Below are 62,749 nucleotides of genomic sequence, written 5' to 3'. Positions count from 1 at the left end.
TACCTACATCGCTGAGGGTTGTGAAAAATCCACATACCTTAGCCTCCCCATGTAGACAGTCGCGGAATAACTAAGCCAACAGGAAAGCTCTCTCCCGTAGGCTTAGAGCATCTTCATCAAAGTACCACAGCAGAGTTTGTAGTGTAGACCTGCCCACAGTTTTCACCAACTCAGCAAGAGGTTAAGGGGTTTACTACAGGAGCGAGTGGGTGAGGTTCTGTGGGGCTGTAACATGCAGGAGGTCAGACTGGAAAGATGATCATGATGGTCCCTTCTGACTTTAGTAAGAATAGACATTACAATTCTAAACCTAACCGGTGTCTCTTAAGTGACTTGCCACAAGATGTCAGAACATGTTAGTATTAGAGCTGAGTGGGTCCAATATTTATTTAAATTTATTTCTGGAGATAAGAATTAGATACAGTGCTCCTGTCAATAGTTTCCAAGGTATTATCTGAAAACAAAACCAAGCCACACAACCCTAGAGTTTTCAGTTGCCTAAGTAGTCCCTGGAATCATGGTTAAAATTGTCTCCCCCGAAAAAAAAAAAATCTGAAAAGGTGCCCCTGTGGGCATGCATGGAATCTGGCCCTCGTGAATGACCCATGGGCCTTACTGGAGCCACACACACCCCCACCCCCACCCCCCCCCCCCCAAATATAGATGTCAAACTACAAGCCACAGATCCTGCCTCTGCTCAGGCACCAAAAGCTCCCAGATAAACCAAATAATAGAACACAGCGCAAAGGAGTCACAATGGGCAGATCTGTGCATAGGCTGGGTAAAGTGGGATTGGGAGGGGAAAGACCAGGGCATAGAGACAAGGGGAGAGAAACAGAAAGAACGAGAGAGAGAGAGAGAGAGAGAGAGAGATCAGAACAAGAGAAAAAGAGACAGAAAAGGAAACAGGGAGAGAGAAATTTAGAAACTGCCACTTTACACTTCTAACTCTGGAACAAGTTCTAACCCACTGCTCTAAATGTATAAGCCACCTTTCCACCATCCGACACTGCCACTTTCATAGCGGAACTTGACCTTCTACATTTAAGAATCCACATCTTGGGATGGGTAAAAAGAGCCCAGGCTGTTTCTCACATCCCAAAGAATTCTCTTGGCCCAGTTCTTAATGCTACCCCCTCCAGAGTCCGATCCTGCTACCGCTCTGTAATCTCTCCTTGAACCTCCCTTTGCTGTATTTATTGTCTCAGATTCCCAGGCCAGAAGGAACCATTGGGATCATCTAGTCAGAACTCATGTATCACACAAGCCATACAACCTGCTTAAAATAATTCCTGTTTGACCCAGAGCAGATCTTTTAGAGAAACGTCCCGTTCTGATTTTAAAATGACCAGCAATGGAGAATCCACCGTGACCCTTGGCAAATTGTTTCAATGGTTAATCACCCTCACTGTTAAAAACGGACCCTTTATTTCCAGTCTGAATTTGTCTAGTTTCAAATTTCAGCCATCTTTTACCTTTGTCCGCCAGACTGAAGAGCTCATTTGTTTCCCCTCCCCCCATGTAGTAATTTACAGACTGATCAAGTCACCCTTTAACTCCCTCTTTGTTACGATCACTAGATTAGGCTCCGTGGTAGGGTGCTCTACTCACCACAGGTGAATGCCTCTTCCTGGTGGCTCTGGGGATTAGCTCTGCAAGGCCAACGCCCCTTCCTGCAGTTTCACACCATTGCTCTCTCTGTCTGCAGCCCCCCTCTCGCTGTAGAAGTTGCTGCTGCCTCTTCATGTGAGGACTACCTCCGCCCTGAGGGTGCTCAGCGTTCCCCCCTTCCAGGGTCGTGTCCGTCAAAGTTTCATCTGTTCAAGGGGCATCCAGTAGTCCTCACACGCTGTCATTCCCACAGTGGCCCAGGCAGTCTTCCAGTTCACTTCCTGCTGGTGCCACTCCCCCATGGCAGGGAGGGTAACCCAGGCCCATCCTCTACTCTGGGTTCCAGCCCAGGACCCTACAACACACAGCCAAGGCTCAGTCACTAACCATGCTGCTAACCCCCCCTCCCACAAAGCTGCTTCCCACAAGGTGCTCTTCTCCACCCTACTGTCTTCAGGATTCCCTTCCCACCAAGCTGAGCCAGGGACCTCCTCTTTCCCTGGGTTCCCTCTCTCTCTCTCCTCTCTCTCTGCTACCCAGAAGGCAACCACAGACTTCCTCCCAACAGCCTTTACTGTGGCCAGCTTCCTGAGTTTATTCTAGCCCTGCCTACCTCTGCTCAGGTGAACTTCCTCCGAATTAGGGCTTTCCTCTCACCCATAATTCCCTCATCTTGCTACCTAATTGGCTGATGGGGCCTGCCTGGCTCACCTCAGCCCTCTCAGAACCAGTGTGGGGGAGTGTCCCTGTCACAGGCTCCTTGAGTCTTCACCATAAAGCATGTTTTCTAAGTCTGTAATCATTCTCATGGTATAATGGGTGGGTTAGTTAGTGTGTTCCCATATATTCTTTCCCCAGGGCTTTGCTGGCAAAAGTGCTCTGGACACAGGTATCTCTGTGGAAAGTTAATCACTGCCAAGGGTCCTATACTTACTTCCTCTCTCTGAAAACACTTAAACTCGCAGTGTCAGTAAAAAAAGCTGCTAAATGATCTGGGAGATGGGAGAAGAATGTAATTGAATTATCCACCCTAGAGCAGTAGTTGGTTTAGGGCCTGATTCTGAAGGGTGTAACTGAAATCACTGACTTCAGTAGTGTCACTCCAGATTTGTCCTGGTATAACTGAGATCAGTTGACTTAAATGGAGTCACTCCAGAGTAATGGATAGCAGTTCAGATCAATATATACACAAAGGTTCTAGTGAGGGCTCCTCTCAGATGCTAATTATGTATATTTCCTTTCTTCTTTCTTCTAAATCTTCCTTATGCTTTTCTGCTCTGCAATGATCAAAGCCAGTGCAGTGAGCCTAGTACCTAGGGAGAATTGCAGAAGATAAGGATGTTTTGAAGGGTTGTAGATTTTACAAGTTAAACAGAGTTGAGAGTGGCCAGTACATGAATGGGACAGCAGCAGCGTTCAACAACAGCTGTGAGACACAGACCACAGCCAGCACAGGTCACTGTGACATTCCTCATTCACCTTCCCGAGCCCCAGGATCCCCAAAGAATTCTCTCTCTCTGATTCGAATACAAAACAATTCAACTTTTCAAATTGTTTCCCCTTGTTGTTATCTTTTTCTCGCAAATTTTAGCACCAGATTGGTGGACCCTGGAAACGGAGGCTATGTCTACACCAGCACTTTTGTCGGTTTAACTTTTGTCGGTCAGGGGTGTGAAAAAAACACACACACGACCGACAAAAGTTTCACCGACAAAAGTGCCGGTGCGGACAGCGCTATGTTGGCAGGAGATGCTTTCCTGCTGATGTAGCTATCGCTGCTCTGGGGGTGGTTTAATTATGCTGGCGGGAGAGCTCTCTCCTGCCAGCACAGAGCAGCTACACGGGAGACCTTACAGCGGACATAGTGCGAACATTGGTCTACTTAAAGATCTTGTGGGGGGCTGGCTGTTTCAGTTAGGAGGGTGATTTTTTACCAAAATAGTTATCCTGGTACAACCTCTAGCGTGGATGCAGTTATACATTCCCCTTATTCCCCTTCCCATACAGGAATAAACAATACCTCTACAATCGCCTTTATACTGATAAAACGTGTCCAACACTAGCGGGTTGTAATTATACCAGTATAGTTAAAAAGGTACAGCTTTTGTGTGTGAACAAGTCCCACAGTGTGTCCCCACTAGGGTGACCAGATGTCCCGATTTTATAGGGACAGTCCTGATATTTGGGGCTTTTTCTTATAAATGTGGCTATTACCCTCCACCTCTGTCCCGATTTTTCACACATGCTATCTGGTCACCCAGAGTAGGTGCAGTCCTGGCAACAGAGGGGAGGACTTCTCCACCTCCACTCCCACACCCTCCCCTGCCCATGCATTTCAACCTGCCCTGGATACCTGACACTCCTGTGTATCCTGCAGAATGGGCATGTGCATACACACACACACACACTCTCTCTCTCCGTCTCTCTCTCTCTTCCCTCTTCCCCCCCCTCCCAATGTGCCCATCAGATGGATATTCAATCTCTGTGGCCCACTCAGCCCGGGAAAGATGTTTGGCCAAGGGAGCTGCTTTTCAAACGTTCAGCTTGTGCCTGTATATTTTGCTCCCCTTGGTAAAAAAAACAAACAAAAAAATAGCCTCAAACCCTAAATTATCATATTTCCCTAGGAAATCAGTCTGGGTAGCGGAAAGCCTTAAAAGAGCTCGGATAGCTCACAGAGTCTGCCAAGGCTAACTAGTCAGAAGGGGAGAGGGCAAGGGAGAAAGGCAGTTTCAACCCCACCCCAGCTCCCTAAGGGGCTGATGAGGCTTTCTCTGATAAGGCACATAGTGCAATTTCCACAGGGATCTGAAGCGCGTTGCAGAAAGCCAACCTGCCCTGATTTCCAGGAAATCATTTGCTTTTCAGAGCATTGGTTCCCAGTGCTGCCCTGCCTTGCGACTAGGGGCTGGGGGAGGAGACAGGGGAGGAGACACAGGAGGAGGAAAAAGGAGAGTTTCGAAGCGGTGTTGGCTGCCACTGCAGTACGAATGAGCGCGCGGGACCGGCTGGAGAATGTCCTGGAGGAGCTGGAAGAGATGGACTTCAAGAAGTTCAAGGTGAAGCTGAACCAGGCGCAGCCACCCTCGGGCTGCAGCAACATCCCACGGGGTCGGCTGGAGCGGGCAGACTATCTCGATGTATGCAGACTAATGATCAGCTACTACCTGGAGACAGGGGCTATACAGATGGCCAAGCAGGTGCTGGAGGACATCAACCAGAGGGCCTTGGCTGCCAGGCTGGAGGGGGTATAAGAGGTGAGGGGATCTGACTCCGCATTGGGCCCACAACGAGCCGTAATTTCTGCCCATCTCTGGCTCATCGAGGGCTTTGTTGCTTTCACTTTCGATTTCTGAGCGGGAGGAAGAAGGCCTCAAGAGGGCGATGCTGTCAAGCAGATCCCTGCTCCAGGAAACAACTCTGCTAAAAGCGGGCAACTGGCTGGGTTCTGAGCATCTTTTCCAATAGGGGGTGCCGGCTCCTATCCAACCTCAGATCAGGGGTATTGGCTGGCTTAGCAGGCAATGGGATATGGGGTCTTTGCTCTTAGGGGTTGCCAGTTCCTATCCAGCCCCTGATCGGGGGACTGGCTGGCTACGGGGGTTGAGGAATGAGATACGGGACTTTTGCCCTTTAGGGGTGCGTGTCAATTCCGATCCTGCCCCAGGGCAGGGGGGATATGTGGCTATGGGTGTTGGGGAATAGGATACGGGGGCATTTCCCCTCAAGGCGGTACCAGTTCCAAGCCAGCCCATTGTTAGTTCTGGAAGTTATTTGCATGTGAAGTTTTGGAAATGGTGAGAAAATACTTAGGTTGTCCTAGTTCAAGCTTCTAGTGCCAGAGTAGTCAATAGGTGAACCACGGGCCAAATCTGGACCGCCAAACGCTTTTGAACGGACCCAAAAAAATGGTATTTACTTACCCACTCTTGAAGACCATCCTCCTTTAGTGTTAAAGGCTGGTTGCTTCTGCATGTGTTTTGCGTGTTGAGATTTAAAATCAAGGCCTTGATCATTTGTGGCCAGACAAAAATCCCGTGACACTTTTTTGAAAGCCCAGGCTCCCAGTCGGATCCCAGCTCAGGAATTTTCATTCTGATTTCTTAAACTCTTCCTGCAGTTCCCCCCAAATATAAGCTTCTCTTTCACGTCTTTCCTATAGCACTGCCATGTGGCTGTTAAACAATCTCACTCCAGAAATGGTTGTATTTCAGCACTGCATGAGCAATCCCTGTGTAATGTTGCCGTGTACTTGGTACACCACCCCAGAGGTGGCTGCGCTTCAGTACAGTTCCCTAATTTTTGGCTCCTAAAAAGCTCAAGCTTCAGGGTTTCAAACTGTCTCTTGCAGGGGTCATGAAGGGACAACCCCCCACCTCAATGTATTCTGGAGTTGTTGGTTTTTTTATCTCCTTCCTCTGAAGCATCAGGGATGACCAAGGCTGGAGATGGAAAATGGAATGGGGAGGGCCCAGGCTCTGAGGTAAAATCAAGCATTCTCTCTCTCTAGTGCTTGGCTGGCTGGTTCTTGCTCATGTGCTCAGCGTCTAACTGATCACCATAGAGAGAGTCGGGAAGGAATTTTCCCCCAGGACAGACTGGCCGGGACCTTGGGGGAAGTTTCACCTTCCTCTGAAGTGTGTGAGTGCAAGTGACTTGCCAGGATTATCATAGAATCGTAGGACTGGAATGGAACTCGAGAGGTCTTCTAGTCCAGACCCCTGCATTCAAGGCAGGACTAAGTATTGTCTAGACCATCCCTGACAGGTATTTGTCTAACCTGCTCTTAAAAACCTCCAACAATGGAGATTCCTCCCTACGCCGTTTATTCCAGTGCTTAACCACCCTGACAGTTAGGAAGCTTTTCCTATTGTCCAACCTAAACCTCCCTTGCTGCAATTTAAGTCCATTACCTCAGATGTTAATGAGAACAATTTTTCTCCCTCCTGCTTGTAACAACCTTTTATGTACTTGAAAACAGTTACTGTGTCTCCCCCTCAGTCTTCTCTCCTCCAGACTAAACAAATCCAATTTTTTCAATTTTTCCCCATAGGTCATGTTTTCTAGACCTTTAATCATTTTTGTCGCTCTTCTCTAGACTTTCTCCAATTTGTCCACATCTTTCCTGAAATGTGGCACCCAGAACTGGACACAATTCTCCAATTGAGGCCTAATCAGCGTGGAGTAGAGAGGAAGAATTACTTCTCGTGTCTTGCTTACAACTCGCCGGCTAATACATCCCAGAATGATGTTTTTTGTTGTTGTTTTCCCAACAGTGTTACACTGTTGACTTGTTTGCTTGTGATCCACTATGACCCCCAGATCGCTTTCCACAGTATTTCTTCCTAGGCAGTCATTTCCCATTTTCTATGTGTGCAACTGATTGTTCCGGATATATCTGATTATTTGGGTATATCTCACTTAAATCATTCCCCTGTCATTGCAGGGGCCTCGGGCACTGTAGCACCTCGGTCCCTTCTATTCTCTGCCTCTGGCACATAATAGTCTAGTCTCCTGAGGGCTGCAATACTTTGGTCTAATGACGGCTGTTGGGTGCTGGGTGGTGTTGGTGACCTGTGATATGAAGGAGGTCAGACTAGATGATCCATCGGCCCTTCTGGCCTTAAACTCTATGACTTTATGACTCTAAAGTGCTTTGTGGTTTGCACAATGAAAAATGCTTTGCTAATCACTTCCTACCAAATTCTCCCTACAGGGGAATCTAATGAAAAAGAAAACGTCCCAGACAACAAAATGCACTTTCCCCTCTAAAGAGCTCCAAATCCTGCCACACAGAGACAGCAAGAAAACTCACGATCCTGCCACCCACCTGGGTCTCTCGGCACATGCCCGTGGTCAACGATGAAGGTCACAGAAGCATTGCAGACACCTTTCTCTGCCATTCCTGCCTCGCTCCAATTCCTGCCTTGGTGTCTTACGGCTTTTGCCTTTCCCTGCTCAGGATGACCACAGATTTCCACCATTCCTATTTTTGAACAAATAAAGAAATATTTTTACAGTTGTTACTTACCGCTGTTATTTTTCTGGTCCATTTAGCGCTGGGGAAAGGCAGACCCTGGAGAATGAATCCTGTGTGTATGCCCAGAGAGAGTGAGTTCGGCGCTCGTGGCCTGTTCAGTGCCTCAGCCTTTTTGCTGATTGCAAGTAGGGGGGAAATAGAGACGTGGACTCCTGTTTTGCTAGGAAGTAGGTCCTGCTGTACTCATTTCCCAGCAAATGACTTCCCAATGGGAACAGCTTTCAGTCCCAACTGCTGTATGGGAGATTTGAAACATTGGAATAAGTGTCCTTGAGGTAAAGGGCCCTTTATCTCATTCCCTACTCTAGCCAGCTAACCAGTCTCCCAGCTTGGAGTTACATTAGAGGCTGGTGATGTACAGGGGAATGAGTCATATCCCATTTGCTGCTCCTCCAACCAGCCCTTCCAACCTGTAGGTAGATTGGAACGCAGTAGGGGAAAAGCCCCATATCCCATTCCCCCTTCCCCCGAAGCATACCAGTCCCCCCAACCTGGGGCTGGGTTAAAACTAGTGCCCTAGAGTTGAAGAGCTCCATCTCCCAATCCCCATATCTCCTAGATGTTGCAGGGACTGGCGGGGTCAGGCTGGCTTTCAGAGGCAGGAATGGAACCCAGAGTTTTTATATTACACTCGCCTACACAATTGAGCTCTGAACACAATACAAGTGTGTATATTTTTTTCCCGTGCAGCTTACATATTTTAAGTTTCTTCCCCTCACCCCATATGGAGATTTTGTTGTGGCGGTTCATTTGGTTGCTAAATCAAGCCAACGAGTTGCATTTTGTTTTGCATACAGTGAGGTTCATGGTCAGGGTGTGAGTGTCACAGTCATGGGATGGCTGGGGAGAAAGCTCTGTCCAACAAGGCCACAAGTCTCATCTTTGAGGCTGAGTCGTGACTCCCTCTAACCACTGGACCCCATTCCCCTGACAGAGCCAGGGGTGGAACCCAGGAGTCCTGACTCCCAACTCCCTCCCTTCCTAGTCCCCTGCTGTAACTACTGCTCCCCTCCAGACTCTATGCTTTACAGTATTGCATGAGTCTAGTGCTTCTTACATACAGATATCCCCCTCTGAGACACCCCAAAATCTCTCAGAGACACCCCAGTATACAACCTTGGGAGACCTCATGATAGGAACCTTGAGTGGCCCCTGATATCTCCCCTCAGAGACACTAATACCTCCGTCAAAGACCACCCCAATACCCATGTGAGGGCTTCCTGAAAGCTCCTCAGGAACTCCTAGCCCTACTAAGGACCCGCAACCATGGATCCCCAATATCTGCTTCAGAGACCCCCTCAAAAGCTCCCTGAGTGCCCAACCCCTCAAAGATGCCCCCAATATCCCCAGTGAGGGGCCTCTAATATTCCTCCATGGACCCCAACCTCCTCAAACAACCCCCAAATCCCTTCCGAAGGGGTCCCCAATGTCCTCCTCAGAGTCTCTCCAATAGCCCCCCACAATATTCCCTCATGAACCTTCCCCTCCCCTCCCCCCTAGCTCCCTCCACTGTCAGTTAAAATCGTTAAACTGCCCCTACCCCACCCTGTGGAACTCCTTCCTGCAGTGCAAGGCAGAGGGGGGAGGGGCAGTAACGGCCCCAACTGTCACTGGGGTCAAGAGGGGGCTGACTGGGGGGACACATTGGGGTAGCCTCTTGGGGGGTCCATGAGCAGGATTATTGGGGCTCTCAGAGGGGTCTGTTTTGTGGGTTCATGAGGGGATGATACTGGGAAACTAAGGGGGCTATTTAGCAGCTCTGAAGACTCTATATTGGGGAGTAAATGAGGAGAAGGCATTGGGGGCCCTAAGGCAGCTATTTAGGCAGTCCCTGAGGGGGTTATTTTGGGGGTGCAGGAGGAGAGACTAGCGGGGCCTAGGGAGGGTATGTTTGGGGTCTCAGAGGGGTGAGTATAGGGGGATCCATGAAGGAGGATAGTGAAGGAGTCTTTGAGAAGGGAATTTTGAGGGAACCCCTGAGTGGGATTTGTGGGGAGGGGCTTAAAGAAGTGTCTCAGAGGGGTCAGTATTGGGGGAGTCCATGCAGGGAGGTATTGGGGTGTCTCAGAGCGGTTAATATGTGGGGATCTATGAGGGCAGATATTGGTGGAATCCATCAAGGGAAAATATTGAGGGTGTCTCTGGGAAGTCAATATTGGGGAATTCTTGGGAGGGATATTGGGGGACCCTAAGAAGGGTATATTTAGGGGTCTCAGAGGGTTCAGTATTGGGAGTCCATAGAGGAGGGTAATGGAGGGGCTTTTGAGGGGGGAATATTGGGAGATTCCCTGAGCAGGATATATTGGGGTGGGATAGTGGGGATGAGGAGGTTCCTGAGTGGGATGACAGATGCAAAACAGGGGGGCAGAACAAGAGGGAAAGGAAAGAGGCCAAAACAAGAGGAGCTGAGAGGGATCTGTCTACATTTTTAAAAAAAGAGGATTGGGGGAGAGTTTGAATTCTTCCAGAAACAGAAAAAAGAGAACTCTAGAGAGAAAAACAAAATGCAGAGAAAATGAAATAGCGAGAAATGGAGACAGAGGGAGGTGAGGCAGACCACACAGAGAGGGGAAAAGAAACAATACAGTATATCAGAGTGAATTGATCTAACTCATTCCTCAATTTAACTGCATGTACAATGAAAATACACATAATGAAAGCATGTATCTGTCTCCATTCCTAGACCTTAAGGCTTTGTCTACATTCAAAGGCTTTGTCTACAGGGAAAAGGTTATAACGATATAGTTACACAGTTGTATTTATATCAAGTATTACCCCCTGTGTGGACACTAAGGCTATGTCCACACTGCGCACCTTACAACAGACATAGGGTACATCTACACTACAGAGGGGAGTCGATTTAAGATATGCAAATTCAGCTACGTGAATAGCGTAGCTGAATTTGACGTATCGCAGCCGACTTACCCCGCTGTGAGGACGGCGGCAAAATCGACTTCTGCGGCTTTCTGTCGACGGCGCTTACTCCCACCTCCCCTGGTGGAGTAAGAGTGTCGATTCGGGGATCGATTATTGCGTCCCGACGGGACGCGATAAATCGATCCCCGAGAGGTCGATTTCTACCCGCCGATTCAGGCGGGTAGTGTAGACCTAGCCTCAGCTGTGCCACTGCAGCCATGCCATTGTATGTGCGCTGTGTGGCTGCTCTTTATCTCTCTCCTGGCTACAAAATAAAACCACCCCCAACGAGGAGTGGTAGTTTCATTGACGGGAGCGCGGCTCCTGTCGACAAAGTACTATCCACACAGGCGCTTTTCGTCGCTAAAACTTTTGTTGTTTAGGGGGGTGTTTTTTCATACCTCTGAGCGACAAAAATTTTAGTGACGAAAGTGTCAGTATAGACAATGCATTAGACCTTGTCTACACTAGAAAGGGTTTGCAGAACAAGAGTTCTTTTGCTGGTACAAAGAAGAACAGGAGTACTTGTGGCACCTTAGAGACTAACAAATTTATTAGAGCATAAGCTTTCGTGGACTACAGCCCACTTCTTCGGATGCATCCGAAGAAGTGGGCTGTAGTCCACGAAAGCTTATGCTCTAATAAATTTGTTAGTCTCTAAGGTGCCACAAGTACTCCTGTTCTTCTTTTTGCGGATACAGACTAACACGGCTGCTACTCTGAAACTTTGCTGGTACATTTTATATACCAGTTCCCCAAAATGAAATAAAGCTATAACACCAAAACTTTTAAGTGTAAACCAGGCCCTATTCTAGGATAAGAGTGACCTTTTTTTCAGTTCAGTTTACACTCCTTCCCAAGCAGCATAAGCTAAAGTGAAAAAAGTACTCTTGTTCTGGAATAAAAGGCCTGGTCTACACTAAATAGATATGTCAGCACAGTTATATCAGCTAGGAGGGTGGAAAAATCACACTCGCAGCCAACATAGCTATGCCAGCAAATCCCCTAGTGTTGACACAACTATGTTGACAGAACAAAGTTTCTATCAGCTTAGCTAATGTCGTTCAGGGAGAGAGTGAGTATGTCTACACTACAGCAGCACAGTCACACACTGCCGTACTAATGTAGATGCTTCTTACAAGATGGAAGGGGGGTTTTCATTGATGTAGTTAATCCATCTCTCCATGAGACATTAGCTAGGTCAATGGAAGACATGGGCAGAGTGTCCACATGGTCTGTTATACTGCTATAACCATTCTGGTTGAAATTCACACCTTAGTTTATACCAAAAGAAAGTTCCCATATAGACAAGGCCAAAGTTGCACCTGTTTAAATCAGTTGAACCACACTAGGGTTCATACTATTTCAGTGAATGAAAAAAGGTTACCCCTAACCAGAATAGTTAAATCAGTACAAAAACTGTGTGTAAACCAGGCCTCAGTTAGACCAATGGAAAACAAAGTATGGACCCTCTTAATCTGATTTAAACCTGGTGTATATATATATTTAGTTTAAATTAATTCCTTACTGAATTAAGATAAACTGATATGAAGGCAGGTTTAAATAGAATTAAGAGTATCCACACTGTGATTTGTATCAGTTTAACTAAATTGGTTTAAAATTAGATGTAAACACCAGCACAACTTTGAAAGCAGAGCATAAGAAGCTGCTCGCTTTCCCTCCATACATACCCCTATAGCATTTATCTATCTATCTACATTTCTACATTCTAGTGTATTTCTTCCTAACCCATCTCTCTCTGGTATTTCAGAACAGTGACCGCAGCATCCAGTTGCCAACCTCTCATGGCTTTTCTACTCACAAACTGGAATTGAAATAGCTTCCTTTTTGTTATTTCAGTGTAAATCTCTGTGTGTGGTCACTCTTTATTCAGATTAAGAGCATCCTATTTTGATTTAACCTTCCCCCAAATGAGGGATAGAAATATAGGCCTGGTCAACGCAAAGCAGCTTACATTGACCTAACTATAGAAGTGTCTACACTTAAATTTCGCTCCCACCGATGTAACTGGCCCGTGACGCCAACTAAGTCCTGGTCTATGCTAGAGAGGGTATGTCTACACTAAGAAATTAGGTCGATTTTATAGAAGTCAATTTTTAGAAATCGATTTTATACAGTCGATTGCGTTTGTCCCCACTAAGCGCATGAAGTCGGCGGAGTGCGTCCTCACTACCGTGGCTAGCATCAACTTACAGAGCGGTGCACTGTGGGTAGCTATCCCACAGTTCCTGCAGTCTCCGCTGCCCATTGGAATTCTGGGTTAAGTCCCAATGCCTGATGGGGCAAAAACATTGTCGTGGCTGGTTTTGGGTACATGTCGTCAGTCGCCCCTTCCTCTGTGAAAGCAACGGCAGACAATCGTTTCGCACCTTTTTGCCTGGGTTACCCATGCAGACGCCATACCATGGCAAGCCTGGAGCCCGCTCAGCTTACCATCACTGCTGCTGTTGTGAGCATTGTAAACACCTTACACATTATCTTGGAGTATATGCAGAACTGGGCTAAGAGACACCAGCACGAGGAGGATTTTGACGAGGACATGGATACAGACATTCCTGAAAGCACGGGCTGTGGCAATTGGGACATCATGGCGGCAGTGGGGCTGGTTGATACAGTGGATTGCTGCGAAACTTTCACATGCATAAGGCCACTTTCCTGGAACTCTGTGAGTTGCTTTCCCCCACCCTGAAGCACAGGAATACCAAGATGAAAGCTGCCCTGAGAATTGAGAAGCAAGTGGCGATAGCCCTGTGGATGCTTGCAACACCTGACTGCTACTGGTCAGTCGGGAATCAATTTGGAGTGGGCAAGTCTACTGTGGGGGCTGCTGTGATCCAAGTAGCCAATGCAATCATTGACGTTCCGTTATCAAGGGTAGTGACTCTGGGAAATGTGCAGGTCATACTGGATGGCTTTGCTGCAATGGGGTTCCCTAACTGTGGTGGGACAATAGATGGAACACATATCTCCATCTTGGCACCGGACCACCTTGCCAACCAGTACATGAACCGCAAAGGGTACTTCCCAATGGTCCTACAAACACTGGTGGATCACAAGGGATGTTTCACCAACATCATGGGATGGCCGGGAAAGGTGCATGACACTCGCATATTTAGGAACTCTGGGCTGTTCGAGCAGCTGCAAGAAGGGACTTACTTCTCAGACCAGAAAATTACCATTGAGGATGTTGAAATGCCAATAGTTATGCTTGGGGGACCCAGCCTACCCCTTGCTCCCATGGCTCATGAAGCCTTACACAGGCAGCCTGGACAGTAGTAAGCAGAAGTTTAACTATAGGCTGAGCAAGTGTAGAATGGTGGTAGAATGAGCCTTTGGACGTTTAAAAGCTCGCTGGCGCTGTTTGCTGAGTAGGTCAGACCTCAGCGCAACCAACATTCCCATTGTTATTGCTGCTTGCTGTGTGCTCCATAATATCTGTGAGAGTAAGGAGGAGATGTTTATGGGAGGGTGGGAGGTTGAGGCAAATCGCCTGGTGTCCGATTTTGAGCAGCCGGACACCAGGGCAATTAGGAGAGCACAGCAAGACGCGCTGTGCATCAGAGAGGCTTTGAAAACCAGTTTCATGACTGACCAGGCTTCGGTGTGACAGTTGTGTGTGTTCCTCCTTGATGCAAACCTGCTCCCTTTGTTGATTTTAATTCCCTGTAAGCCAACCACCCTCCCCACTTCGAAATAAAGTAACTATTGTTTTGAAACCATGCATTCTTTCTTTATTAATTAAAAAAAATGAGATAACGGACAAGGTAGCCTGGATGGGGTGGGGGAGGAGGGAAGGACAAGGCCACATTGTTTATTGTAGCCACACTAAAAATCAAACTGTTTGAATGACAGCCTTCTGTTGTTTTGGCCACCCTCTGGAGTGGAGTGGCTGGGTGCCCGGAGGCCTCCCCCCGGCGTTCTTGGGCGTCTGGGTGAGGCGGATATAGAACTTGGGGAGGAGGGCTTGCGGTTTTACAATGGATGCAGCGGGGGTCTGTGCTCTTGTTGGCTTTCCTGCTCCCCCAACAGACGCTTCATCATGTCCGTTTGCTCCCCCAACAGATCCTTCATCATGTCCATTTGCTCCCCTATTAGCCTCAGCATCGTTCCTGCCTCCGCTCTTCACACTCACTTAATTCTTTCCTGGCCTCTGCCACTGAATGCCTCCATGCATTAAGCTGTGCCCTATCGGGGGGAGGGATAGCTCAGTGGTTTGAGCATTGGCCTGCTAAACCCAGGGTTGTGAGTTCAATCCTTGAGGGGGCCACTTGGGGATCTGGGGCAAAATCAGTACTTGGTCCTGCTAAGGAAGGCAGGGGGCTGGACTCGATGACCTTTCAAGGTCCCTTCCAGTTCTAGGAGATGGGATATCTCCATTATTATTATTATCAGTGCGGGAGGACTGCATGAGCTCAGAAAACATGTCATCACGAGTGTGGTTTTTTTGCCTTCTAATCTCGATAACCTCAGGGACAGAGATGATAAGGGGAGTGTAGAAACATTTGCACCTGGGGGGAGATAAAAAGGGATGAGGAAGAGGAGGAGGAGAAGGAGAAGGAGAATGCACAGGCAAGCAGTGAAGGGAATCCATCTCCCCGGCAGCCAGGACCTTTTCATCACCCTGAAACCTCAGTGCTGCTGAGTTCGCAGGAAATTCAAAAGTTCCCGGGGCTTTTCCTGTGTACCTGGCTAGTGCATCGGAGTTCAAAGTGCTGTCCAGAGCGGTCACAATGGAGCACTCTGGGATAGCTCCCGGAGACCAATACTGTCGATTTCCGTCTGCACTACCCCAAATTTGACCCAACAAGGTCGATTTTAGCGCTACTCCCCTCGTCGCGGAGGATTACAGAAGTCGATTTTAAGAGACCTTTAGGTCAACGGAACGGGGTTGGTTGTGTGGACACAGTAATTTTTAAATCAACCTAACGCGGCTAAATTCGAACTAACCCCATAGTGTAGACCAGGCCAGAGTTAGGTCAATGTAAGGCAGCTTATGTTGACCTAACTCTGTAAGCATCTACACTAAAATGTAGCTCTTACCCATGTAACTCGTCCACTACACCAATTTACTAACTCCACCTCCACGAAAGGTGTAGCAGTTATGAAAATGTAGATAGGTCGACGAAGTGTCAGTGTTGATGCAGCATAGTGTGGACATGCAAACGCGATTTAATGACTGTGATGCCTGTATGTCGACGTAACTTAGGTCACCCTAATTTTGTACTGTAGACACACCCTTAATAACTCTACCTCCATCAGAAGCATAGAGTCAATGTCAATGTAATTAGGTTGACATGGTGTCAGTGTACACACTGCATTGCTTACATCAACCATTGCTGCCTTTCAGAAGCCATCCCACAATGCCCCACTCTGACAATATAATTGATACAAGAGCTCCTAGTGAGGATATGCAAGTCCGAACCAAGAAACAAAGAGTAGATACACACAAGCGATGTAATTACTGCAAAATGTTAGGCCATGGGTTCAAAAAAGAACTAGATAGATACATGGAGGATATGTCCATCAATGGCTATTAGCCAGGATGGGCAGGGCTCTGTTTGCCAGAAGCTGGGAATGAGCAACAGGGGATGGATCACTTGATGATTCCCTGTTCTGTTCATTCCCTCTGGTGCACCTGGCACTGGCCACTGTCGGAAGACAGGATACTGGGTTAGATGGACCTTTGGTCTGACTCAGTAGGGCCGTTCTTATGTTCTTATCATAGAATCATAGAATATTAGGGTTGGAAGAGACCTCAGGAGGTCATCTAGTCCAACCCCCTGCTCAAAGCAGGACCAATACCCACTAAATCATCCCAGCCAAGGTTTTGTCAAGCCAGGCCTTAAAAACCTCTAAGGATGGAGATTCCACCACCTCCTTAGGTAACCCATTCCAGTGCTTCACCACCCTCCCAGTGAATATTCTTCTCTTCATGTCTACACTACCACTTATGTCAGCAAAACTTATGTTGCTCAGGAGTGTGAAAAAAACCACACCCCCGAGCGACACACGTTTCGCCGGCATAAGAGGTAATAAGCACAGTGCAATGCCAGCAGGAGAGCTTCTCCCGCAGACATAGCTAATGCCGATTGTGGGGGGTGGTTTAATTATGTGGAGAGGCACGCTCTCTCCTGCCGGCATAGAGCGGCTCCATGGCAGATAGAATCATAGAATCATAGGCTTTAAGGTCAGAAGGGACCATTACGATCGTCTAGTCTGACCTCCTGCACAACGCAGGCCACAGAATCTCACCCACCCACTCCTGTAACAAACCCCTAACCTGTGTCTGAGCTACTGAAGTCCTCAAATCGTGCTTTAAAGACTTCAAGGTGCACAGAGTCCTCCAGCAAGTGACCCGTGCCCCACGCTGCAGAGGAAGGCGAGAAACCCCCAGGGCCTCTGCCAATCTGCCCCGGAGGAAAATTCCTTCCCGACCCCAAATATGGCCATCAGCTAAACCCTGAACATGTGGGCAAGACTCACCAGCCAGACACCCAGGAAAGAATTCTCTGTAGTAACTCAGATCCCACCCCATCTAACATCCCATCGTAAGCCATTGAGCATATTTACCGCTAATAGTCAAAGATCAATTAATTGCCCAAATAAGGCTATACCATCCCCTCCATCAACTTATCAAGCTTAGGGCTTGTCTATACTTACCGCGCTGGTTCGGCGGCAGGCAATCGAACTTCTGGGTTCGATTTATCGCGTCTAGTCTGGACGCGATAAATCGAACTCAGAAGTGCTCCCCGTCGACTCCGGTAATCCTGCTCGCCGCGAGGAGTACGTGGAGTCGACGGGGGAGCCTGCCTGCTGCATCTGGACGGTGGTAAGTTCGAACTAAGGTATGTCGACTTCAGCTACGTTATTCACGTAGCTGAAGTTGCGTACCTTAGTTCGATTTGGGGGTTTAGTGTAGACCAAGCCCTAGTCTTGAAGCCAGATACGTCTTACAGATCTTACAGCAGTGTAGACGCAGCCTTAAATTAAGCTGACTTAATTTTGTAGCATAGGCAGGGTGACCAGACAGCAAGGGTGAAAAATCAGGACGGGGCTGGGGGGTAACAGCCACCTAGAGAAGACAAAGCCCCAAATACTGGGACTGTCCCTATAAAATCGGGACATCTGGTCACCCTAGCACGGATCCCAGCTGCAGAGACAGGAGAGACCTATCTGTGGCCATGCCTGTACTGTAGTATAGGCATAGCCACCGATCTCTTCCTGTCTCTGCAGCTGGGATAAATTCACACGGCCAGATAAGTATCTTCAGTCACCCCAGCTCCCTCCCCTTGACCCTCAGGGCGAGGCCGGTTGTGTCAGAGACACACACCGCTTCCCTCCTCTCTGGCACCCGCACCCGCACCGAGAAACCCCAAACCGCAGGGGGAAGCCGGGCTTGCACGGCTTGCTGACAGCCAGGAACCATCGGGCCGGGAAATTTTCCCGGGGAGGCCCTTAGTGGGGCACCACCGGAGCCGATTCCTGTCCCCGAGGCTGGGCTGAGCTGCGGCTGCGGGCGCCCGGGTGAGCGGATCCCTGTCCCCGGGGAAAGGGCTCGGAGCGCGCGCGCGTCTGCCCCGCTCCCCTGCTAGCCCCGAGCGCCTTGCCGCGCCGGGGGAAGGGGCAGCGCCGGCGGGAGGCTTTTCAATCGCCCGGGGGCTCTGCAGGAAGGGTGGGGATGGGATGGGATGGGATGGGAAGGGAGGGGGGGCGGGGGGCTGTCTCCCCCCCGGGGGGGGGGGGCAGGGTAGGTTGGTGCTGAGGCTGGGGTGGGGGTGCATGGGGCAGAATTCATGCCAGACTATCTGTGATGCTGGAGCAATCTTTGTGTCTATCTGTCCATCCTTTCCTCTGTCCCTAGATCCTAGTGCTTCTATCTGTCTATCACCATACACACACCCCTTCATCTCTCCATCCCCTACACACCCCTCAGTCCCTGTCTCTCTCTCTCCCACCCCGTACACACCCCTCTCTCTCTCTCTCCATACAACCCCTCATCTTCATACACCCCTACGGTGACCAGACCGCAAGTATGAAAAATCGGGACAGAGTGTGCGGGGGTAATAGGTTCCCATATAAGAAAAAGCCCCGAATATCGGGACTGACCCTATAAAATTGGGACATCTGGTCACCCTATACACCCCTCTCTCTGTCTCTCTCTCTATGTATAGCTCCAAACATCTCACTCTCGGCCCCTCACAAACCCCTTCTCTCATACACCCCTCTCTTTCCCCATATACATCTCTTTCTTTCTTTCTTTCTCTTTCTACCTCTCTCCATCCCTAGATCTCATTATGCTGGGCTACCTGTATATCCTGTCCCAATGCCACAGTCTAGCTCCTCTGACTTGGAAAATGCAGTTCATTTGACCCTGAATCAATAAAGGAAGGTAAAACTGGTACGTTAAATTGAAATGAATTTGACAATTTCTTTGGTGGCGAACAGGAAAATTGGTTGGATATTTGAGGGCTAGTCACACAATGAAAAACAAAGATTGGGCAATCATTTCCCCCCACTAGTTGATGGGGGATAAATTAACCAGCTAGGTTTTTTTTTTTTAGTGAATATTATCCAGCCAGCTCTAATTATTATTATCAACACCATTATTTGCATTAGAGTAACAGCTAGAAGCCTCAACTGAGAATGTGGCACCATGGTACAGGGCACCGTCCATGCATATAGTAAAAGAACTTGCTGTCTAAAGCCTAGCCTACATACAGTTTTTGTACTGATATAACTATTGTGGTTTGTGTTTTGTTTTTTTTTTACTGAAATAATTATAGCCGTATATCCTCTAGGGTAAATGAAATTATACCAGTATTAAAGTCCTTATTCTGGTGGAGCTTGTTTCCTTTCTTGTACAGCTTTCGATGGACGTTGATTTAACCTATTTGCTTCCCCACAAGCAGGATTTCCAGTCCTTGAACTTCCTGTGATCTCCTGGATGGATCAAGAGGAAGAGCCGTGCATCCTGGATATCCAGGGCTCTGAGGAAAGAGACATCCAGAGAGACACACCCACAGGTGAGGAATGAGTGACATTGGCTCAGAGATTGTCCAGGAGTGAAGAGAAAAGCTGGGATCCCAGCAAAGCCACTGGATGCCTCCCCGGTTCTGTTTTTTTCTCATCTCATCTCATTCAGTATCATCCAACCAGGTGTCCTAGCCTCCTGGCACTCACAGCATAGGCCCCTGTATATTACTTTGCCATGGCATCCACACATTGACACAAAATCATGCTTCAAATTCCAATTTTTGTTTCACTCGTAGGCTTGCAAAGAAATTCTTAAAAGCAAAATCCATTATATTGATGCAGTGATGTCTACCTGACCCTGCCAACAACGTGAAACAATTGTGTGTTTGTAAATTGCCCCATTCGTTGCAAAGGGGTATTGACTCTGAAACCTAACAATGGCAATTTAAATATTCAGACTGTTCACTGTTTCACTGCTGATCATTTTAACAGAAACATCCAGCTAGTGTTCTTATTCCACTGTACCTGACTCCCCAAAAGCTACAGCTGCCTTTACCCACCTACCATAGCCTGCAGTCTTACTTCCCACACTGAAAAAAGTGGAATTAAACAAACAACTCAGGGGAGTTAGATTATTTCTTTCCACAGCTAATGCATTCTTTTTAAAAGTCCATTTAAAATTAATTAAATGAATAAAATAAATAATGAATTTTGCATGCACTGGACCGCATGGAGAAGCCTGAGCAGGGCTGAGCCGTGTGGTCTGAGCGGTTTCCCTGGGATTGGTGGCAAATTCAGTGGCCAGGGGTTTGTTTGGCTAGCTCCGTCTGTGAGAGAGAGCTGGAAAGCCAGCTGACAGGGACAGAAGAAGTTATATGCATGACACTGAATGGACTAGAGGAGCAGACTTGGAAGTAGTGAGCAAGGAAAGTGCCTACTGTTGGTTTTTTTCCTACTGTGTTCAGGGAAACAAGCCTTTGTGTGTATTCTTTGTAAACAAAGTGGATTGAACCAAAGAATATACCTGACTCATATGATCAATTTCTTCTCCTAATGGAAACAACCTGGCAAAACATGCATCCGATGAAGCGGGTTTTAGCCCACGAAAGCTTATGCTCAAATAAATGTGTTAGTCTCTAAGGTGCCACAAGTACTCCTGTTCTTTTTGCGGATACAGACTGACACGGCTGCTACTCTGAAACCTGGCAAAACCTTGAATATTGTCTATCTGGTCAGGCCAAAGGGGTCACACTGGTGTGAAGGTGGGATGGATTTTCCAAGAGAGAAACCGAGAGTTGTATTCCTGTTAAACCAAGCTGGAACAGATAATGGAGGTGCTTGCAGAAATCAAAGATGGCTAGAAGGAATTAAAACAAGACCTAAAATAGTAGCTGGAGCCTTCTCAAAAGGAATTAAAGCAACATCTAGAGGTTTCCCAGAAAGGACTGAGAAATGACCTGCATTCGGAGATAGTATCTTTGTTGGCACAGCAGTTACAACGTATTCGGGCAAATTTCAAAGCCCAGCTACAAAACATCCACTCCAGACTGGCAAGACAGATCAGTGAGGTGACCAGCAAACTGACTATCATAGACCAAAAGGTTTTCCAGGAAATAGAGGAGACCAAGGAAGTTATGGCCAGCTTGGAACATGCTAACAGTGATGAGCTACAGCAAGGACTTGAGGAGCTAAAAGATCTCCTAAAGAAGGAATTTAAAGGGTCACAGACCACAGTGGAAGTCAGTTGCCTGGATAAGGAATCAGGCCAGCCAGAGAACTTGGGTAAGACCAGACATTTGTAACCCTCAGAGAGTTTGGACTGTCTGTCCCAGTCAAGTAATACAAAAGCCCACTATCTTTGAGGGAAAGCTCCCTGGGAGGGTTATTTGGCTCAGTTTAATATCCTAGCTCCAATGAATGTCTGGGGAGATGAACTGAGAGGGGGGTCTCTAGCAGCTGACTTGAGTGGTCCAGCTCTGATGGTGTGGCAGAACTTACCCGAGAAAAGAGACTGAGTTATCCAGATTTGGTACAAGCCCTTGTTTTCCGGTTTGGGGCTAGTCATCGATCTGAGCTGGCCAGGGCATAGCTAAGGGCTAGAAGAAGAGGGAAAGAAGAAACTCCACCTGAACTGGCAGAGGACTTGCAGAGATTTGTGTTCCTGGCTTACCCAGATACCAGTGAGGCCTTCCAGGATACATTAGCAATGGACCGATGTATAGATGCTCAGCTGGACTTGGACTTGGCCCCCTGCCGCCAAAGACCCCAGGCTCCCTGAATCCTCTGGGCGGCCCTGGCTCAGAGAGGCTGTGGAATTTGCCACAGAACTTTAATCTTTCCTTGCAGCAGACCAGGAAGTAGCCGCTAGAGAGGAAGATGTTTCCCATGAGCTTTGTAAGTACAGTTCTGTGTCTAATGTGCCTGCTGGAACAGAAGATTCTAATCTGGTTCATGACATTTTTGAGTGATTGGAAAAGTTGTTCAGTTTGTAAACCAATGGAAATTGGTAATAATGCAAAAATGAAGGGTAACAGTTCATTTAAATACTGGTATTTGTGAAAAAAATTATCCACTAAAAGAATAGTTATAAATTTAAGGCAAGCCGGAACTGAGCGTCACAAACACTTAGTGAAAATCCATCATCCAAACTGGGAAATGAGAAGCACCAAGATGAAGGGGGAAAGCTTGGAACTACAAGGATCAGCTCCACAGTCTTTGCTAAGATCTGGGCAGTTCAACAACAATAATGGGAGTATGAACATGTAATATGATCCTGTTACATATTCATATGAATATATGTAATAAGATCTGTGAAATGCATAAGAATAATGGACATTGGCTCAGAGATAACAGTTATTAGACCAGACGTGTTAACCATGTTATGGAATAGAGGATCTAAAATTGAAGCAGCTACGTGGTCCCAAATGGAGACAGTGACTGGGGAACATGCACCAGTCCAAAAGTAGGGAAAATTGGGTTTGAAAACTGGACCTCGGGAATTTGAGCAAGAAGTTGATAGCCAATAGAGTGGAGGATCTGACAGTTGGTTTGGATTTCATTATGACTAATTACTGTAATAAATACCAGGAAAGCTGTCTTACAGATTCATTCTGTAGAAATTCCCTTGAAAGATGTTGCCTAGGTGAAACAAATTGTTTGTAAATAACTGGTTTGCTGTGAGCAAATTGTCGTACCTTCAGGGGGTAAAAACCATAAGAACAGCTACATGTGGTGGTAGCTTTCCAGCAAGGGGAAGATAGGGAGTAGTGAGACCTGCTTTAACACCCAGGGGGAATTCTAGCTCCTATAGTTCTTGTGGAACTGAAGCAGGAACAGATCTCTGTTCATTTGCTGAATGTTTCAGACAAACAGCAAATAGTACAAAAAGGGACCCACAGTGGCAAAATGAGAACCTATCGATCGAGTAAATGCCGGTATAGGGGAAAAAAAACTAGAGAGGCGAAAGGGGTGAAGGTGAGCTCCCAGAGGCTATGTCTATACTATGGTGGTAAGTCAACCTACGCTACACAACTCCAGCTATGTACCTTAGGTCGAGTTACTGTGGGGTCTACACCGCAGGGGGTCGATGGGAGAAAATCTCCCATCACTTACCTTACTCTTCTCGTCGGGGGTAGAGTACAGGGATCGACTGGAGAGCGATCAGCAGTCGATTTGGCGGGTCTTTACTAGACCCGCTAAATGGACAGCCGGTGGATCGATCTCAAAGTGTTGATCCCAGCTCTAGTGTAGACCTGCCCAGAGTTTCTATTGAACTTGTTCCAATGCAGTGTTGTACATTTTAATGACTAGCAGCAGAACGGTCTAAGAGACTTTCTGGTTAGGAATCTAATTGTTCTGAGTCTACGAAAGATCTAGATTGTACTGCCCTGGTCCACCACAAGGTTGACATTTAACAGCCACCTGACCATTTACCAGAAGCAAAAAGGGAAGAGGTTTTACAAGCCACTGAAGAAATGAATCAGGAAGATATAACTGAGCCTTCAACCAGTTCTTGGGCCTCACCCATAATGCGGGTTAAGAAATAAAGATGGCAGCACCAGATTCTGCGTGGAGTATAGAAAACCACTTTAAAGGATTCATTAAATAGATGATTCCCTGAATGCTATAGCAGGTTCACTTTGGTTTTCCACAATGATTCTTAAAAGTGGCTGTTGGCAAGTGGAAGTAGGAATGGAATTCACAGCAGGCCAAGGCCTGTGGCAATTTAAAGTGATGGCTTTCAGCACCCATCTAGATTGATCCCTGGTAGGAGCCTGTCCCATCCTTTCCTTGAGTGACATTGGAGCAGAATCCAGAGTCTGGAGGGATGGATTTGAGTCCTGGTTTCCACACTTGCCTACTGTGGTTTAATTCTCTTCTTCTCTCGGCAGGTGACAGGGCGGCAAGTGAGGATGAGGTGAATCCTCAGCAGGAAGTGGAGCCGTGTGGGACGGTCTCGGGGCTTGTTCCAGCCTGCCAGAGCCAGGGTGGACCAGGGAGGCTGCGTGTGAACCCTCCGAAGATGAGGCGTCGCCGGTCTGCCCACCGTGAGAGAGGATTCATCAACCTGCTGGGCATCCTGGAGCCCCGGCGCCCGGCAGATAAGCCCTACCGGTGCACAGAGTGCGAGAAGAGCTTCAGCCAGAGCTCGAATCTCATCGAGCACCAGCGGATCCACACGGGCGAGCGCCCCTTCACCTGCAGCGAGTGCGAAAAGAGCTTCAGCCGCAGCTCCACCCTCATCGAGCACCAGCGCACGCACACGGGCGAGAAACCCTACACCTGCCCCGAGTGCCAGCGCAGCTTCAGCCGCAGCTCCACCCTGACCGAGCACCAGCGCACCCACACCGGGGAGACCCCTTTCCACTGCCCCGAGTGCGGCAAGAGCTTCAGCCGCACCTCCAACCTGGTGAAGCACCTGCGCACCCACACGGGCGAGAAACCCTACGGCTGCAGGGAGTGCGGCAAGCGCTTCAGCCTCAGCTCCAACCTCATCAAGCACGAGCGCACCCACACCGGGGAGAAGCCCTTTGCCTGCGGGGAGTGCGGCAAGCGCTTCAAGAAGAAGACCCACCTGGTGTCCCACCACCGCACCCACACCGGGGAGCGGCCCTACGAGTGCACGGAGTGCGGCAAGCGCTTCAGCCAGAGCTCCACCCTCATCGAGCACCAGCGCATCCACACCGGCGAGAAGCCTTTCCGCTGCCCCGACTGCGGGAAGTGCTTCTGTGTCAGCTCCAACCTCATCAAGCACCAACGCATCCACACCGGAGAGAAGCCCTACGGCTGCAGCGCCTGTGGGAAGAGCTTCCGCTACAAGCCCCAGTTCACCCGCCACCAGAAGCTGCACCAGGGGGACGGGGAGGAGCCAGTGGCCGTCCTGACCCTGGGACCGTGGGCTGCAGCAGCCCCACTCATACAGATCACAGAGACTGTTTAAAGCGGGCAAGCTCCCACCCCGGGGATGAGGGGGATCAGGGACTAGAGTCAGCGTGTGGTTGAGCTCTGTTAGGCCAAGCGCAGAGCTGGAATTGACTTGTGTTTCTCCAAGCTGTTTGGCCCAGCTCTGATTCACTTGCAGTTGGAGTTTCTCTGATTCCTGTTTTAAGAATATGGGAATTCCTGATGGGCTCGTCTAGCTCCGCATTCTTCCTCCAACACTCCCGCGCAGACCGACGTGGTATTCCTCCTCCTGCTTCGCTGCATCTAACCATGTATCCCCACTCCTTGCTATTCCACATCAGACTAATGGGCCCATCTAACCTGATACGCCTTCTTCCCTGCTTCCCCAGATCAGATCAATAGGTCTGTCTAGTCAGTATCATCCCCCTTTCCTGGTGGATCAAAATATCTGAAAGTTTCCCATTCAGCTCCCTGCTGCCCCAGGTCAGCCCGATGGGACTGTCTAGCCCAATATCCCCCCTACTCCTTGCCATGTTGGATCAGACTAATGGGCCCATCGAGCCCAATATCTCCCACGCCCATCCCTGCAGCACCAGTTCAGACTAATGGTCCATCTGGTCCAGTATCCTACCTCCAAGAGTGGCCAATGCTAGATGCTGCAAAGGAAATGTTGAATGCACTTCACTCTGCTGTGTACCATTGAGGGAGAAAGCAGTTCCTTCCGGACTGCAACTGGCTCTCGGCTTCCATGATGGATCATGAGGGTCAAATGTCCTTGACGTTTCAGTGTTTATCCTGTCCATTGTCACTGCAGGTGCTATTCTTATTCCTACAAACATCAAATCCTTTTTTTTTTTTAATGATTTAGTGAGATACTTGCCTCCATAATATCCTGCTGCAGGGAATTCCACAGGTTAACAATATCACTTTCTATTGTCATTCCCTGTCAATACAGCGGAGGAAATCCCGCAAAGCAGGCTAAGTCCTTTGGAAGGCTGTTGTTTCTTAGATCTTGACTACAATTAGTTTGCGGCAGCAGGGTGTCAGTCTGCTCTGTGCTAGCCTGCCACTGACTAGCTGTCCCTGTGGACCTTACTGACACGTATTAGTAGTTCATTAATGCACTTTGATCTAGTTCAATTTCAAAGAAGACTTTCTGCCAACATTTAGTCTGCAGCAAGCTAGTGTGGAGTCGATTCACAACCAAGCTTGCCACAAACTAAATGTTTGTGTAGACAAACCCTTAGACTGTGGACAGCAAGTCCTTGAGCTGGCAGCCTCCGCTCTTACAGGATCTGGACAGGCATCTGAGGCCTAATGCCACTGCAAAAGGAGCAAATGTCTGGAAGATCAGAGGTTGAGTGGAAACCCTCCCCCTCTCCCCCCCCCCCCCCCCCCCCCAGAATCTAAAAACATTCTAGTTATTGCAAGAGGTGGGGACCTTGAGTAGGTAGCATGGCCTGAAGCCATCACCATTTGATGGTATAGGAGTCCCTTACATGGAACGAGTTGATTGGGTCTCAGTCTTGTTCTTAGCAGGATGGGTCTGTCTGCCACAAAATCGCCATTACATTGGCACTAAGTAGCTCCGTTGTTGGCAGTAAGGCTAAAGCCTGAAAAGGGGCCGAATTCACCTTTGCCCCTTATGGAGGCAGTATCGTAATATGAGGCACAAAGGCGTTGTGTGTCCCTGTGCTACCCATTCGGGGGGGATATGCCAAGAGCTTCGGTCTGGTGCCCTCCATTTTGTCTTGTTTCATCCAAACTGGCTGGAGCAAGATGTGGCCACGGCTCACAAAGCTGCGGGGAGCGAGGCAGAGGTGCCAGAGGGCAGAAGGAGCGTTTCAGATTCCAGCTCGGACTGGGATCCCCAGGAGCTTCAGGAGAGACCAGGAGACTCATTGCTTCTCCTGGGAAATTGGATGGAGTGATTTGTTAAGACAAGTGTCCTCTTGTCTTCTAGACATCAGCCATTGGGGGAAATAAACCATCTTCCTGTCTCAGATGGTTAGACTAGATGACCCTTGTGGTCCCTTCCAACCCTGTGGTTCTGTGATTCTATTTTTTTGGACAAACCCACAGGCACCTGCCAAGATGGAGCAAGTAGAAAGGTTTTTGCCTGTACACTGCACTGGTTCTGTCCCCCTCCAAGGCTAAGAACGTGGTGCATGACTGGGCAGAGGATGCTGATGCTGTGTGAGAGCCAAGGGAGCCTGTGAACTATGGGGAGATGGATTTGATCTGGACAGATGTCTCTCTATTTCCCCCTTTTTTTTTTTTTTTTTTTTACTGTAAAGCTTGGGACTTAATCTCTATTTGAATGGGGTGGGGGGAAGAGTGGTAGTGGGGAGTGCCTGAATGTTGAGGTCACCTAATGGCTCTCTTCAGCGACTGCAGAATCTCAGTTGCCTCCTGTACCTTCAGCTTGTAGGTCACTAATGCAAATCCGCCTAGGACAGTTGCAGTTAGCATTCCGTTGACCCCTTGTATGAAACGAGTCTGTTGAGCCTCGGTCTGCTTCCCAGCAGGCGAGCATCCACATCCCTTAATCACCAGCACTAATCCTTAGCTGAGGCTGAGGACTAAATGGATCACAGGGACGGAGCTCCCTTCTTGTTCTCCATCCCCAAGACATCCCTTCAAGGCAGGGTTGAACCCGTTCTGGGAGTACACAGAGGATCCAGTCTCCAGGGCAGGGTGAGGCACAGCGGAAGGGGCACAGGGTGCGTGTATTGGGCAAGCTCCATCTCACACTTCCCAGGCTCCTGTGAACATACCTAGAGAATCCAGTCTCCCAGGGCACCTTTCCCTGGGATTAAATTCACACCCAAATATAAACTCAATAGTATTTTTAATAAAGCAAAATGTAAACTAGGGATAATTCAAAGAGGTTGCTTCTGACAGGAGTTAGCCCTGTGATTCTGGAGTGATGATCGCACAGGTAGGTAGGTAGGTAGACAGGAGGTGATGTTTATGGTTGCAAACCCCTGTATTAAGAGGGATTACTATATTAGACTCTTAATGGTTATAAAGACAACATTCTTAGGCGCTTGATTGTGGTGTTACATTGCCATATAGACTAGTTCTTATGTGTTTTTACAGCCCTACTTTGAGATAATGTTACAGCTGAGATTTTAATTCTCACACAAAAGCCAGGTTGAAATTCAAAGCAAAGCTTTTGATCTTGAATATTAACTCTACTCATTATGAATAGACACTAGAATAGGGTCCTTCCGTTAATATGATGGAAAAGAGGGGTGGTCTGAGCAGAGGACTGGATATCACGATTCCTGGATTCTGATCTCAGCTCGATGAGAGGAGTGGGATCTAGTGGTTACAGTGTGAGGGGAAGGAGGGAGAATTGGAAATCAGGATCCCTGGATTCTATTTCTAGCTCTGAGAAGGGAATAGAGTCTGGTGGTTAGAGCTAGGGGGTAGCAGGATCAAGATTCCTATGTTGTATTTCCAGTTCTGTTACTGACTTGCAGTGTGACTTCAGAGGACATATCTCAACTGAGTTATTCCTGATTTACACCTGTGTAAGTGAGAGCAGAAGCAGACGCAGAGACCTTGCGATTTGATCCATGCAATGCGCAGTTCTTTATATTCCGTTCTCAAAACACTGGAACATCCAGTTCCTCACTAAATATTCTGGGTAGTACAGTCCAACATGCATTTCCTAAACTAAAGAGTACTGTAAATAGACCTATGATTAGAGGACATTCCAAACACTAGATGGACAAATTGCTACATTACTTAGGGTCCATAGGCAGTGACACAAATGGCAACCTGATATTAAAGCGGGGAAACATTGCATATCCATTGTGGTAATGATTTAGCACATAGTGTCGTTTAGCAGAATGCCATGGGAAATGACCCAGTGTTGAGTGATTATGTAATAAAGGATCATATTGTTTAATTTGATAAATAGGGGGCTCTTACTTGACCACATCAGTCTGGGTCATTCTGTCCAGTTCTGTTTTGTAAATGTAACAGATTTTCTTTTTGTGAATTTTAATGTAAACTATGCTGACTTCTTGTTGGCTAGCCAGATTGCACATGCAGTACTGCCAACCCTAAGTGTTCAAAGTCCATGAATCAGTGTCCTCCATCCCCCAAAAGATAGGCTTAAAAACTCATGACTTTTTTAAACATGAGAAATTTGTGGTTCTTTTTCTTTGCTTTCTTTGAGCCTTTAGAGGCCACCTTTTCACACTTTTCTCTGTAACCACAAGGGCTAGAAACTTATTTTTTGGAATGAAGCCTGAGATTTTTTACATAGGCAGATAAGTTCAGGAGTTGCGATGCTAAGAAAAACAAGTATTGTGTGACTTGCGATAAAATCACAAGAGCTGACAACACTACATACATGAAACATCCACTATATGAATCAATCTAACTCCAAAACCACTTGAGATGCTTATGATAACACAGGGGATTTAGCTTTAACTGTCAATACTAGTAGGGCTAATCTCTCTGTGCGTCGGTCACTGTAGGACTCCTATGTCAGAGATGCTCTTGAATCCATTCATTAAATCAAATGTTACTGTGTCGTTTTGTGTTGGCAGACATAACTCAGGTTCTCCGCTCTTGTGTCTCTGATTGTTTTGTACTGACCGTATTCCTGCTTAACTGCTCCTGTTTTCTTTCTTTCTTGTAAAACATCAGTAGACTGTCACCGAAAATAAATGTGAAAGTCCCTGAAATGTCAGCTTTGTCTTGCAGTGCGCTGTGAAAGTGGTGCCTAGTGATTAGAGCTGGGGTGAGTCTGGAGTCCTGGGTTCTGTTCTCAGCTCTGGGAGGGGAGTGGGCTCTGGTGGGTAAGAGCTGGGGGGGCTGGGAGCCAGGACTCCTGGGTTCTATCCTCAGCTCTGGGAGGGAAGTGGACTCTGGTGAGTTAGAGCAGTGGGGGGGGCTGGGAGCCAGGACTCCTGGGTTCTATCCTCAGCTCTGGGAGGGAAGTGGACTCTGGTGGGTTAGAGACAGGACTCCTGGGTTCTATCCCCAGCTCTGGAATGGAAGCGGACTCTGGTGGGTTAGAGCAGTGGGGGGGCTGGGAGCCAGGACTCCTGGGTTCTATCCTCAGCTCTGGGAGGGAAGTGGACTCTGGTGGGTTAGAGCAGGGCGGGGGCTGGGAGCCAGGACTCCTGGGTTCTATTCCCAGCTCTGGGAGGGAAACGGATTCTGGTGGGTTAGAGACAGGTGGGCTAGAACCAGGACTCCTGGGTTCTATTCCCAGCTCTGGGAGGGAAACGGATTCTGGTGGGTTAGAGACAGGTGGGCTAGAACCAGGGCTCCTGGGTTCTATCCCCAGCTCTGGGAGGGAAGTGGACTCTGGTGGGTTAGAGCAGGGGGGGGGCTGGGAGCCAGGACTCCTGGGTTCTATCCCCAGCTCTGGGAGGGGAACGGATTCTGGTGGGTTAGAGCGGGGGGCTGGGAGCCAGGACTCCAGCCTGGGTTCTCGTCCCAGCTCTGGGAGGGGAGTGGGGTCTCACAACTAAAGAAGCGGGGAGCTAGGATACATGAGTTCCCCTGCCAGCTTTGCGAGGTGGTGATAAGGGGCAGATCATGCTGTGAAGGGAGGGAACCCTGGGGGAGGGGGGGGTTAAGAGAGAATGGTGCATGCTGGGATACCAGATGACAATGGGGCAACAGCTCATCCTTATTAATAACAGTGTATCCTGCAGGAACCAAAAACAGTGAGGCCCTCTAGGCCTGTCTGTCTCCCTTGGTCTCCTAGCAACAGCCGCTCCCCCCCTTCCCCTTCATCACGTGACCCGGGGGCTATGACATCATCACCGGGTTCCCCCTGGAATGCTGGGCTGAGCCGATGGCCCGGTCTCTGCAGGGAGCCCCGGCTGCAGCCTGGTCCCGCCCGCTGAGCGGGATTCCCAGCGCCTGCCCCGCTCGCCCACATGGAGCGCGGGGCCGAGCCGCGGGGCCCGGCTGGGCGGGGCTCCGCCGAAAGGGAGCTCCCAGGTGATGAATCAGTGACACCGGCTCGCAGGGTCCGGGGGAGGAGGGAACAGCTGGGACCCCAGCAGGGCTTCCCCCTTCCCCTTTGTCTGGCTCAGGACCTGATGCTAGGCTCCTGCCTGTCCTGAGGACCCCCATTCCCTGCCCCCCCCGGCTCAGATGGGATGTTGGGGCAGAACCAGCCTCTCCTCTCCCCTCGGGGGAAAGGTCTGTCAAGGATTCAGTCCTTGTTGATTAGGGTCTTTTACATCCTTTGCCAACCCCTTTCTCCCTGCTGCAGGGTAGGAATTCCTTTCCCCAGCCGCTAAGCAGGTTACGTAGATCATCCTCCAATCGAGGGATCACCGATGGTGATGATTCATTAGGTGTATTACGATAGCCTCTATGAGCCCAGTCATGGATCAGGGTCCCCCTGTGCTAGGTGCAGTACATTATGTAGTAGGTGTATTACAGTAGGGCTTAGCAGCCATTGTGCTGGATGCTGTAAAGACACGGAGCAAACAGAGAGTACCTGCCCCAAAGAGTTGACAATCCAAGCGCTTTGCTGGCCGTCAGAAGACATAATCACAGTGGTCCCTTCTATCCTGATAATCTATTAATCCTTCTTCTCCTGGCAGCTGTCGGGACAACAAGTAAAGCAGAGCCACATGGGACATCCTCCAGTGTCCGTGTCCCGGGAAACCAGCAGAGAGACCCTCCAAGGAGGAGACGGATTAAACACGCTTGCTCCGAGCCGGGCTTCATCAACCTTCTGGGCATCCTGGAACCTCCCCGCCCTGCCGCCCGGCGGCCAGCGGACAAGCCCTACCGGTGCACGGAGTGCGAGAAGAGCTTCGGCCAGAGCTCGGTGCTGATCGAACACATGCGGATCCACACGGGCGAGCGCCCCTTCGTCTGCGGCCAGTGTGGCAAGCGCTTCAGCCAGAGCTCCACTCTGCTGGGCCACCAACGCACGCACACGGGCGAGAAGCCTTTCACCTGCCCCGAGTGCCAGCGCAGCTTCAGCCGCAGCTCCGCCCTGACCGAGCACCAGCGCACCCACACCGGGGAGACCCCTTTCCACTGCCCCGAGTGCGGCAAGAGCTTCAGCCGCACCTCCAACCTGGTGAAGCACCTGCGCACCCACACGGGCGAGAAACCCTACGGCTGCAGGGAGTGCGGCAAGCGCTTCAGCCTCAGCTCCAACCTCATCAAGCACGAGCGCACCCACACCGGGGAGAAGCCCTTTGCCTGCGGGGAGTGCGGCAAGCGCTTCAAGAAGAAGACCCACCTGGTGTCCCACCACCGCACCCACACCGGGGAGCGGCCCTACGAGTGCACGGAGTGCGGCAAGCGCTTCAGCCAGAGCTCCACCCTCATCGAGCACCAGCGCATCCACACCGGCGAGAAGCCTTTCCGCTGCTCCGACTGCGGGCGCGGCTTCTACGTCAACTCCAAGCTGGTCAAACACCGGCGCATCCACACCGGGGAGAAGCCCTACGGCTGCAGCGCCTGTGGGAAGAGCTTCCGCTACAAGCAGCAGTTCACTCGCCACCAGCAGCTGCACCAGGGGGAGGAGCCGGTGGCTGTCCTGACCCTGGGTGGGGTCAACGTCCTCCTAACTTAAAGTACAGGAATTCCTTGGGCCTCCTGTCTTGGAGCATGGGAATTCCTTGTCCGATTTCCTGCAGCTCTGGGAGTGGGGTCTAGTGTGTGTGTGTGTGTGGGGGGGGGTGTGGAGGGAAGGCTGAGAGTCAGGACTGCTGGGTTCAATCCCTGGCTCTGGAAGGGGAGTGGAATTTAGTGGTTAGAACAGGTGGAGGCAGGACTCCTGGGTTCTCTTCCTGGATCTGGGAGGGGATTGAGGTCTGGGGGTAGAGCAGGTGGGTGGCAGTCAGGACTCCTGGGTTCTACCTAGAGTTTTTGGGGCGGGGGAGTGGGGTCTAGTGGGTTAGTGCAAGGCGGGGCCGCCAAGAGTCAGCACTAATGAATTCCGTTCCCAGCTGTGATTGGGTATTTGGAAATTTGTGTGGGGGAAGGAGGTTGGGAGTAGCTGAAAACTGATGTTATGGGGATCCTTGGTTTAAGCTACCAGGACATCACCAGAGCTAACCTCCAGGTTAGTGGTTCAAATCTAGCTGAGACAAGGTGCTCCCAGCCTGAGAGATACTAATTCAGTGTGTTGGAACCCTTCCCACAGCAAAACTGCCCTGGGATTCCCCTCCCATCTAGGGCATGGTGGTCACACACCTGTTCATGACTCACCCTTCCATTATAGCGACTAACAGACTGTAGACTCTCAACAGTTCCAAAGGCAGTGTTCTCGGTCTCTTGGCTGTGTTATATCGGTTTGTATGCGCTCATTGTGTGTTTGTGTGTATTGGTAAAATACCAACCCTGCACTGATAGCGTGCTGAGGTTGAGACATATAAGTAGTTGCAGGAAGGTCGGGGGGGAATTAAAGTCTAAACTTCCCACCTCAGTATTAACCTCATTGCACCAAGTCATTGTAACAGGGTCCATCCATTGCAGCAGAAGAGAGGAGGAGTCTAAGGGCTTATCTGCATTGGCAAATTGACTGCAGTAGATCCCTATGTGGGTTCTCTGTTCTGAGAGAAGAGGGATTTGAGTCTAGAGTAAGGGCATGGCTACACTTGCAGATGTAGAGCGCTTTGAGTTAAACCAGCCTTCGGCGAGCGCAGTAGGGAAAGCGCTGCAGTCTGTCCACACTGACAGCTTCAAGTGCACTGGTGTGGCCACATTTGCAGCACTTGCAGCGGCACTGGGAGCGGTGCATTATGGGCAGCTATCCCAGCATGCAAGTGACTATACAACGTGCTTTTCAAATGGTGGGGGTGGAGTGGAGTGTGACAGGGAGTGTGTTGTGTGTATGTGGGGGGCGAGAGAGTGGGGTTTTGGGGGGCTGAGAGTATGTCAGCATGTTGTCTTGTAAGTTCAGACAGCAGCAGACCCCTCTTTCCCCCCGCCTCTCTCACAGCATTCCACAGTAATGGGTGCTTTGTCTCGGAGCAGATAAGCAGCCGGCTGTCAGAAACGGAGATTTGAAAGGGCATATCGGCATGCCTGCAGTGATTCCAAACAATGACAAGAGTGGCCACTTGACTTAAGGGGATTATGGGATGTTTCCGGAGGCCGATCAGAGCGCAGTAATGCAACACCCCGTTCACACTGACGCCCGGGCGTTGTAGTCAAGGCACATTATACGTTACTCCACTCGCCGAGGTGGAGTACCAGAAGCGCTCTAGCTGTGGAGTCAGAGCGCTCTACGTGTCTTGCCAGTGTGGATGGGTAATGAGCTAGGGCGCTCAGGGCTGCTTTAATGCGCTCTAACTCGCAAGTGTAGCCAAGTCCTAAGTGGTTCACTTCAGAAGCTCACTAATTTTCCAGAATAGAGTGGCCACTTGGGGAGCTTATTCCACATAGATTCTGGTCAGTTTCCCCATATAGACAAGCCTTAAAAGGAGAATTGAGAGCCAGTATTCCTGGTGTCTCTTCTCCTCTAAGGGTGGAGTGTGTGGTCTAGTTAGAGTAGAGAGGACTGGGAGTCAGGACGCCTGGATTCTATTTCTATCTCTGCTGCTGACCATAAGGGGGCAAGTAATTTCCTCGCTCTCAGTTTCCCTACTCTTAAATAGGGTGATAACACTACTGAGCTGAGTTTTTATTAGTTAATATTTATAAGCGCGATATAAGTATTAGTACTGTAAGTAGACCTACCACTAGAGGGCATTCAGTACACTATGTGGATGAATTATGATGTTATTTAGGGTCAATAGACAGTGACTCAAATTACTACCTCCTTGCATCTGAGGCTATGATGGAAAAAAGATGCATATCCCTGGTGTTACGTACTGTCCGGTGTTGTTTGGCTGAGTGCTATGCTCAAATGGGCCATTGTTGAGTGGTCACATAGTAAAGGGTCATAGTTTATTCTAGTAATACTGGGCTATAGTCTTGGATCGTCCTAATTCTGTTTTGTGAATTTCAACCTAGTGGGTTTTAGTTTTGTGAATTTAAATGTAACCCAAACAGATGTTCTGGTCATTGGCCAAACTATACCCATAGCTGTTGGCAACACAAATCAAAGGCCTAAAGACAATGCTTACAGTAATGTAAGAGATTCCCTTTAGCTAGTTCTGATATACTGTTTGCTGGTCCATGGATAGAAACCAACAATTTTATACACATACTTGAGTCATTATGTTGGCATAAAGTTTCATTGTGTCATGTTTGGAGGGGGAAGGAACCTAGATTCTCTCCTCCCTGTCTGTGGTTTTCTTGTATTGACTGTACTCCTGGTTAACTGATAATGTTTTCTTTGACGTAAAACCTCAATAAATGATATATATTTCAAAATCCTTATCAGATTGGCAGTGTGTTTTATAGGCACTTTGGGAGGGGAAGTGGGTTGCAGCACGGGAGGCTGGGAACCTGGACTTATGGGTTATCTATCCCAGCTCTGGGAGGGGAGTGGGGTCGAGTGGGTTAGAGCAGGGGGGAGGGGAGCTAGGACTCCTGGGTTCTATGCAGGGGGATGGGGTGATAGTGAGGGGCGCAGGCTGGACGATGGGGAGTGGTGCATGCTGGGACATGGAGGGGCAATGGGACAAGGAGCAATTCATGCTGGGATACTAGGGTGACCAGGTGTCCGGTTTTCGACCTGAACGCCCAGTCGAAAAGGGACCCTGGTGGCTCTGGTCAGCACCGCCAACTGGGCCGTTAAAAGTCCGGTCGGCGGTGCTGTGGAGCTAAGGCAGGCTAGTCCCTACCTGTCCTGGCAGCGTGCTGCACCCCGGAAGCAGCCAGCAGGTCCGGCACCTAGGCCGGGGGGGGGGAGAGGGGCACGGGGCTCCGCACGCTGCCCCTGCCCTGAGCACCAGCTCCACACTCCCATTGGCTGGGAACCATAGTCAATGGGATCGGGGGGGGGGGGATGCCTACGGGTGAGAGCCACATGGCACAGAGCCGACTGCCGCGCCTCCCCTTAGAAGCCGAACCTGCCGGCTGCTTCCAGGGCGCAGCGCGGTCAGCAGTGCCAGGACAAGCAGGAAGCCTGCCTTAGTCCCCCCCCCCCCGCTGCACTGCTGACCAGCAGCTGCCGCAGGTAAGCCTGCGCCCCAACCACACGCACCAACCCCGTGTCCCCCCAAACTCCTCATTCCCGGCCCCGTGCCAGAGCCCACATCCCCAGACGGAGCTCTCACCCCCTCCCGCACCCCAATCCCCTGCCCCAGCCTGGAATTCCCTCCTGCACCCCTCATTTCCGGCCCCACCCCGGAGCTCTCACCACTTCCCGCACCCCAATCCACTGCCCCAGCCTGGAACCCCCTCCCGCACCCCTCATTTCTGGCCCCATCCCCAAGCCCACACCCCTTCCCGCACCCCAATCCCCTGCCCCAGCCTGGAACCCCCTCCCGCACCCCTCATTTCTGGCCCCATCCCCAAGCCCACACCCCCAGTTACCCTCACCCCCTCCCGCACCCCAACCCCAGAGCCGGTACTCCCTGAGAGCCCAACCCAGGGAAAGTGAGAGAGGAGGAGGGAGAGCGAGCCACCGAGGGAGGGGGAATGGTGAGCGGGGAGGGGGCAGGGCCTCGGGAAAGGGGCGGGGCAGAAGGTGTGGCCTCGGGAAAGGGGCGGGGCTAGGGTGTTCACTTTTGTGGGATTAGAAAATTGACAACCCTATGGGATACCGGGGTGGGGGCGGGGTATGATCCACACTGGGACGCACGGAGCTGGGGAGCTGGGGCGCGGAGCACGCTGGGATAGTGGGGGCTGTAGGGATGGGGCGCGGAGCACGCTGGGATAGTGGGGGCTGTAGGGATGGGGCGCGGAGCATGCTGGGATAGTGGGGGCTGTAGGGATGGGGCGCGGTGCACGCTGGGATAGTGGGGGCTGTAGGGATCCGGCAGAGGGGGCGCGGGGCATGATGGGATACTAGGGCCCCTCCCAGGCACCTCCCCCCCCGGCTGCCGTGGTCACGTGATGCGGGCGGAACGTCACCTCCGGGCGCCCGCCACGCGCAGGTTCTTGGGGGGGGAGGTTTGTTGTCCTGAGCCACTTCCGGTGACGCAGTTCCGGCCTGTCATGGCGGCGGAGCCGGGCGGGGCAGGTGGCGGTGGCGGGAGCTCCCCCGGGCCGGACCCGCTGCGCGGGGCGGGCGGCGCGGAGGAGCGAGAGGCCGACGGGCGGGGAGCGGCCCAGCCCCGGCCCCCGAGCCCGGGGCCGCTCCGCGAGGCCGAGGTCACCGTGGAGATCGGGGAGACCTACCTGTGCCGGCGGGCGGACGGGACCTGGCGTGAGAGACCCGCCCCCTCTGACCCCGCCCCCCGCGGCCCCCTCTGACCCCGCCCCCCCTCGCTCCCCCCTCCCGCGGCGCGACCCCCCCTCTGACCCCGTCCCCCGCGGCGCGAGCCCCCCCCTGACCCCGCCCCCCGCGGCCCCCTCTGACCCCGCCCCCCCTCGCAACCCGCTCCCGCGGCGCGACCCCCCCCCGACCCCGCCCCCCCCGCGGCGCGACCCCCCCCCTTTCCCCCCCGCGGCGCGAGCCCCCTCTGACCCCGCCCCCTTTCCCCCCCCGCGGCGCGAGCCCCCTCTGACCCCGCCCCCTTTCCCCCCCGCGGCGCGAGCCCCCTCTGACCCCGCCCCCCGCGGCCCCCTCTGACCCCGCCCCCCCTCGCACTCCCCTCCCACGGCGCGACCCCCCCCGACCCCGCCCCCCCCGCGGCGCGAGCCCCCCCGCGACCCCCCTCGCACCCCCCTCCCGTGGCACGACCCCCCCTCGCACCCCGCCCCCCGCGGCCCCCTCGCACCCCGCGGCGCGAGCCCCCCAACCCCCGCGGCTTGACCCCCTCCCACGGCGTGAGCCCCCCCCGCGACCCCCTCTGACCCCCGACCCCCCCCTCGCAACCCCCTCCCGCGTTGCGACCCTCCAGCTTGGGCCCCCAGACCCCGCCGCTCGCCCTGGTTACGGCCCCTGCCGTGAGCCCCTCCCCCCACCCATCTCTGGGGGGGGGGGGGTGGACGAGGCCTGGCCCGAGAGAGCCCCCATCACCGTAATCCGTGTTCCAATACAGAACCACAAGCCGGGACCTCCAACCCCCCCCCCCTTCGTCCTCTAGCTCTCCCCGCCCCTGTGCTGGCGCACAGAGGGGACCTGGGGTGAGAGACCAGCTCCTCTTGTGATACCTCTCGCTGATCTCTCTGTTCCCCAGTACCACCTGCCATCAGACCTTCCCACCACCTGTACCCAACCTGTGTGCCCACAGGACCTGGCATAAGGCCTTCCCCACAGTGCATCCCAGACCCACCTCTGCTTCACTACACCAGTATAAACTGACGTTAAACTTCCCCTGCTTCAAGCAGTTGTGAGATTTAGGACCTGTCTGCACAGAGATTTTGTGGGGAAGCTATTGCAAAATAAGCCAGAGTGTAAATTTAAAGGACAGCCATTATTTCATGCTAGCTCCATGGGTGGACGCTCTTGTTCCGCAGTAAGAATCCTAGAATATCAGGGTTGGAAGGGACCTCAAAAGGTATCTAGTCCAACCCCTTGCCCAAAGCAGGACCAATCTCCTGGGGGGGAAAGAATGCTCTTTCCTCCCATCCCCCCAGGAGGACATGCCCTTCGCAAAAGGATAACCAAACACTTTGCGGAATGGGGTTATCGTTTTCCAGGGCATTGCACCTAACCTGTTCCTGCTCCCCACAAGCATCTAGGCTGGCACTAACCTGGTGATTGCCTTGCAGACTCGGCTGAGGTAATCCAGTCACGACTCAACGAGCAGGAGGCTCGGGAGGAATACTACGTACACTATGCCGGATGTGAGTGCAGCCCTGGGTTCTGTTCCTGGGGAGAGGGATTCATGTAGGTGGCTATTTATTAGGCGTAGTGCCTAGGATTGTGGTGGTGTTCATTCCTTTCCCACCGTAGTTTATGTTCAGTAACTGCCTCATTTTCACCTTTAAAATGAGTTTCTCACACATACCCCCCAAGCTGATGGAGAATTAGCCTGCAGAACTCCCCATTACAGGATTTCCTTGAGGCAAAGAGGACTTTGCCCTTCTGTAGTACCTGATAACTAAGGGTATGTCTACCTTGCCTGGCTTTGGGAGGGGTGTGGTTTCTAGAGGGCTAAAACACCTGGGGATCAGGACTTCTTGGTTCCAGTGACCAGATGTTGAGTGTTTGGGGATATAGTGAGAAAGTCACTCTACAGAGTGAGGCTGGATAGACTTGTTCAAGGTTCCATCCTGTCCCATCCTAACCACAGTCAACAGGCGCCTGGATGAGTGGGTAGATAAGAACCGGCTGGCCCTCACCAAGACAGTCAAAGATGCGGTGCAGAAAAACACGGACCAGTACATGAACGAGCTGTCAGAGCAACCCGAGCGTAAGATCACCCGCAACCAGAAGCGCAAACATGACGAGATCAACCATGTTCAGAAGGTAAATACATCCGGGGATGCTGTGTGGCAGGGATCGGAGTTGGGGGGCTCAGTAAGGAGTGCTCTTGCAGTCAGGGCTGGCCCCTATACCCTGTGCGGTGCTAGGGGGCGCTGTGCTGCAGGGGCTGGAGTGGAAGGTTCAGTGAGGACTCAACTAAAGTCTGTGTTACAGCACTGGAAGTTGCCTGATACTCTGCTGTTTTCCCACAGACCTACGCAGAGATGGATCCCACCACAGCTGCCCTGGAGAAGGAGCATGAGGCGGTGAGTGCCCCTGGGGCATTGGCGTGGTTTGGCATCTAAATGATTGGGACTCTGTCTCCTTGCTCTGATCGCTAACCTAGAGTGTCCTCCCTCCCTGTCCGCACTCCCAGATCACCAAGGTGAAATACGTAGATAAGATCCACATCGGCCACTATGAGATCGACGCCTGGTATTTCTCACCCTTCCCGGAGGATTATGGGAAGCAGCCCAAACTGTGGATCTGCGAGTACTGCCTGAAATACATGAAGTTTGAGAAGAGCTACAGGTTCCACCTAGTAAGTAAGGACCAAGACCCAGTATTGTGGGAGCTGTGGAGGTGGGGAGCCCAGGGCAGTGGGTTGGAGTTGAGGGGCAATGGCATATCTGTTGGGGGTGGGGGCAGCGGAGGCCCAGGGCTGGGAGAGTAGGCGGGGGGTTGGGATTGAGGGGCCCTGGCAGAGCTTTGGGTGGGGGAACTTACCCTAGGGCTGGGCTAACAGGGGGCAGCGTGTCAGGATTGAGGGGCACTGGCAGTACTGTGTTGGCTTGGCCAGCGTCTGAGAGTTTCTCCGTCTCAGGGCCAGTGCCAGTGGAGACAGCCCCCAGGGAAGGAGATCTACAGGAAGAACAACATCTCTGTCTATGAAGTGGATGGTAAAGATCACAAGGTGAGGCGGTGCTTCTGGCCATCCCATGTGTGGCCACTGGGGAATTTCCTGCTACCACGGTGCCTTTGTCCTCCTCTGAGGAGCCCGGCATGTCTCTGTCCAAACAAAGGCTGCAGGGCTGTAGATCAGAACTCCCCATCTAGGTCTGTCTAGCCTGTCCCCACCTGGGGCAGGAGCACCCCTGACATTCTGTTCCCCAGCAGAGATGGAGTCGCTCCATCAGGCCCACCTAACCCGTCCCTACCCAGGATAGGATTGTCCCCAGTGGTCTGCTCCCCAGGGCTCCCCCGTTCCGGGCTCCCACTCCTTCCCTGTGGCTCGCTGCTTGTTTGTGGTGCCCCAAGCTGGGCGAGTCCTGCGCTATCTGATGGCTGCTTTTCTCGCCCCTGCTCAGATTTACTGCCAGAACCTGTGTCTCCTGGCCAAGCTCTTCCTAGACCACAAGACCCTCTACTTTGATGTTGAGCCCTTTGTTTTCTACATCCTCACCGAGGTCGACAGGCAGGGAGCCCACATCGTCGGCTACTTCTCCAAGGTAACGGCCTGGAGCCCACGCTGAGAGGCCGGCAATCTCAGGGCTGGGAGCTGGGTTCTTTCTGGTTTCTTTCCCCAGCTCTGGCAGGGAAGTGGAGTCTAGTGGGTTAGAGCAGGAGGGCTGGGAGCCAGGGCTCCTGGGTTCTAACCCCAGTTCTGGGATGGGAGTCAAGTGCTTAGAACAACGGATTGGGAATTGGAACAACCTTTTGTCAGTTTGCACCAGTCCTCCCCCATTCTGCAGCGATTTTGGACAGATGTGAGTCATTTCTGAGCCAGTGGAACGCTGGTTTCCCCTTTCTGTGCCCAGCCTCTCTTCCCCCCCCTCGGTACGCTGCCCTGTCCTCCCCCACTCCCTGAGGCTCTGCGGTAACCCAGTGTCTGTGCATTCTTTGTGTTCAGGAGAAGGAGTCTCCAGATGGGAACAACGTGGCCTGTATCCTCACCCTGCCCCCCTACCAAAGACGGGGCTATGGGAAGTTTCTCATCGCTTTCAGTGAGTAGCCCTGGTGTCTGCCTTTGTTGTGCTATCTGCCATGTGTGCAAGGAGTTGGTACATTCTCAGACGGGAGTAACCGGCTTCCCTCTTGGGCAGCCAGGGAATGAACTCCCTACTGCCCCCTATAGGAGATCCCAGCTGCACAGGGTGGGGATGATTTCTGTCCTGAGACGCCCCTCTCCTCCCAACCTCATTGCACACACAGTTCCCAGAGGGGAATGGCGTAGGGTCCCCGCACGCCCAGGCTGGGGGCTCTGATCTCTCCCCACCCCCTTCTTCATGCCCGTAGGCTATGAGCTGTCTAAGCTGGAAAGCACGGTGGGCTCCCCAGAGAAGCCCCTCTCGGACCTGGGCAAGCTGAGTTACCGGAGCTACTGGTCCTGGGTGCTGCTGGAGATCCTGCGGGACTTCCGAGGGACCCTGTCCATTAAAGACCTCAGGTGAGCGAGGGAGCGGGGCTGGGGGGCAGACTGCACCCGGGACCTGGATTGGAGAGCACCCCCCGTTGAGCCCTTTAGTGCCGCACTGGGGCCAGCACTGGGTGTGAGGGGAGAGCGCCCCCTGCTGAGCCCCTGCCCCACTCTCTGCAGCGCCCCCTAGAGCTGCACTGGGGACAGCTCTGCCTGTGAGGGGCTCATCCCCCTGACTGAGCCCCACACCCACAGCTGTGGTCTCCCATCCAAGCCTTGAACCAGCCCTCTCTGCGTAGCACTCAGCCCCACCCTGGTGCAGGCCGTGGGTGCTGCCAATGCCTCTGCCCTCCTTTCTCGTGCAGCCAGATGACCAGCATCACTCAGAACGACATCATCAGCACGCTGCAGTCCCTCAACATGGTGAAGTATTGGAAGGGGCAGCACGTCATCTGTGTCACGCCCAAGCTGGTGGAGGAGCATCTGAAGAGCGCCCAGTACAAGAAGCCTCCCATCACAGGTACTGGGCAGGGAATGGGACCTGGGGCCTCTCCCCTCTGCGGGGCGGGGCTGGCTCTGATCCCGCCCGAGGGCGGGGGACTGGCTGGGGAATGGGACACGGAGCCTTCCCCCACTAGGGGGCACCAGCTCTGATGCGGCCCCAAGCTTGGGGGGACTGGTTGGCTTTTGGGGGTGGGGAATGGGACACAGGGCCTTTCCCCTGGAGGAAACATTGCCCCATTTGCAAAGGCTGTTGAGGTCCCTGATGTTTCTGCTCGGCTTGCGTAGACTCAGAGCAGCGAAGCAGCATTAAGCCCAAAGACAATACGGCCCTGTTAGAGGCCGGCGTATACACACCCCATTGAACATTCCTTGGCTGCATTCAGGTTTCTGGTTTCTCTGAAGCAGGACATTGTATTCCCAAGGGCAGGTGACGGGCGCATCGGGTTATGTAACCAGAGGCTGGGAAACAGGCACTCTCAGCGAGCCAGCTCCCTGCTTCCCTCTCTCCCAGGGAAAGCTCCAAGCTCTCCACCGGCTGCAAATGCAGGGATCGCGCACCCCTCACTGAAATGTGACCGCTCTGGGGTGGGACGTGCTGGCTAACAGCAACGCTGCACAGCTCACCCAGCTACCTCTGGGCTTGAAATGACAAGCTGGGATTGAAGGAGGAAGAGGAGGATGAATTTGGCTTGGAAACTGGCCGGGAGACACTGATTACCCTGGAATCCTCGAATGCCATTGAAGTGTTGCTGAGCGGCTGTTAAACATCTGCCACGACAGAGCTGGCTGCATTTCAGTGCCGGGTGAACCGTGCCCCTGCAGTGTTGCTGTTACGCAGCTCCCTGACCCCAGAGCTCAGCTCTGCGTGCGTGTTTCCTCTGTTCCAACAGACTGCTTTCCCACGGGTGCAATCTGCTTCCCTGTAGTAACTGGTGGAGGGTTTATAGAGAGAATATTGCGGGGGCGCTTCATAAAATCACCAGAATAAACTTCTACTTGAAGTGCATTTAAACTTCTACTTTAAGCAGCCTTAATGAGAGTCCAGCACTTCCCTGTAGCAGCCTTTAAAGAGCCCAAAAATGATTGGTGGGGTGGAGAAAGTGAGCGGCATAAGGCGCGTGATCTGTTTAGCTTGGACTGCACCAGCAGCAAGTTTTTAGATGACACTAAACTGGGAGGAGTGGTAGATACGCTGGAGGGTAGGGATAGGATACAGAGGGATCTGGACAAATTAGAGGATTGGGCCAAAAGAAATCTACTGAGGTTCAACAAGGACAAGTGCAGAGTCCTGCACTTAGGACGGAAGAATTCCATGCACTGCTACAGATTAGGGACCGAGTGGCTAGGCAGCAGTTCTGCAGAAAAGGACCTAGGGGTTATGGTGGACGAGAAGCTGGATATGAGTCGACAGTGTGCCCTTGTTGCCAAGAAGGCTAACGGCATTTTGGGCTGTATAAGTAGGGGCATTGCCAGGAGATCGAGGGACGTGATCATTCCCCTCTATTTGGCATTGGTGAGGCTCATCTGGAGTACTGTGTCCAGTTTTGGGCCCCACACTACAAGAAGGATGTGGAAAAATTGGAAAGAGTCCAGCGGAGGGCAATGAAAATGATTAGGGGGCTGGAGCACATGATTTATGAGGAGAGGTTGAAGGAACTGGGCTTGTTTAGTCTGCAGAAGAGAAGAGTGAGGGGGGATTTGATAGCTGCTTTCAACTACCTGAAGGGGGTTCCAAAGAGGATGGATCTAGACTGTTCTCAGTGGTAGCAGATGACAGAACAAGGAGCAATGGTCTCAAGTTGCAGTGGGGAAGGTTTAGGTTGGGTATTAGGAAACACTTTTTCACTAGGAGGGTGGTGAAGCACTGGAATGGGTTACCTAGGGAGTTGGTAGAATCTCCTTCCTTAGAGGGTTTTAAGGTCAGGCTTGACAAAGCCCTGGCTGGAATGACTTAGTTGGGGATTGGTCCTGCTTTGAGCAGGGGGTTAGACTAGATGACCTCCTGAGGTCCCTTCCAACCCTGATATTCTATGATCAAAAGAAGACTGAGCGGTGACTTGATCCTGGTGTAAAAGTACCTCCGGGGGAGAAAATGCCAGATGCTTACGGGCTCGTTAATCTAGTGGAGAAAGGCAGAACAAGAACCAAGGGCTGCGAGTTAAAACCAGACACATTCCAATTAGAAATAAGGAACCAGTTTTTAACAGTGCAGGTATCAGCCCTTGGAACAAACTTACAGACTTTAAGGCAGAAGGGACCATCCTGATCTAGTCTGACCTGCAAATCGCAGGTCACAGGACCTCGCCCACCCACTCCTGTAATTGTCCTCTAACCTCTGGCTGAGTTACTGATGTCTTCAAATCGGGGTTTAAAGACTTCAAGTGACACAGAATCCACCATTGACACTAGTTTAAACCAGCAAGTGACCCGTGCCCCATGCTGCAGAGGAAGGCGAAAACCTCCAGGTCTTTGCCAATCTGACCTGGGGGGAAATTCCTTCCCGACCCCAAATATGACGATTCGTTAGATCCTGAGCATGTGGGTGAGACCCACCAGGCAGAAAGAATTCTCTGTAGTAAACCAGAGACCTTCCCATGTAGTGTCCTGTCACCGGCCGTTGGGGATATTTGCTGCTAGCAGTCGCAGATCAGCGACATGCCATTGTAGGCAGTCGTGTCATGCCATCCCCTCCATAAACTCCTCAGGGCAATGCTGAGATGTCTGTCCCTTAATGGCTTCCAGTCCACACTGGGGCCTTTTCTTGAGGGTGCTTTACTCACTGGGTTTGACACGGGTAACGGGCTGAGAGTTTCTGGCTGGTGCTAGAGTGGGGGTCAGACGATGAGCTGATTGGGTCCTTCTGGCCTGAGAGCAATGGAGGGTGGGGATGTTCCTAGATTCTGTCAAACTTGCCCCCTCCCCTTTTTCCCTCCTCAGTGGATTCCATCTGTCTCAAGTGGGCACCCCCCAAACACAAGCAGGCCAAGATCTCCAAGAAGTGAAGGAACGGTGGGATCCCCCTCCGTTGCATGAGGATCTGGGCTGCACCCCGCCTGAGCACAGAGCACCAGAACAAACCTTCAGCTGGGCGGACGGGGCGCCCAAGCCGGCTGTGGGGCGTTCATTAGGCCAGCGCCGATTCAGCAGGGCTGGGGTCCTGTCCTGTCGCATCTCATTCCCCGTGAGCATTGCATGGCAGAATAGGCCCATAGGTGAGCTTTGCCCTCCCTAACAGCATTAGAAAAGGGGGTTCCCCACACCACGCCCAGGGTCGGCTGCCCAGCTAGTCAGTTGCATGCTGCACGCCGCTCAACATCACCTTGGTGGGCTGGCTAATTTGTCAGGGGGGTGCAGGGAGGAAGTGGGGGTGCAGGCTGCTTCAGAGGCTCTGGTGGGCAGCAGCAGCTGAGTCTGGGGCAGGAGGAGTTACTCAGCTGGCAGGAAATGGGGGAGAGATGCCCAGGGGTGCTAATGAGTTAACAGGACAGCATGGCAGCGGGTGTTCTCTGCTGGGCAAACGCTCCTTGTCCAGTTGATCTCCATGGCTGGCAATATGGGGAAGCAGCACTGGGGGAAGGTCCTGGGAGAGCTGCGCAGGGAGACTGGATCTGTCACGCATGCCATGGACCAGGCCAGAGGCAGTGTGAGATTCCCTTCTAACCTACAGTCCGCTTTGGCGCTGTGCACCTCCTGCCTTGAGCTGGGGTCTCTGCGCGGGGGGCAGAACCCCGTAGCCCGGACTTACCACCCCACCCACACATGCCACCGACATGCCCCAGCTGCTGCAGGCAGAGCCCATTCTGGCTATGACGATGCCCCTTCTGGTGGGCCTCCTTCATGTGGGCATCTCCCCACTAGGATCTCAGGTGGGTCCCCTCCGGAACCTTTCACGCCCCAGCTGCCAACCTGCTGCTGGGGTTCTTCCCCCCCTGACCTGCCCCCCTTTGGCCTGCACTCCTTAGGCCAGGGCTCCCCATGCCCCTCCTGCCCTGTCCCAGTTCTCTTTTCCCACCTCCACTGCTGGGATTCCTCCCTGATCACCTATTCCAGACATCATGGCCTCCCCGCAAGGGACTGGAGGAAAAGCAGGGCCGTGGGGATGTCTGCTGAGTTTGGCTGGTCTCAATTCAGCAGCCAAGCACTGCATGGGGCGGAGGCATGTGGTGTCCTGGGCCAGGGATACACAGCAGCTACTGTCTCAGGGCTCTAACCTCAGCACTGATCTCACACTCCTCCAATCCCTAGGCTGGCTCCACCAGCTGGAGGTGCAAGTAAGCATTGCTGCCGAGGGGGCTGGAGCGTGCAGGAAGGGTTGGTGCAGACAGCCCCCAAGCCAGTCCCCACGGCTTCCCTGCACTCCTGCTCACTGCCTACGGGTGTATTTTTTTCTGTTTTAAGAAGCGTGTATTTTTCATAAATAAAAAGGAAAAGTCTGAACAACCCGTGGCTGTCAGGAAGCCTGCCTGGGACTGGTGTCACAGAGGGTATGGTGCACACTTTAGTAGGATTGCCCAGGCAGGGGGGTGCAGATGGCATGGGGTGGGGGAGGGGATCCTGGTAGGTGCACAGGGTGGGGAGAACACCCTTGGGGGAGAGGGATCCTGGCCCGTGGGAAGCACAGAAGTTCATTCCAGGCTGTATTCAGCCATCCCATCACTGCACCAGCCACTCCCCTAAGAGTTAAGACCTCCCCGCACCCAGCCAGATCAGTGCATGTGCCTCCCCCCTGAGGCGCCTCTCCCTGACCCTGCCAGCAGGTTCCTTGGACCAGCTCCAACCCGGATTCACCAGGTGTATTAGCACTGCCCAGCCCTGGATTAACTGTTCCCAACACCCAACCTCTTGGCCAGCAAAACAAGGTGTAGCCAGATATGGCCCATCCTTCACTTTGTGGGGCAGGGCCCCTGTAACTGAGTTCTGGGTGTCAGGACACCTGGGTTCTAGCCCTGGCTCTGGGAGGGGCGTGGAGATTCCTGGGTTCTAGCTCCGCCTCGGGGAGGGGGGTGGGGCTGGGTGCTTGGATGCTAGGGTTCTGGCTCTGGGAGGGGAGCGGGGCTGGGCGCTTGGATGCTGGGGTTCTAGCCTCAGCTCTGGGAGGGGAGCGGGGCTGGGCGCTTGGATGCTGGGGTTCTGGCTCTGGGAGGGGAGTGGGGCTGGGCGCTTGGATGCCGGGGTTCTGGCTCTGGGAGGGGAGCGGGGCTGGGCGCTTGGATGCTGGGGTTCTGGCTCTGGGAGGGGAGCGGGGCTGGGCGCTTGGATGCCGGGGTTCTAGCCCCAGCTCTGGGAGGGGAGTGAGGTTTAGAGGTTAGAACAGCACAAAACCTTTAAAAAAAACCAACAGAGCCTTTCCCATAATACAGGGCTAACACCCTCTTTATTAAACCCTCTGGAGTCAAACAGCTCTTCCATGCCCCACCCCTGACTTAGAACAAGCCCATGTGCTAACAGCCCCTAGCTCACATCTGGGCACGTGTGATGAACTCTGCTCCCTTTAGAACCTGCCCTCACTCAGTGACTCTCCCCAGGTGGAAAAACCAGCTCTGCTGGTGCCACTCGGCCCAGCCCTGGGGGTTCGGCTGACTCTGAGAAGCCAAGAGCTTCCTGCCCGACGTGTCACATTAGATCCTGTCGGCTTGACTCATGCCGGGACTGAAACCCGGCTGTTTCTGCGTGACGTGGGTAAAAGGACGAGGGGAACGTTTCCCAGAGCACCCCTCTTCTGGGGCCAATCTGCCTCCTCCCAGAATCCTTTGGGAACAACCACAGTCAAAGGGCTGTCCGGGCAGACACCCTGAAACTAGCCTTCTGGGGAGGGGAAGTAGGGGGCAAAATCCAGTTCTACTGGGGTATCCACCACCAAGTTGCTATGATCACAGTGGCGGATCCCGGGCCCTCAAGATCCCCTTCCCGCCTTGCATCTCTACACTTGGAGTTGGCGGGGGTAGGGTTACCCTGCCTGGACCAGGCTCAGAAAGGCCCAGCAGAGCAGCCAGGGGGCCAGGAGATGAGCAGCTGCCCTGGAGCACAGCCCCTCCTCAGAGACCGGCTCCAGATCCACGCTCACGTCACTCAGCTCCACCTCTGGGACGGTCTCCTTGATCCAGGCAGCATGGGCCGAGGTGCGGGTATAGACTCCGGGCCGGTTGGCGGCCCCGCATGCTTCCCCCCAGCTCACCACTCCGGCCAGCAGCCAGACACTACCCACTTGGCAGGAGAGGGGTCCCCCGGAGTCTCCCTGGAAAAATCAGGGTGGAAAGAGGAAGATAGGGAGCTTGTTAGGCTGCCCTAGGAGGTGTCATGGTGACAGAACCGGGCCTGGGAACAGGGGTTGGGGAGCTGCCTACTGCTAGGGCCCTGATTCTCACAGAGTGAGGCTCTGGGGCTGGCGTGAGCCTCAGGCATTGGCGTGAGCCTCGATCCCAGAGCGAGGCTCAGGGGTTGGCGTGAGCCCCAGAGCGAGGCTCAGGGGTTGGCACGAGCCTCGATCCCAGAGCGAGGTTCAGGGGTTGGCACGAGCCTCGATCCCAGAGCGAGGCTTGGGAGAGGTTTGCAGGACCCTGTTGGCCAGAACTCAGGGGTCTGCAGTACTGGAGGCAGAAAGGACGTTGCCGTGAACAGGGCTGCTGCCAGCGCGGTGCCCTGAAGTCACGTCAATTCCCTGATGGTGACAGAGCAGCACAACGCAGGAAACAAACAGGAACAATAAGGGGATGGGGCAGGAAACCCAAGGCTTTGAAATCTTGGGACCATCCTGCTGAGTTTGGGAGGGGGAAAGACGCCCCTGGACTGCCTTAGCGGGGGTGGGGTCCCATGCTGCGCTGACCTTGAGAGCAGGGGCGCTATAGGGCAGGGAGTACGTGAAGTAGCAGGCAGAAGAACAGCAGGCTGGCAGTGAGGATGTGGGAGGTAGCATGGTCCAAAGGCTGGTTGGGGGAGATTGGCCGGGGCCAGTTGGGATGGGGCTGGACGCCGTCATAGGGGCCAGGCCGACTGGTGGTGTTGGGACACAGCCCCTCCTCCGAGACTGGCTCCTGATTCACGCGCACGTCGCTCATCTCCACCGCCGGGATGATCTGTTTAATCCAGGCTGTGTGGGCCGAGGTGCGGGTGTAGACGCCAGGCCGGTTGGGGGACCCGCACGCGTCCCCCCAGCTCACCACCCCAGCTAACAGCCAGGCATTGCCCACACGGCAGGAGAGGGGTCCCCCGGAGTCACCCTGGAAGAACAGGGTGGGGAGAGGGAAAAGGTATTAGGAGGGGGATTGGTGGCAGAAGTGGGATACAAATGACTGGTTTCTACAAAGCTTAGCCGTGGTGGGTGGAGACTGGCAGAGCGGGGGTGGGGGCCTTGAGGTCAAAGGTCAAGGAGTGGCACCTAAGCCCAGAAGGGATGGAAATTCTACAGCCCAACCATTGGGCCAATGCTCATAGTACCCAGCACTGACTCCCAGTAGCCCCACCCTTAGTGCCATGCACAGATGGATGCCCAGCATCCCGCTCACCTGGCAGGCGTCCTTCTTGCCCTTGGCGTAGCCCGCACACATCATGTCGTCCTGGATCACGTGGGGATCTGTTGGGTTGGCGCTGATCTTGTAGAGGCAGCGGCAGGTCTCCAGCCCAATCACTGGCACCTCCAGCTGCTGCAGGGTCTTGGGATTGGGCAGGCTGACTACATGGGGGAAAAGAAATCAGCCAAGTCAGGGTGGGCAGCTGACTCCTCAGTAAGGTGGGGGAAAAGGGAGCCATCGGGGGCACTGTGGTGAGGGGGGGCGGATGGGCAAAGGGACTCACTCCACAGCAGCCCAGGCTCTAAGCCAGACTTAGGGGTAAGGGGGATTGAAGTGAGTCCACATCCCAGAGCAAGGCTCAGGGACTGGTACACACCCAAAAATCCTCCCTGCAGTTTCAACTGAACACACAATTCACCTTCCTCTCCAAAATTGTTGGCGGCTGTTATCCAGCTGCCCGACCCAGACACAGCTGTATCTCAGCGCCAGGCGAGCCATCCCCCTGTGACATTGCTGGGTGGCTGTTATCCAGCTGCCCGACCCCAGACACAGCTGCATCTCAGCGCCAGGCGAGCCATCCCCATGTGCAACATCATTACCCAGCTGCCTCGCCCCAGAGGTGGCTGCACTAACCCTTCACTCACCAGAGGTAAGCACATTCCCCCAGCCAGTCACCGTGCAGATCATGCCGCTGGGGAAGCTGACGGAAGCGGACGGCAGGCAGATGGGGCGAATGCTACGCGTATAGGAGACGGGCTTTTTCAATTTCACCAGCGCAAGGTCCCCGCCGGAGTCCTCATCCGTGTAGCCAGGATTCTTGATGGCCTGCTCCACCCCAACCACAGTGATGTTAGACAGGGGGTTGATCAGCTGGAAGGCTCCCAGCATCACCTCATAGTCGGCGATGGGGTTTTCCCTGTAAGGTGGGGGAGAGAGACGTGGGACCTCAGCAAGGAGAGAAGCCAGCACCTCAGGCTGCAGAAAGCTTCAGCTAATAGGGAATCTCCCTTAGATAGCAGCAATGTAGGGGCAAGGACACGCGCCATGTAGCGGCAGAGTCTGTGCTATAGAGGGTAGTGGTACACATACACATTGGGAATGGGCTCTAGTGAGTTAGAGTGAGGGAGCCTGGGAATCAGGGCTCCTGGGTTCTATCCCTGGCTCGGGGAGCTCAGTGAGGTCTAGTGGGTTGGGGGGAGGGGGCTAGGAATCAGAACACCTAGATTCTCGTTCTATCCTCATTCTGGGACTGGAGTTTAGGTGGTTAGAGATGGGGGGGGAGGGGCGGGAGTCAGGACTCCTGGGTTCTATCTCTGGTTCTAGTAGGGGAGTGGGGTCCAGCAGTTTAGAGTAGGGGCAGCTGGGAGTCTGTCCATAGAAACCCAATCAAACAGGTTTAGGGTCAGAAAGGGATGGAAGATACAGATTCCTCCTGACTAGTCCAGTTTCCCATCCCACCCCCGCCCCAAGTAACGCTCAGAGCCTGGCCCAGCCCAGATCACCCCCACCCTGCCCTACTTACGGTGGGAAGCAGTGCGCTGCAGTGATCACCCACTGGGGGGAAATGAGGGAGCCGCCACACACATGAACACCCTGAAAATTCAGGCTGACCTGCCAAGGCCACTGCCCAGCCTGTGCGTCTGTGCCCCCCACAATCCGTCCCATGATTACACTTCCACACGTTCCTGCAGGGGAGCAGAGCAGCAGTGAGTGAAACAGAAACAGTCCCTTGTTCTAACCACTAGACCCCACTCCTCTCAGAGCCTGGGCTAGAACCCAGGAGTCCTGACTCCCCACCCCACCCTGCCCCCTGCTCTAATCTGTTAGATCCCACCCCTGTCTCAGATTTGGGGACAGACCTCACAAGGCCCAAAACATATTTTTGTTTGTTTTGGGTTTTAGGTTGTTCAGCTTTTCCACAAAAGCATCTAAATTTTCTGTAGAGAACAGACCTTTCGGGGGGAAAGGGGAGGGGGGGGATTTGGTTGAAAACCCAATTGATGCCATCCAAAAAGTTTTGAGAGACCATTTGCACCACAACTTCCCAACACAAACGTAACCCAGACTAAGGGCTTGTCTACACTTGAAATGCTACAGCGGTGTAGACACTACCTAGACCAATGGAAGAGTCTCTCCCGTCGCTGTACTTAATCCACCTCCCCGAAAGGCAGCAGCTAGGTCAATGACAGAATTCTTCTGTTGACGCAGCGCTGTCCACACCCGGGGTTAGGTCGGCTTAAATATGCCGTTTGGGGGGTAGATTTTTCACATCCCTGAGCAAGGTTGCTGGGTTGACCCAACTTTTTAATGTAGACCTGACCCCTAAGGGTGGATAGATGTTCATTCCCTTTCCCCTCTGGGGGGCGCCGTCATTCCCTTAGTGGCTGGCTTACATATGAGGTTAATGAGCCTACAATAGGTGCAAGTCAAGGGAGCTGCTCCCTTATCTCCACTGGTAGCAGCTCATGCCTTAAACTCAGGAGATAGTGGACTCAAATCCTCCCATCACTATGGGGGCTGGTTATACTGAACACAAATATCCCCTATTGATGCGGACACCTGGCTACACAAATAACCACCAAGGAAAATGACACTAGCTGAATAAATGACTGAAAGGGGGGTTGTGGGGAAAATGATCAGGAGGAGAAAAGCGACCGTCAGGCTGCCCGTACGGGCCGCGTTCCCAGCCAGATCTTTACCTGCTTGTCCGTAGGTCTCCTGTACACCTGTTCAGAGGAGGACAAAAAGAGGCACAATCAGGAATGCATCCCAGGACAACACGCATCAGCACCGGGGCCACTGAAATGAAGCATCTCAGGGGTAATTGGGGGAGGGGCTTGAAAGGGGCACCTCCATTTCTGCTGGGGGAATAGATTGTCAGATATCCAGGATAGGGCCCACTCAGTAGGCAATAATAAAGATGCTGATACAGCTATCAAGTAATAGCTAAGCTCTACCCACTGAATGTCACTCCCCTTCCAGAGCCCAGGCTAGAACCCAGGAGTCCTGACTCCCAGCACCCCCTGCTCTAACCCCTACAGAGACCCCTCTCCCTACCCAGAACCAGGGCTAGAACCCAGGAGTCCTGTCAGACAGAGGAAAGAGTGCTACCTTCAGAGCCAGGAACACCAAGGCCCCTGGGTTTCCCCGAGCTGTCTCCTACCCAGCTCAGCCCATGTGATACAGCCCAGCCCCTGGGCCAAGGCAGCCACGTCACTGCAGCCTGGCAGGGTTATTCCCTTTGGCCTTGTCTCTGTCTCCCAGCCCGCGCCACCTCCTTTCCCGGGAACTGCTCCCTGTTCAGAGGAAGGGCCCTGGTCTGCCAGCGTTATTCCAAGTTTCAGAGTAACAGCCGTGTTAGTCTGTATCCGCAAAAAGAAGAACAGGAGTACTTGTGGCACCCTAGAGACCAACAAATCTATTAGAGCATAAGCCCTCGTGGACTACAGGGCTCACTCTAACTCACTACAGTCCACGAGGGCTTATGCTCTAATAGATTTGTTGGTCTCTAGGGTGCCACAAGTACTCCTGTTCTTCTTTTAGTGTTATTCCAGATTCTCCAGCAAGTCGGCAAGTTGTCAGAGTTTCACTCCTCAAGGCTCTGCATGACTCAGGGGAACGGGACATGGGGACTTTCCCCTCTACGGGGCTCAGTCGTTCTGCCCGGGGGCTGGATCGGAGCCAAGGCCCGATCCAGCCCCAGGGCAGAGCGACTGAGTGCCTCAAGGTGGTGAGGAATGGGACACGGGGCCTTTACCCTCTAGAGGGAGCTAGCTTGGATCCGTATTGCTCTCAAACCACCCACGCTGATGTCCCGTTCAGAGGCCTGTGTGAAGTGAATTTGCCAGATCTCAGCCCAGTTCTCAGGGGGCCCACAAGAGCCAGCCTCAGCCAGGGGCTCGATGGGCCATATACACCCATCTCTTTTGCTCCCCACAGAGAGGGCGCTTCTGATTCAGTAGCGCCTCAAGTGACCTGCATTAGCCTGGGACCCAGTCATGGGCCAGTAGCTATTTGTGGCTGCCTGTCATTCCTCCAGCCTGAGCGGAGAGGCTAAATATAGAGCCAGACCCGCGGGACAGGTTACTTCGGCGTGACATAGGGACATAACCTCCTTTTCTAGAGGAGCCCGGGCCAGCTTCAGAGGCACTAGCAGGGGCGGTGGGAGCCCGGCCCAGCATTAGACACGACCCAACCCAAACCACAGGCTGTACCTTGACTAGGTTCTGTGCCGTTACCCCAGGGAGCCACAGCCTAGCGGTGGCCATGGGGGCAGATCAGAGGCTGAGTTCTCTGTGCAACCTTAGGACAGGGGCCGGGCTAGCTCACACAGACCCTTGCTCACTCACATACCTCAGCAGTGGGAACATCTCCCATTCCCTGCTCCTCATCCCAAGCCAGTGCCCCCTCCCTGGGGCCAGATCTGAGCCAGCGCCCCCTAGAGAAGAAAGGCCTCGTGTCCCATCCTCTGCCCCCCAGGCTCAGCCAGTGCCCCCACCCTGTGGCCGGATCAGAGTCACTGTAGCAGGGCAAGTCCCCGTGTCCCATTCCCTGCTCCCGTGAGCCACCTAGAGCCCTATGGCTTGCTGCATTGAGAACTAGGAGCAGACATAGCCTGCTGGGCGGGGGAGGGAGGTCAGGTGTTCATGTCTGTAGCTTGCAGACCAAGCTGAGCAAAGACTCCCAACAATCCAGGGGCTGATGGGCCATTTGCTGCAGTGCTTTGGGTTTCAGGGCCTTTCACACAGTGTCTGATTACAGGGAGTTTCAGGTGAACCTTAGGGAGTTTCACAGTCTCCCAAATACTGTTTGTACAAGGAGACAAAGGGGACCGGCTGGCTTAGGAGGTCTGGCAATGGGGCCTTACATCTGTATCCCTCTGCTCCAACCCACTAGGCCCCACTCCCCTCCCAGTGCTAGGAACAGAACCCAGGAGTCCTGGCTGCTAGTCCCTCCTGCTCTAACATTAGAGATCACTTCCTCCAAACAGCTGGAAACAGACCCCAGGAGCCCCACTGGCTTCGGATTTCATGCAAACCTCTCCAGACAGACAAAACCTCTTCCTAAATCAGGATTAACCGTCCCCGTCCCCGCTCCAAATCTGGATAAGTGGGACCAGGGAAACCTGCCCTGCAGGAATGTACAAATCCTCAAACCAAGCAACCGCAGAACAAGCCGGAAAAAAGCGGCAGGTGTTTTTCACTCTAATTCCAAAGCGACAGTGTCCATCACATCACACCTACCACACAACGCACACACACCCTGCTTGACACACACACAGCCCTGTAACAGGACACCAACATCACCAGACACCTGTAACAACGCGTGCATCACACACAGGAACACCCACCACCCCATCCCGCAACACATGGATCACACAACGCAGGCATCACACAGACACACACAACACCACCACCACATTGCACGACCACATACATCACAAACACCCACCCCCCACACACTGCATCACACAGACCCACTCACCCATAACCCCCTTACACGCACACACATGATTTTCAGCCCCATATTGCCCCCCCCAGAACAATTTGTATAGTGGGGGTGCTGAGAGCCATTGAACCCTGTAGATAAATACATTTGTTAGTCTCTAAGGTGCCACAAGTACTCCTGTTTTTTTTGCGGATACAGACTAACACAGCTGCTGCTCTGAACCCTGCAGATAATGGAAACCACTTGAAGCCAGGGGGTGCGGCAGCACAACCAGCACCCCTAGTTCCAGCGCCTATGGCCCTGGGGCACCAAAGGGCGCTCCGAGACCCAGCCCTGCCCGGCCCGGCCAGGTCCCAGCCCCACAGCTCCGCGCAGGGCGGGCGAGCTGGGACCCTGCGCTGGGCGACCGGGACAGACAGAGGCACTCGGAGAAGGAAGGAGCAGAGGAAAGGGGGATCTGGGGAACCAGAGAAGGGGGGATTCGGGGAGAGGCAGAAGGGGGATTTGGGGAACCAGAGAAGGGGGGATTTGGGGAGAGGCAGAAGGGGGAAGGTGGGGGCAGGGGTCGAGCGGCCCCGCCCGCACTCACCCAGGCTGAGGAGGAGGCAGATCAGCGCCCCCAGGGGCGCCCCCATCTCCTGGGCGGGCGGCGCGGAGCGGCTGGCGGTGCTGGGCGGGCGGCGCGGGGTCCCGCTGGCGGCGCGGAGGGCGGTGCGGGGTCCCGCTGGCGGTGCTGGGCGGTGCGGGGTCCCGCTGGCGGCGCGGAGGGCGGTGCGGAGCGGCTGGCGGTGCTGGGCGGTGCGGGGTCCCGCTGGCTGTGCTGGGCGGGCGGTGCGGGGTCCCGCTGGCAGCGCGGAGGGCGGTGCGGAGCGGCTGGCGGTGCTGGGAGGGCGGTGCGGGGTCCCGCTGGCGGTGCGGTGCGGAGCGGGCGGTGCTGGGCGGTGCGGAGCGGCTGGCGGTGGGGAGCGGACAGTGCGGGGTCCCGCGGGCGGTGCTGGGCGGTGCGGAGCGAGGGCGGCGGGCAGGTGCGCTGTCTCCGCACTGGCTGGGACACTGGGACGCGGCGCTCGCTCCCTCCCCTCTTCACGGCGCCCGGAGCCAGGGAAGCCGCCCAACCTGCTGCGCAGGGTCCACCTCCCGCCCGGGCCCGCCCCCGGCCCCGCTCCCGCTCCGGCCGCTCTGTGCCCGGGCCGGGATCCGCTCCCCCGCTGTTATTGTAGGGTCTCTCATTACTCGGCTCTGGTATTGTAGGGACTCTTATACACTGTACACGCGGCTGCTTTATTGTAGTGTCCCTGATGGCACTGTCCATGCTTGTTATTGTGGGGTCTCTCCTTGCCCTGGTCTGTTATTGTAGGGTCTCTCATTCCATTGCACACACCGCCTTGTTATTGTAGGGTCTCTCATTACACTGCTCTATTATTGTAGGGTCTCCCCTTGCAGGGCGCAGACTGCCGTGATACTGTGGGGTCTCTCATTGCACTGCACATATTGCTCTGTTGCTGTAGGGTCTCTCATTCCGCTGCACCCGCCGTCTTGTTATTGTGGGGGCTCTCAGCAGGCGCCTCTGTTATGGTAGGGTCTCTCGGTGAGTCCGGGCACATTCCTGACTCTGGTTTCACGATCCATTAATGTGTGGCTGACTCACTCTCCTGGGCCGGAAGGGAAAAATTGTTTCCTGCCCTGATGCACGTGAGCCATGTCCCTGTCACCTCACCAGCACCCCAGGGATGGGGCCCCGCTGCATGGGCAGGGGGAGGGAGGGGGTCCAGTGATTTCCCTACGCCCCCCCTGAATTTCCCCAACCCAGTTTTGTGAACTAGTTACATGCCAATGTAGTGATTGTTTGGAAATCTGAATTGAAATGGAAACGTTAATACACACTTTAAAAGCATATACAGTGTATGAGCAAATAGGTGTATCTGAAAAAGTCTCATAGGTTTGAGAAGTATGAACATAGACTAGCTTCCTTCTACAACTGTTGTTTTTTCTGACAATGTCAGTGCGCTCATTTCGGTGATGTTGGCCAACCGAGTCATTTCAAATGATGATTTGTAAGCAAAGTCTATGAGCTCTCCCTGACAGCTAGCGATGAGCTGGCGCTGGGGGGACCAGATTGTGTTTACATTCACACCTAATCTCCCTAGGTGTCCAGCAAACAGAGCGGTGTTGCCCAAGGGATAGATTTTGGCTGGGGTTGGGTTACAAATCACTTGAATGCTGGGGGAGGGGGGAGGATGAAATGTTGTTGTTATTGTATGAGTAAAGGGCAGTAGAACTGCACTCAGCCTGTGCTGATTGAGGGCATCAAGAGAGAGGGTGGGGACCTGCCCCTCTCCACTGCTTAAAGACAGAGCTGATTAGGCTCCATAGATAGTCTTTTGTTCTGTTAAGTGACCACTGCAGCTGAAATCACTGATAATCAGGTCTAAGTGCTTAGTCCTGCTGTGGGGACAGTGTTTCTGTGGAAGAGACGGCCCAGACTGTACTAGCAGTGAGGTCCCCCACTGAGAGCTCAGCTGAAATCACTGAGAGCTGGTGGAACCTCAAGAGACCAACTCGCAGAGGTCACAGTGGCAGGTGGCAGCAGAAGGTGATGGCGCAGGGTCATTGGCAACAGAGTGGTGGAGTGAACGGTGGCACAACAAACAGCAGTGGCCAGAGCGAACAGTGAGCAGCTGGAGGAACGAGCAAGGTGCCTTCTTGCCCCCCACCTGGACGGTGAACTCACGTGAAAGCACCTGTGAACTCTGACCAAGGACAACACCAGTGAGTGGGGTGCAGTGGAGGGAAAAGTGAGGGGCACGTTAAATAAACATTTGTTTGTTGGACTATATTTTAGTGACTTAGCTCCAGAATGCTAGATTTGTGACTGGGAATAGAAACTTATATAAATATGTTTCCTAGTAGGCCAAGATTTTTAAAATGCATTATTTGCCAACGTTGTTATCTCACGTCGTTGCTATCTTGAGAGGGCATTATGTGGGGGAGTTTCTGTACTAAACATTTTTATTATTATAATTAATTTTTACATAAGAATGGTCATAGTGGGTCAGACCAATGGTCCATATAGCCCAGTGTCCTGTCTTTCAACAGTGGTCAAGGCCAGGTGCCTCAGAGGGAATGAACAGAACAGGTAATCGTCAAGTGATCCATTGCCCATTCCCAGTTTCTGACAAACAGGCTAGGGACACTCAGAGCATGGTGTTGCATCCCTCCCCATCCTGGCTAATAGCCACTGATGGACCTATTCTCCAGGTATTTATCTAGTTCTTTTTTTAATCCTGTTATAGTTTTGGTCTTCACAGCATCCCCTGGCAAAGAGTTCCACCGGTTAATTTTATGTTGTGTGAAGAAGTACTTCCTTTTGTTTTTTTTTAAAACCTGCTGCCTATGAATTTCATTGGGTGACTGCTAGTTCTTGTGTTATGTGAAGGATTAAATAACATTTCCTTATTCACTTTCTTCACACCAGTCAAAATTTTATAGACCTCTATCATATTCCCCCTTAGTCGTCTCTTTTCTAAGCTGAAAATTCCCAGTCATATTAATCTCTCCTCCTGTTTCATACCCCTAATCATTTTAGTTGCCCATTTCTGTACCTTTTCCAATTCCAATATATCTTTTTGGGGATGGGGTGACCAGAGCTGTGCACAGTATTCAAGGTGTGCACATACCATGGATTTATATAGAGGCAATATGATATTTTCTGTCTTATGATCTATCTCTTTCTTAATGATTCCCAACATTCTGTTTGTTTTTTTACTGCCGCTGCACATTGAGTGGATGTTTTCAGAGAACTCTCCACACTGACTCCAAGATCTCTTTCTTGAGTGTTAACAGCTAATTCAGACTCCATCATTTTGTATGTATAGTCAGGGCCGGCTCTAGGTATTTTGCTGCCCCAAGCAAAAAAAATTTTGGCTGTCCCCCACCCCAGCCCTGGGCTCTCACCCTCCCCACCAGTGCCCTCCCCCATCCACACCCCCTGCCGCCCCAGCCCTGGGCTCTCTCTTCCCCCCCCACCCGCACCCTCTGCCACCCCAGCGCTGGGTTCTCCCCTCCCACCCCAACCCACCTGCACCCCAGCCCTGGGCTCCCCCCCACCAGTGCTGACTCTGACCGCTCCCCCCTCGCCTCCAGCCAGTCCAGCGCTGGCAGGGTCGGGGTAAGCAGCAGGGCTCCGGGCCGCACCTCAGCCCAGGGTCCCTCCAGCCAGGGCTCCCGCCTCCAGGACCGGCCGGGACCCTGGAGGGCAGAGCCAGGGGACTGCCCCGGCAGGGGGATGAGGAGCCGGGGCAGGGTAGCCCCAGAGGGAGTGGAGCCCCAGAGAGCAGGACGCGGGCCTTGCACGGCAGTGCCTCGCAATCTATGGCCCCGCTGCTGCTGCTGCTGCTTTTGGCCGCCCTGCCGCAGTCTCTGGGCGGCTTGGGCCGCTTTGCCGAGCCCCGGCTGCGGCGCTGGGGGGCAGTCGCCCTGCGGCACCTGCAGGCGGCTCCATGTGCCCTGTGGGGCAGCCCCCAGCCCGAGTGTCCCCTGCTCGGAGCCTGCCCGGTCCAGCCACAAGGTGCAGGTGCTGTTCCCGCGGCGTGAACCGCAGTGGCCCCAGGGCGCCCCCCGTGCCTGACACGCTGCTGCTGCCAGGGCCGGCTCTAGGCTTTTGCCGCCCAAAGGAAAAAAAAAAAGGCTGGAATACCGCCCCTGAAAATGTGCCGCCCCAAGCACGTGCTTGGTTTGCTGCTGCCTAGAGCTGGCCCTGTGTATAGTTGAGATTGTTTTCCAATGTGCATTACTTTGCACTTATCAACATTGAATATCATCTGCCATTTGGTTGCCCAGTCACTCAGTTTTGTGAGATCCCTTCGTAGCTCTTCCCAGTCTGCCAGGGACTTAACTCTCTTGAGTAGTTTTGAATCATCTGCAAATTTTGCCACCTCACTGTTTACCCCTTTTCCCAGATCATTTATGATACGTTGAACAGTAATGGTCCCTGTACCGACCCCTCAGGGACACCACTATTTATCTCTCTCCAGTCTGAAAACCGATAATTTATTCCTACCCTTTGTTTCCCATCTTTTAACCCGTTACTGATCCATGAGAGGACCTTCCCTCTTATGCCATGAGGGCTGACTTTTCAAAAGTCAATTTAAATTAAATACATTTTTCTCAAACCGATCAGGCCTCTGGAGTGCATCAACATGCAGAAAGCCTTATAAGCCCACTTTCAAAGCCAATTTTAAAAGTACTTAATGAGGCTGTTCAGAATGCTGGAGACACAACACAGTTTATGCAAACAAACATGGCTGTGGCATCCTACTTTCTATTTAAGCAAGAGATACCACACACTACAAACTGGAGGCCAATGTTAAGTGCATCCTGAAGTTGAACACTGGTTCCGAACAAGACCAGCAAATGCTCACTATCTTTCTGCAAGAAACTCAACTGACTGGCTAGAAGCATGCGGTGCAACAGTGAAAGACTCAACAGTTGAAAAAGTGAAGAACTCTCTCACCACATTCAAAACATTTGCATACATGGCTGATGAATGCAAATTGTAGATAAATCTCTGATAATTTTCATATGACTTTACATTGTGCCTCTTCATATAACCTTGTGGTGGGTCTACCCATGTGTGACCTCTGTTTTCATGGGACTTTGTATCAAAGCCTCATTTAGAAACTTTGCATTGCCCTTGGTATAATATTATAGCCCCTAAGGATAAAATAAGATAGAAGAAAAATTTATTTTTGCTAGCAGTAGAACAAGAGCTCTCTCCCCCACAACTCTTAATCAATTGCCCTGTTGAATGAATGAGGTGTGAATGAGCAAGGCATGGAAGGCAGCACCTCCAGACAGCCTCAACTGTTGGAGAAAAGAAGAACAGGAGTACTTGTGGCACCTTAGAGACTAACAAATTTATTAGAGCATTAAGGCTCTAAGGTGCCACAAGTACTCCTGTTCTTCTTTTTGCGGATACAGACTAACACGGCTGTTACTCTGAAAACTGTTGGAGAGGGGCTGGGAGCCAGACCCAAGGACAATAAAACGTGTCAAGTGGGCTCATTAAAAACAAGCAGACATACCGACGGCCTCGGGGGTTAGAAGCAAGCACCTTCTTTTGGAAACACCCTCTTTGCAGCATTGGGACAACACTCAAAAGAAAGCAGCACAAAGGACCAATGGACACAGACACAGAGTTTGAATCTGGTATAGATTTGCATAAGAGAAAAGCTGCTATAAAAGTGAGGTGTCTTGCAGAGGACCCCGGGTCTCGTCTTGTCAACATGGGAGCATCGATCCGGATCGGCAGAAGCCCGGCTCCACCCCCTCCCCCATCTAACTCACCTGGCCAGTGAAGTTAAGGGGAGCAACTAATTGGTAACAACAAGACGGAGTGTGTTTGTGTGTGTGTGTGTGAGTGTAAGTGTAATATATTATATGCATATAATACAGTGTTAATGAATACATGTATTACTAATAAATGTGGCGTTTTGTCTTATTCCCCCTAAAAAGAGCCTGTGCAGTACTTTAAGTACAACAAAATGGGCATCAAGTATTAAGTCATTGTGTACGTTATCTTGATATCAGGAGTAGGCCAGTAGATACATTTCTAGATGTTTGTTGTTCTAGATGTTCTAGATGATTAAGTTATAGAAGACACATCGGCTGCATCTGTGGCAATCCACATCTTAGAAGAGTTAAATGCTTGTCAGTTGGACCCCAAACAGATGGCTGCTTGTGCATTTGATGGAGCTGCAAACTTCTCTGGAAGACATGGTGGACTACAAGCTTTGCTCAGAGAAAAGTGTAACCCTAATCTCTCCTATACACACTGCAGAGGCCATCTACTCCAACTAGCACTAGTACGAGCTGCAGAATCTTCAAAAGACATTAAAAAAGCTATAAATTTAATGTCTTCATTATATTCTTTTTTCAGCAAGAGTCCAAAAAGACTGAATATCTTGGAAAATATAGAAGATACACTGGGACTGAAGTTCAAATTGGTCCAACCTGGGAAAATCCGCTGGCTTTCCCATGAGCGATCCTTAGCTGTTGTCTTAAAATTACTCCAGCTGTTATTACTGGCTTTGGAAAGTCTCTACCAAGATGGGACGGATCTAAGTAGTGAGGCTGGTGGATAGGGTGACCAGACGTACCAATTTTATCGGGACTGTCCCGATATTTGCTTCTTTGTCCCGTGTCCCGATCTCGGGACACTGGACAAAAAAGAAATTTTGCCCTCCCCCCGCCCTGGCTCCGCCCCTCTCCTTCCCCCATTGGCTCCCTCCCCAAATCCCCACCCTGGCCCTGCCTGTTCCCCAACCACGCTGCATTCCTCCTCCCTCCCAGGCTTGCAGCATGGCGGCGCAAGCCTGGAGGGAGGGGGTGGCGGCGGTGCCTGGATCCTGGAGCTGGTGAGTCAGCTGCGGCACCCGGGCACTGGGCAGGCAAAGGGGCACTGGCAAGGGAGGGAGACGGGGGGGGGGGGGGCTCAGCTCTGAACCCCCCGCTGCGCCAGAGGGCTCCTGCCCGGCCCCCAGGCCACT

General features: G+C 52.5%; 3 protein-coding genes and 1 long non-coding RNA gene across 9 annotated transcripts; 3 read left to right on the top strand and 1 right to left on the bottom strand.

Annotated features, from left to right (window-relative positions):
• Positions 1-4,518: 4,518 nt before the first annotated feature.
• On the top strand, positions 4,519-7,637 carry LOC128836932 (uncharacterized). The gene is made up of 2 exons (XR_008444854.1): positions 4,519-4,868; positions 7,328-7,637. It is a non-coding gene; the product is annotated as an uncharacterized LOC128836932 (long non-coding RNA).
• A 10,945-nt stretch (positions 7,638-18,582) lies between these two features.
• LOC128836926 (zinc finger protein 883-like) lies at positions 18,583-35,298 on the top strand. Its single transcript, XM_054027659.1, has 4 exons — positions 18,583-18,986; positions 19,498-19,611; positions 23,953-24,880; positions 31,784-35,298. The coding sequence occupies exons 2-4, from the start codon at positions 19,533-19,535 to the stop codon at positions 32,544-32,546; spliced, it is 1,770 nt and encodes a 589-aa protein (XP_053883634.1). The 5' UTR covers positions 18,583-18,986; positions 19,498-19,532; the 3' UTR covers positions 32,547-35,298.
• A 1,600-nt stretch (positions 35,299-36,898) lies between these two features.
• On the top strand, positions 36,899-46,688 carry KAT8 (lysine acetyltransferase 8). 2 transcript variants are annotated; one of them, XM_054027569.1, is made up of 11 exons: positions 36,899-37,238; positions 38,690-38,764; positions 39,214-39,389; positions 39,599-39,652; positions 39,763-39,927; positions 40,210-40,299; positions 40,694-40,834; positions 41,236-41,329; positions 41,622-41,772; positions 42,108-42,262; positions 45,184-46,688. In XM_054027569.1, exons 1-11 carry the CDS (start codon positions 36,926-36,928, stop codon positions 45,246-45,248), a joined length of 1,479 nt encoding a protein of 492 aa, XP_053883544.1. In that variant the 5' UTR covers positions 36,899-36,925; the 3' UTR covers positions 45,249-46,688. The 2 variants fall into 2 exon arrangements, with proteins under 2 accessions (XP_053883544.1, XP_053883543.1); XM_054027568.1 differs by lacking the exon at positions 45,184-46,688 and adding an exon at positions 42,758-43,252.
• Positions 46,689-47,591: 903 nt separating this feature from the next.
• On the bottom strand, positions 47,592-56,271 carry PRSS8 (serine protease 8). Of its 5 annotated transcripts, none has more exons than XM_054027602.1 (7): positions 55,889-56,271; positions 55,792-55,857; positions 52,454-52,480; positions 51,277-51,439; positions 50,399-50,670; positions 49,749-49,915; positions 48,387-49,463 (listed from the first exon to the last, which is right to left on the bottom strand). In XM_054027602.1, exons 2-7 carry the CDS (start codon positions 55,835-55,837, stop codon positions 49,086-49,088), a joined length of 1,053 nt encoding a protein of 350 aa, XP_053883577.1. In that variant the 5' UTR covers positions 55,838-55,857; positions 55,889-56,271; the 3' UTR covers positions 48,387-49,085. The 5 variants fall into 5 exon arrangements, with proteins under 5 accessions (XP_053883582.1, XP_053883577.1, XP_053883578.1 ...); XM_054027603.1 differs by having other exon boundaries at positions 55,920-56,271; XM_054027604.1 differs by having other exon boundaries at positions 48,392-48,481; positions 49,070-49,463; positions 55,792-55,901.
• Between the last annotated feature and the right edge of the window lie 6,478 nt (positions 56,272-62,749).

The sequence above is a fragment of the Malaclemys terrapin genome, chromosome 4 (genome assembly GCF_027887155.1).
Source record: "Malaclemys terrapin pileata isolate rMalTer1 chromosome 4, rMalTer1.hap1, whole genome shotgun sequence".
In the NCBI taxonomy this organism is placed as follows: Eukaryota; Metazoa; Chordata; order Testudines; family Emydidae; genus Malaclemys; species Malaclemys terrapin.
This window is presented reverse-complemented; position numbering and strand designations above follow the sequence as displayed.

What these genes read in the sequence shown, in the direction of transcription:
- LOC128836926 (XM_054027659.1), top strand. Translation starts at nt 19,533, where the DNA reads ATGGATCAAGAGGAAGAGCCGTGCATCCTGGATATCCAGGGCTCTGAG. An exon ending in CCAGAGAGACACACCCACAG is followed by an intron (nt 19,612 to 23,952) that starts GTGAGGAATGAG and finishes TTCTCTCGGCAG; the next exon opens with GTGACAGGGCGGCAAGTGAG. An exon ending in GGGAAGAGCTTCCGCTACAA is followed by an intron (nt 24,881 to 31,783) that starts GCCCCAGTTCAC and finishes CTTCGGCCAGAG; the next exon opens with CTCGGTGCTGATCGAACACA.
- KAT8 (XM_054027568.1), top strand. Translation starts at nt 36,926, where the DNA reads ATGCGGGCGGAACGTCACCTCCGGGCGCCCGCCACGCGCAGGTTCTTG. An exon ending in GCGGGCGGACGGGACCTGGC is followed by an intron (nt 37,239 to 38,689) that starts GTGAGAGACCCG and finishes ATTGCCTTGCAG; the next exon opens with ACTCGGCTGAGGTAATCCAG. An exon ending in CAAGAAGCCTCCCATCACAG is followed by an intron (nt 42,263 to 42,757) that starts GTACTGGGCAGG and finishes CCTCTCTCCCAG; the next exon opens with GGAAAGCTCCAAGCTCTCCA.
- PRSS8 (XM_054027602.1), bottom strand. Translation starts at nt 55,837, where the DNA reads ATGGGGGCGCCCCTGGGGGCGCTGATCTGCCTCCTCCTCAGCCTGG. An exon ending in CTGCCTCCTCCTCAGCCTGG is followed by an intron (nt 52,481 to 55,791) that starts GTGAGTGCGGGC and finishes TCCTCTGAACAG; the next exon opens with GTGTACAGGAGACCTACGGA. An exon ending in GGGGAATGTGCTTACCTCTG is followed by an intron (nt 49,916 to 50,398) that starts GTGAGTGAAGGG and finishes TCCCCCATGTAG; the next exon opens with TCAGCCTGCCCAATCCCAAG.